We start from the raw sequence: 72,089 nt of genomic DNA on the forward strand, positions 1-72,089 counted from the left end.
TCTATACTTATTTTTAAGTGTCATAACACAGAGAACAGAAACTTTAGGAACTATCGAAAGAGTCCATTAAAAAAAATCTAAGAGCATAATAATCCCAGGAATGTTTATTTTTAATTGAAGGAATAAGGTATGTAACATCCTCTCATCCACTAGCACCTTCAGAAAGTAAATGTAAACCTTTTCAGACACAATCATCTGTCTTAGAATATTTTAATGCTATTCATGTATTACCCTCTGAAAAACATCAAAGGATCACATTATCTGGAAATAAGTAGAAATACAAAGAGTCTAACAGCTTCCCTTGGTTAAAGGAAAAAAAAAACCATGTGGGGAATATGCGAAAGATGAATACATAAAAGATTAAGTGAACATCTTATAAACAATTAGTCAAATACTATTGAGTTACCATATTCAAATGCAAAAAAGATATATGAGGAACAGAATGCATAAGTCTATTATGGGGATTAATTTCATACTCAAAGTTGTTTGGTGAGGATATGATGAGTCTAAGCTGGAAAAGTTCTTTAAAGTTTAGAAAAACCATCTGGTTGCCTTGGAGATGGAAGGACATTTAAGAAGATGACTCTGTGGGAGATGGTTTGTTACACATTCTTCAGGTTTGCAAAAATGCAGAACGAATCACTCTCTTGCTTCTCACGCACAAAGACAGAGGAGGAGAACTTTCCATGTATGTGTCCCTATCCTAAATAATTCTGGCCATAATATGGGTGATCCTTTTGAGACTATTTCAGAGTGAGCCATATTCACCCGTGTGTCCCCAGTGACTAGCAGAGTTGGTGGCACATAGTAGACTATCAGTTAATATTGGCTAAATGAATGCCTACAGAAAGGAATTACTTCAGAATAAAGTGAATAAAAGAGTTTTGTAGCCGAACAAATTAAACTGATCAGAAAGTGATAAGAGGTTAAGATGCTGAAGCAATTCTTGAGAAAAAGACAAACAAGGTTTATCAGGTACTTTGCTTTATTCATACCCTGATAGCATCATAATCTATACACCTATTGATTGATTATGTATTGTTCATTCAAGAAATACTTATAAAGCATTTTTTATGTGCTGGACACTTAGCTTGTCATTCAGCAAATACTTCTCGAATTGAATTTTAAGCAAAATGGCAATAGGTCAAGTTTTTGAAGATCTGGAATCTGAGCTTGACAGTATGAAATGATTTTGGTAAATCATGGAATTTCATCATCAATCTGTTTCACCTGCTACAGAAAAATTATCCTAAAAACAGAAAATATTAAAATATAATATTTTTCCTGTACACAATATTAGGATAACTCATAATTAATTATGAGGAAATACTCTCCCATACATACACATATATATACATGCACACACATTTATCATTTTAAAAGTGAATTAATAATGATTCATAATAATAATAAATCATATAATTTGAAATAATTATTTGTATAAGGCACCTATCATTTCAAAATGAATTGAAACACAGAACTTCAGGTGCAAAATTTTTTTGAAAAAATACTGTCTTAGAACATCTTCCCCAGAAACAAATCTCAGGTTCAGTCTGATCCTGAGGGAAGCGCTAGAGCACAGATTCTATTGCAGAGTTGGTCTCATCTTGAGGCAAGAAGGCCAGCTTCTCTGCCCCTTCATTTCCCAGGCCTTGTATTTTGGGAGGGAAAGTGGTGTAGAATTTATGACAGAAATGGAGGTGGTTGGGGAGGATGGTGAAATCTTTCCATATAAGGCATATCCTATTTTCTAAAGACACTGATAGTATCTACCAAAAATACAGAGTTAAATTTAACCTCCTTTGGGCTCAAAAGACCAAAGCAGATCTCAGCATTTTCTTCCTGTTCTGAACTATCCTCAGGGCAAGTCTCCTATCAGCATCATCAGTTTTGCTTCTCTGTCTTTTTTTTTTTTTTTTAAGATTGTATTTATTTATTTGGCAGAGACAGACACAGCGAGAGAGGGAACACGAGCAGGGGGAGCGGGAGAGGAAGAAGCAGGTTTGCCACTGAGCAGGGAGCCCGATGAGGGGCTTGATCCCAGAACCCTGGCACCATGACCTGAGCCGAAGGCAGATGCTTAACAGCTGAGCCACCCAGGCGCCCCTTGCTTCTGTGTCTTGACCCAAATGAGTGAAATGTATAGAAGGTAGATCTCTTGTCATAAACAGGATTTACTTTTCAAGAAAAAAGTCCATTCAAAGCATAGAATCTGAGAAAAGGATTCAGAGAACATGCTGTTGAATCTCATGAAATTCAAAGAAATAATCAGAATGTTTTAGATTCTTTTAAAGATTAATAAAGTCTATGTATTTCTTTTTTTTTTTAAAGATTTTATTTATTTATCTGAGAGAGAGAGAATGAGAGATAGAGAGCACGAGAGGGAAGAGGGTCAGAGGGAGAAGCAGACTCCCCGCTGAGCAGGGAGCCCGCTGCGGGACTCGATCCCGGGACTCCAGGATCATGACCTGAGCCGAAGGCAGTCGCTTAACAACTGAGCCACCCAGGCGCCCAATAAAGTCTATGTAAATTTAGTATGTTATTAACTACAATTGATAGAAAAATGATTATTAGATAAAGCTACTGTGTTAGAAAGGGTTTTAGTTCTACAAATTTCATTACCTTAGAAGGGAACCAGCCTAATTTATTGAAAACTACAAGCCTTGTCCATTCTTATGTGATAAAATTTTTGGACTTAATTTTGCACATACACACAAAAAAACAAAACAAAACTATGCTTCCAAATGAAAATCATTTATAAATTATCTGAGAAATATTCCCAGATTTTATATTATATGATATGTAATGTTGACCAATGAGGTCTAATTTCTGCATATAAAATACACAGTGTGAAAAACAGAAATAATTTCAAAATAACTTTTTATGTATATTTTATTCTCCATGAGGAGATTCTGCAACATCCTATTCTACCTACCTTTGTTTTCTTTTTACTTAGAAAGCAGATTACATCTGAGCTTCTCTCATTTCAAAATCCCCCAATCCTCTATCTTGTCTTAACCTTCATCACTCATACCCTCTCTTGTTACTTGTTCTTCTCTTATTCTCTCCTTACTCCTTATTTTATGCTCCAAACTTTAAAGTAACTACTTTGACAACATAAGAATTTCCACAGAAAGAAGGGTATTAGTAGGAAGTAGATTTGGGGAGTGTTGAGCATTCCAACATAGAATCTCCATTTGAAGATGAGAGAGAGAGACTTAGAGCTCTTATATCTTAATAAATATATGTGCCAGACAAACTTAATACTTCAAAATTAAGAATAAGTTAAACAAAACATTTGGACAAGTCATCAAATTAATTTAAACATAGTCAGAAGATGTTACTTAACTAATAATTCTGACCATAAAAGATAAAGGACCTCACACTCAATTTTTTTCTTTTATTCTGAGGGGAAAAGTTTAGGGAGATCCCACATATATACCTTGAGAAAAGCAGAAACAGCCTGATATATATCTGAGAAGCTAAGATTCCTGTTTTGAATTGTAAAATATGATATATGGTTGTATATACATATATGTCTGGTATTTTTAAACTATTTTTGAGAAGAGGGACAATAGGCATAGAGAAATGAATGTTTCCTTACACTATGTAAATATATATTTTAATTAGCCTAAAATCATTGACTTTTCTATTTTATTGTTTGTGTTCTTCATTGATCATGATAAAGGATATGAGCTAAAAATAATTATAAGAAGAAGATGGAATGAAAAATTTTCTTCATGCAGAAGACAGTGCAACATTAAGAAACTGGACTAGACTGTTAAAGTCTAAACATATGATTCTATTTATGATTGAATATTCCAAAAGTTACTGATGTTGGTTTCTTGCACTGTGATATAATTTTTTATCTAGAGGAGATATGACATCTCTGAGGGTGGACTTTTCTGAGAAGGAGCTTTGGGATGTCTATTTTAGAACATAGGAAGTAGGAAATAACTTTTTCCTCAGGACTTCTTGTAATGTGGTCTAAATAGAACTCTAGATATTTTTACACCCTCCGTTTGGTGGACATGAGTTTGGTCCTGCCATGAAGAGATGCATCAGAATCTGGATTCAACATACTGGGCCTGTAGGTTATGAAAAAGAGAAAATTCTAGTAGTTCAGTTACAATGTTCACTTCGTTATCCATAAATATCCTGTGAAGTCTTGTTAAAAGCTGAAACCCACTCTTCACTCTGTTATAGAGACATGTGGTAAAGCCTCCTCCACATTATCAGTGTAATTAAAAAGAATGTGGAAAGAAATAGTGCCAACAAGGAAGCACCATCAGTCTGAGGAATGCCATCAATCATATATAAGATATGATCATCAGAGAAGGATCCAGATATCACAGAAACTGACATGTGGCCAGAGACAGAGCAGGAAAGATTCAATTTTGTGGCACATTTACTAATAGATACAGAAAGAAATCATGGTGCTAGGGAAGATCTGAATCTGTAGACTACAGCTGAAAGATATCTTGGATAATGTCTGTTTTGTCCATCACTCTAACTAAGTTACTAGAGTGATGCCTTATGTACAGGAGAGATTAAATCCATATTTGTGAATTAATTCTCAAGGAAATAAAAAATAATTGGGCTATGAATAGAATTTTAGCCCCATGCTAGTGAGGGATAATAGTCATAACTGCTATATAAGGAAACTACAGTTTTCATATGATTCTTTGTTTCCTCTGCAGCTGAACACAATTCTAAATGAATAATATTGGATTCTGCCAAAGATTGCTTCAGCTAAATAAATAGATAACGTAGTCTGTTGGAGATATTGACATACAAATAGAGACATTTCTATTTCATTGGAAATACAATCTTTTGTGGTGGTAAAGTCTATCATTCCACCTTCAGTGAAGTTATGATTATTATTCTAGATTTAAATATTGTGATCTGTCTCAGAAGATTTACACTAACATTTCATTCTAAACTATAGTCTGATGCCCTATCAAAAGGATGCACATTATAGATTAAATGTTTGTACTTCTCTTTTGTACTGACAAAAGTACCATTTCTAATCACAGACAGGATGCAACATGGATGAGGAAATGTAGGGTTTCTCAAAGTCAGGTTAACAATTATGCAAGGAACCTAACTGACCTTGAAAATGGAATATAGCAAAAGCTTTTGTGTTATTTTGGTTCACAATATAAACCCACCTTTTATTCAAGATTTGATCCTAAGAAAGTGTTTTGTTATTAATCACTCTGGGATGCTTTGTTTGATGAAACTAGAACCAATTCTTCTTTATCGATCTTCAATTTAGCTGGCATTTCTAGGAGTTTTCACTGCATGTGATTTGAAAACCAACATCATAAATTCTAAGCTTGAGAACCCATAGGAAGGAAAATTTTGTTCAAATTTATCACTGAAGAAGGTGGCTGTGTTTGTTTGAAGAAAATATGGCAGTTTAGACAAAGTCTTGGCAGTGATGAGCATTATCTGTAGAACTATTTGGGTCTTGTCTTTGTGTCAGACTATGTGTTAATGGTCAATGACATACAGAGTATGTATGTATGTATGTATGTAGTGTATGTTATACTACAATCTTAATCAAATTATCTCCATTTGATTGAACAGCAAAAAGCTATGGGATTTGTAAATATTTGAAATTGATAGCATTTCCGAATAATATGGAATATGGGTTTCTAAGTAACTAATTAGAATATATTCTCTTTGTTCAAAGATTTCCTTACATATGTTGATGACTTTTGACTTCAGTTTTATTTGAAGAATAAAATTCTCTTCAATTTAAATATGAAAAAATTTCATTACATATATGATAAATTCCTGTTTGCAAAATTAATCTTATATAAATGTACAATAAATTTTAAAAGAATGTGAATCACATAATTTACTGAAATTTATTTTCAGAGTAAAATGTATAGCTGATAATTACATAAGTAGATGAACTCTACAGTAAATTACTGTATTCTACCTTTTGTGAAGGTAAAAGACAAAAATCACCAAAATCAAAAAGTTATGCATTTACATCACAAGTGAGATTTAGCTATCATGTAATGTGTCAGTGCAAATAATTAATGTGACATTAGCTATGAAAAATATATTTTGCTATTGTTTTTGTAATTATCCCATATGAAAAAACAATAGCATTAATAAAATAACAAGTTTCTTCAGTGTATGGATTCAAAGGGATGCTAACAATTTCAGGTGATTGTAACACTTGCTATAACCTGTGAGTGCAGCCTATCCTAATGATTCTGGTAAAGATTTGAAATTTAGTTCTCAAGGTATCTTCCTTGGAGATTAGCAACCTCATACATATTCATCATGATAGCACTTGAAACTGTTTGCTAATTAAAAGATCAATTATTTTTGTGGTTCTTCCTCAACCTCTTACTACCACTTCCGTGATTGACTAGTGGATGTCTGTTTTGTGTTATCCGTGTTTGCTTTTAAAAGTCAGAAGCATTCTCCTTCAGTCCATTATTTAATCAGCTGGACTCTGATAAGAACCTCCTCCTTCCCCTGGGTTTTCCTTTGTGTGAAAAAATTTGAGATCATGGAACATTAGAACACATCTGAACTCCTATTGTCATCCCATGCTAGGAGTAAAACATCTTAGAAGAACATAATCAATTATGGATATGATCAGCATAGGAGAAAATATTTTTTTATAGAGTTTTCAAAGAAGAATCTACCTTAGTTTCATTTCCTAACTGGGCCTCTCTGTGGCCTTCTTTGTACTCCAAAGTTTCTAATGTGCATATATAATAGTTGGTGATACAGTCTGTGCAAGGGAGGATTTTGCCATATTTGGGAAGCCTATTTTCTTTCTGTGCCATAATCATGTTGTATTTGATCATTTCTTCAAAATTCAGAAAAACACAGACTTTGTTCTTAATGTCTGCCTTGGTTTCTTAAGGCTGCCATAGCAAATTACTGCAAGCTGGAGAGTGTGAAAAACCAGGAATTTATTCTTTCAGTTCTGGAGGACTCTAAAAAATCAAGGTGTCAGCAGGGTCATATTCTCTCTCAGGGCTCTAAGGGAAGATCCTTCATTGCTTCTTCTTAGCTCTTGGCAAATGACAATGATCCTTACTTTGCTTGGTTTGCTGATGTATTCCTCTAATCTCTGCCTCTGTTGTTCTATGTGTCTTCCGTGTCTGTGTCGAAATTCCCCTCTTCATCTAAGAATACCAACACTGGACTCAGGTTTATTCTGTTGCCATCTAACCTCCTCTTAAATTCATTACGTTTGCAAAGACCTTATTTTCAAACAATGCCAGATTCACAGGTCCTGAAAGTTAAGACTTCAACATGTCCGTTTGGAGACATAATTCTAACCATTTCACGGTCTTTTAATTATAAAAAGCATAAATACCATGCAGAATTGATCAATTAGTAGAGTAAAATTGTATAAAAGCTGTGAATTTTTTTTTCCTTTGAAGTTAAAAACAATTCCTGATTTTTGTATGCCTTTGCTTAGGTTTCTTTATATCTTTGACTAATTCATCCCTAAACTCCTCAATAAAAGTAAAAAAAGTCTTGATGCATTCAACCTTTACCCTTCTTTCATGTTTAATCTCCAATTTCTGACTTCCCATTGCTGGCATTCCTCACATTTCTGACAATATTTAACTGACTAATCATACCAACAAATAAGGCACTAAAAAAGTAATCAAGTCACCATGGCAGAGACAGGGCATGTGGATTGGGTTACTACTCTATCGTGATAGTATCTGACAGACCTAATTCAGTGGGGGATCTTTCAATTAATTTCTATGTCTTTTCTTTTAAATTGGTGGCTTAAATCCAGTTCTAGTATTCTTGGAACAAAATTGGGGAAGTAGCTCCTGAGCGCTATCTCTTAATTTTTGTTTGTTTTCAATGGAGACTTGTATTAGTTTTTCATTTTGTTGGTGTGCTATTCCTACCCTTCTCCTGGAGTCCAGAGCTGTCCATTTCTACTTCTCTGGAGAAAGAGTCACAGTAATCATTTTATTGTCTAAAAGTCAGCTTGTGTATTGTCAGAATTTCTAAAAATCCTGCAGGGGTTGCAGATGTTTCTATAGAAGCTTTTCAAAAAAACTTTTAAGTGAAAACAGAATGAAGTAATAAGAGAGTTTGAGGACACTCTGGATATGAGATTAGTGTGAAATAACCATCTTGTTTTTTAGCCCTTTTTGTTGTTGTTATTGTTATAGTCTTTGCGGAATTACAAATTATCTTGTATTATAGTACACTGGAAGTGCTCAATCATTAACGCCCTTAGAGCAGTCCTCAACTAATGTTGGACAGGACTATGTGAATAAGTAACTCAGTTCTTTTGAAACAAACCTGGGATGAATGTTTTACACCAGATCCCAGATTAATATTCCCTGCTGGATTAAGCTCCAGATATATTCAATGGTAGCTACCTTGATAATAAATAATTAGCTTATTGTCCACCCCCCATTTTTCAGTCTCTATTCATGTTTTATTCATTTCCAAAATAAGTCACTTTATTTAGTATGTTTGTCAGGCACTGTCTCTGGAAAACTCCAGTGGTACATATTAGTCTGTCTTGTTCCCTTATTACCTCAACCCCACTATTTCCTTGTTCTACAATAAGTAGAACCATCTTTTGAGTTTTTCATCTTAAATTTATACTTATAACTTAAACCAAGTTGTTAAAGGATCTTGCATTTCAACAGTTATATACACACATACATATCTATGTTCTCATAAAATCTCATATGTATATTATATGAACAACTCTATTCTCTCCTTCTGTTGTCTTTTTCCCCCCAATTTTTAATTAAATTCCAGCTAGTTAACATACAGGGCAATATTAGTTTCAGGTGTAGAATTTAGTGATTGATCAGTTACATACAATACCTAGTGTTCATTGCAAGTGCCCTCTTAATATTCATCACCTGTTTAACCCATCCCCCCATCCACATCTGCTCCAGTAACCATCACTTTGTTCTCTATAGTTAGAGCCTGTTTTATGGTTTGCTTGTCTCTTTTTTGCCCTATGTTCATTTGTTTTGTTTCTTAAGTTCCACATATGAATGAAATCATATGGTATATGTCTTTCTCTGACTGACTTATTTTGCTTGGCATAATACTCTCTGGCTCCATCCACATCATTACAAATGGCAAGATTTCATTCTTTTTGATGGCTGAGGAATAGTCCTGTGTGTGTGTGTGTGTGTGTGTGTGTGTGTGCGTGTGTGTACCACATCTTCTTTATTCATCAGTTGATGGACATTTGGGCTCTTTCCATAATTTGGCTATTGTTGATAATGCTGCTATAAACATTGGGGTTCAGTTATCCCTTCAAATCTGTATCTTTGAATCCTTTGGGTAAATACCTAGTAGTGCAATTGCTGAGTCATAGGGTAGCTCTATTTTTAACTTTTTGAGGACCTTCCATACTGTTTTCCAGAGTGGCTGCACCAGCTTGCATTCCCACCAGCAGTGTAAGAGGGTTCCCCTTTGTCCACATCCTTGTCAGCATCTGTTGTTTCCTGTGTTGTTAATTTTAGCCATTCTGACAGTATGAGGTGATATCTCATTGTAGTTTTGATTTGTATTTTCCTAATGATGAGTGATGTTGAGCATCCTTTCATGTATCTGTTAGCCATCTGTATGTCTTCTTTGGAAAAATGTTCACATCTTCTGCCCATTTCTTAACTGGACTATTTGTTTTTTTGGATGTTTATAAGTTCTTTATAGATTTTGGGTACTGACCCTTTATCAGATATGTCATTTGCATATATCTTCTTTCATTTTGTAGGTTGCCTTTTAATTTTGTTGATTGTTTCCTTTGCTGTGCAGAAGCTTTTTATCTTGATAAAGTCCCAATAATTTACTTTTGCTTTTGTTTCCTTTGCCTCAGGAGACATATCTAGTAAGAAGTTGTTATGGCTGATGTCAAAGAGGTTATTCCCTATGTTCTTTTCCAGGATTTTAATGGTCTCCTATCTCACATTTAGGTCTTTAATCCATGTTGAATTTGTTTTTGTGTCTGGTGTAAGAAAGTGGTCCAGTTTCATTCTTTGCATGATGCTGTCCAGTTTTCCCAACACCATTTGTTGAAGAGACTGTTTTTTTTTTTTTTTTCCCGTTGGATACTTTTTCCTGTTTTTAGTTGACCGTATAGTTGAGGGTCTATTTCTGGGTTTTCTATTCTGTTCCATTGATCTATGTGTCTGTTTCGGTGCTGGTACTATACTGTCTTGATCACTATAGCTTTGTAATACAACTTGAAGTCTGGAATTGTAATGTCTCCAGCTTTGTTTTTCTTTTTCAGGATTGCTTTGACTATTTGGGTTATTTTGGGGTTCCATACATATTTTGGGATTGTTTGTTCTAGGTCTGTGTAAAAATGCTGCTGGTATTTCATCGGTATTGCATTAAATGTGTAGATTTCTTTGGGTAGTATAGGCATTTTAACAATATTTGTTCTTCCAATCTATGAGCATGGAATGTTTTCCATTTCTTTGTGTCACCTTCAATTTATTTCATCCTTATTTTATAGTTTTCAGAATACAAATATTTTACCTTTTTGGTTAGGTTTATTCTTAGGTATCTTATGGTTTTGGATACAATTGTAAGTGGGATTGATTCCTTGATTTCTCTTTCTGTTGCTTCATTATTGGTATATAGAATTGCAACAGGTTTCTGTACATTGATTTTATATCCTGCAACTTTGTGGAATTTGTGTGTCAGTTCTAGCAAGTTTTTGGTGGAGTCTTTTGGGTTTTCTATATAGAGTATCATGTCATCTGCAAATAGTGAAAGTTTGATTTTTCCTTGCTGATTTGGATGATTTTATTTCTTTTTGTTATCTGATTGCTGTGGCTAGGACCTCCAGTACTATGTTAAGTAACAGTGGTGAGAGTGGATATCCCTGTCTTGTTCCTGACCATAAAGGAGACCAGCTCTCAGTTTCTTGCCATTGAGGATATTAGCGCTGGATTCCTCATCTCTTGCCTTTATGATGTTGAGGTATGTTCCCTCTAACCCTAGTCTGTTGAATGTTTTTATCATGAATTGGATGCTGTACTTTGTAAATGCTTTTTCTGATTCTATTGAAAATATCATATGGTTCTTATCCTTTCTTTTCTTAATGTGGTGTACCTTGTTGATTGATATGTGAATATTGAACAACCCTTGTAGCCCAGGAATAAATCCTATTTGATTGTGGTAAATGATTATTTTACTATGCTGTTGGATTTAATTTGCTAGTATTTTATTGAGATTTTTTTTTTTTTTTTTTTTTGAGAGAGAGAGTCCATGTGGGGGGAGGGGAGAGGCAGAAGGAGGGAGAGAGATTCCTAAGCCGGTTCCATGCCCAGTGCAGAGTCCAATTCAGGGCTTGATCTCAGGACCCTGTGATTATGACCTGAACCTAAATCAAGAGTTGGAGGCTTAACTGACTCAGCCACCCAGTTGTCCCTTATTGAGAATTTTTGCATCCATGTTCATCAGGGATATTGGCCTGCAGTTCTCTTTTTTAGTGGAGTCTGTCTGGTTTTAGTATCAGGATAATGCTGGTCTCATGGGATGAATTTGGAAGTTTTCTCCTTTTGCCTTATCTTTTGTCGTATGTTCTCTGAGGAAGAACCTCTGAGTAATCTTAAAATGATAACTAATAAAATTTACAATGGGGAGCATACACGATATACTCAAAATGTTTTCTGTGTATGTGATGAAATTGTTGGGATTGAGCTATACTGAAACATTTTATTTATATTCTAGCATATTAGAAGTCTAACTTTCTTCCTGTGTGAGAACCTACTGACTTTGGGGTTTTCTCCTTTTGTAGGTAAAGCAATAAAATGTATTAAGTAAGGAAAATCGCTGTATGTTATCTTAGTATTTTGTTATTCTGCAAATAAAACTCAGGATTTCAGAAAACAAACAAAGATTTTCTTAAAAACTTAAAAGAATCTCTGGCAGGACCTCATTATATTTTGTAGATATGAAAGTTGAAACAACATCTTGAGTATGCTTTATTCCTAAATCTCAATGAATGTCCTTTTTTTTCTCAATGAATATTCTTGAAACTCTATTATGTCAGTTATAAAGGTAGAAATCAAAATGACATGTCAAATAAACATAACATATTGATGAATGTTCTTACAAAAGTAACCAATATATCACAAGATGAAAGATTTTCTTAATTATTTCATAAACATTTCCTTGATATTGATAATAGTAAATTTGAAATCCAATAAGATTAATGCCAGTAGAGTTTAATTTATATTAGTCTGTTGTTCAGCAATTCATTTTCAATAGATTAAAAATTATTAGAAGATGTAAAAATTTATGTTTTATGTCTTAGAAGCTGTGGAATTCACTCAACCTATATTTATTGAATGATTATTATGAATCAAACACTTTTCTGAGTCTAAGAATATTTTGTTCAGTTTTTGATAACTGCTGTAATAAACTAAGTAAAGTGCACCTTTGAGTTTCATTATGTTAAATTGAAAAGGCATTTGTCTATCGAATGTTCAGGAATAATTATCAGTGTTGGCATGGGTGCAAGGAAAGAAGTCTTTATAATATGTTTGAGGTATAAATTGATTCAAAATTTGAAAATGAAATATGACAACATATATTCAAATCTTTATAAATTGTTTATATCCTTTGGCACAGTACTTCCTTTATTAGAAATTTATCCTAAGCAAATAGTCATTGGTGTGTGTATATTTATATACAAAAGATATTCTGAATCATTATTTATAATATTGACAAAATAGGTAGTCCAAAATCAATAATTGACTAGCGGGCAAATAAAGATTGGTAATAATAGAATACTTTATAGCTATTAAAAATGTATTTTTGGTGTATTTATGGTGAGAACAATGAAGATATATGGAGAAGAAAATATTCCATATTGTTAAGAAAATGTATGTCTTTGCATAAAAATACTTTGTAAAAAGTAGAAGATAAACACCAAAATGTTACAGTATTTATTTCTGAGTACTATTTTAATGTTTGTTTCTTAAAATGTATTTGAAGTATTTTTGGACAAATCAAATTCTATGATGAGTTTAAATTACTTTTGATATCAGATTTAATGTCATGTGAAATAATATATAGAATTTAAACTCTGTTGTTCAAGTTTGAAGAGAATTTTGTTACTACAGTTTATGATATAATACTAGCTAACATTTATTGTAAATTTACTGTGGACAAATAACTTTATTATTAAATATTACAGATTCATAATCATAAAATTCATGCTCTTATTCCTTTTTTTTCAAATGAGAAATATAAGGCTTAGAGATATTAAATCAAATGTAATCGTATTTTAACTTTGTTTTATTTTTTTTTTTTTTTTTTTTTTTTTTTTTTAAATAATTTGGCAGTTTCTTTTTTTTTTTTTTTTTTTAAGATTTTATTTATTTATTTGAGAAGGAGAGAATGAGAGACAGAGAGCACAAGAGGGAAGAGGGTCAGAGGGAGAAGCAGACTCCCTGCCGAGCAGGGAGCCCGATGCGGGACTCGATCCCGGGACTCCAGGATCATGACCTGAGCCGAAGGCAGTCGCTTAACCAACTGAGCCACCCAGGCGCCCTTAACTTTGTTTTAAATAAATTCATTTTTAATGGAATAAAATATGCCATATTAAAAATTCCAACATAGTATTCCAATGGACAGTTGTATTTGTTTTTTCAGTAGTTATAATTTGACTTCTCAAATTGACCCAGGCCAACTTATATCAATTGGCCAGTAGCTACTTCTTATCCCCAAATTTCCTTTTTCCAACTTTTTTTTTTTTAAGTAGGCTCTACACCCAGTGTGGAACCCAACGCAGGGCTTGAACTCACCACCCTGAGATCAAGACCTGAGCTGAGAACAAGAGTCAGACATCCAACTGACCGAGCCACCAAGGCACCCTTCATTTTTCCAACTAACTTAAAATACTGATATAAAAGCTAGAATAATTGTTTCACATAGTCAGATTTACATAAATTCCAATTTTATATTCAGGCATGAAATGTCATCCTGTAATTTTTAACTAGATGTCAATAAACCAAATCAAGTCAAAATACTCAACAACAAATTCATCACTTTTCTTGTGCTATATTTATCTTGTGTATTTGAAGGATATTTTTTTCCAAACAGACATTACTTGAGAACCTGAAGTCTCTGGATATAATTTTTCATCCAATTATGCTACAATATGTTTTAAATACTCTGATTTTTTAACATCAAACTTCTCTATCAAACTCAAAACTGAGTGTACCTTTACAAGTTAAAATAGAGCTTCTTATCTTTACTTATATTTAAACTTATTTATTTATTTTTACCCACTGGTTCTCTTTGCTTCCCCCTCTCTCTCTTGTTTTATTTGAGTATAGTTAACATACAATGTTTTATTAATTTCAGGTGTACAACTTAGTGATTTGACAAGTTCGTGCATTATGCTGTGCTCAGGACAAGTATAGTTACCATCTATCCCATTACATCGTTGCTACAGTATCATTGGCTGTATTCCTTATGCTGTGTCTTTTATGTCCCTGTCTTATTCATTCTGTAACTAAAGGCCTGTCTTTTCCTCTCCCATTCACCCATTTTGCCCATCCTCTCATGATCCACTTGCGACTCCTCTCTGGCAACCATCAGTTTGTTCTCCGTATTTATAGGCCTGATTCTGTTTTTTTGTTTGTTTATTCATTCTTTTTAGATCCCAGTTTTGAATGGAATCATACGGTATTTGTCTTTCTTAGTCTAATTTATTTCACTTAGCATAATACCCTCTAGGTCCATTCATATTGAGCATCTCTTTAATGCCTCTTGTTAGATATTAATCATTTTTTTTTTTACCCAAATGGTCCTTCTTTATCTAAATTAATCTGAGGGAAAAGAGTTACCCTAATTTACCCTAAGTTACCCTAACTGTGTTTTCAACACAGTAAATAGCCATTAAAAGGTTAATATCAGTAAATGGACTTTTCCTGTAAAGGACATTTTTTCCACTTAAAAGTGAATAGCAACCAATGGCCATTATTTCTGCACTATGTTTCTCAAAAGTTCCTGAGGAAAGTAGGGATAGTTTTGAGAGTTTAATTTCACATTAAAGCAATCTTATAGATAATTTCCTTGCATTTTACAAGAAAGGAAACTTAAAGTCTTACCAGGATTTGGTACAAAGTTGCTTTTAGAAATGGAAGATAATCTCAAGCTTACTGTGGTATGCTGGTGGTGTCAGTGCTCTGGTGGACAGCTTTTCTCGCTTTCATTTATTTCTCAATGTTTTAATTTCCTTATGTGGTCTAGTGGAAGGATCGGGGCCTGCAACTTAGGGTTTGACCTTTAACATTATTGGTTCTCTTCCAAGGCATCTGAGAAGATTTTATCCCCAAGTATTCATTTTCCTCTCTGAAGATACTGCCATTTTGCATCCTTATCTGAGTAGATTTAAGGGAGATAATTAAGGATTTTGTCTCCTTTTAAGCCTCATCTTTCCACAGTTGAAGAGGGGTTTTTTGTTGTTGTTGTTCTTGTTTGTTTTGATTTTGTTTTTGTTGTTGTTTTTCCTTTCAAGTTTTCTCTTAGATGATTCACAGGACATTATGATCTTGGGAGCCACCAACAAATACTTACTTCTGAGCCATCTATAGAATACCAAATAAAATATAACATCTTATTTTACCATTCAGGGACCCTAGTGATTTAACATAAAACTAAGTATGGATTGGTTTCTGCCTTCTTAATCCTTACATGGAGAAGCTCCAATAAAAAATATCAGTCTAGCCTAAAGATGTAAAGAAAATATGAAGAAAAAAAAACTAATGCAGTTTTTTGAAAAAGTGGGAAAGCTAAGAATATCTGAACAACAAGCCCACAGGTATAGTTTGTGATCACTCCTGAGATGTTGAAATCTTTGAAGAAATGGAAACAGTTCAACCTCTAATCAGAGCATGCCTGAAGCCTCACCTTTTGCTTACCATAATGTTTTCCATTCCTCTGACAGTCTTTGAGACTCTACCAAGTGATAGTGACTGACTCTTTTGCTATAGCTGTCTCTGAATGTGTAAATAAATAGCCTATTTGTTCTCATTGGGGTGGGGGTCTTCATATATTCCCACAGAAGGAGATGAAGCTAAGACACCAAGGACCTTGACTATTTGTAAACTCCATCCTTGTCCTATAACCGCCTCCACTAGTTTTTGTTACGTGTGATGCTTCAAATATTGCTAAGTTTGCACCAAATTTTGATGGAAAAGATATCATATGTTTGGACTTTTTTACAAATATGACCTTTGCCATTTATTAAAAATTCTTCATACAGGAAGAAATGAGGGGGACATCCACCAGATAAAAGCCAGGTGGCTACTCAGTGCCTAAAATATCAGATTTGGAAGATATGTGAGCATAATCCAGGATCTACCCCATACCTTTCATCACTTCCCCAGAAATTGTTTGGGAATACACAAGGAAATGGGGTCTTATAGTCTGAAGTAAACAAAACAGTAATGCATCTTTGAAAAGAGATTCGATTTGGCATTTTTATTATAATGGGACTAATATGTTTTCATATAAAACAGAGGTTGACAAACTTTCTTCCATCAAGGGACAGCTATTACATCTTTTAGACTTTGAGGACCATATGGTCTATATGGCATCTACCAAATTCCTGAAAACTGTCTCCCTAAATGTTACCAGCACAATCTATTGACAAAGCAAAGCTGAGTTTATTACTTGCCACTAGGAGAGGGAACACCTCTGTAAAGCTTTGGCAGTGTCTCAGATGGAGGGAGGTAAATTTGTTGAGAGTTAAAAATTTTGATTGTGGTAGGTCTTTCGATGTGAGAGACTTTGATTGGATTAAGATTGGTAAGAATGACAGGTGAGTAACAGTCCAGGATTGGGAAAAAACAGTCGGGTAGAACTCTGAAGTGAAAACCTCAAAGAATCTTAGGGCCCAACCTGTTGTTTGATGCTTTCAATTGAGGAGCTGATAGGTTTTTCAGATCCTGTAATGAAAAATCAAACTATTTGCCTGGGTATAAAGGTCCTAGAAAATCAAAAGTATGCTAATAAAGATTGTGGAATAGCAACACATATTAGTTACTGTAGACAATAAGGTGTCTTTGCATTCTTAGTGTGCAGGTTAGGTGTAGGGTAGACAGTTTTTGTTCTCAGAACTCTGAGGTGGCGTGCAAGATCTACCTCAGACAATGCATTATCAAATGAGAGGAGGTATGTGCTAATAAAACTTTATAAAAAATAAAATTTGAATCTTTTATAAGCTTCAGGTCACAAAATGTTATTCTTTCTTTGATTATCTACAAACATTTAAAAACATTAAAAAAAAATTCCTAGCTTGCAGGCCATACGACAGGCAACTGGATGGAGGTCCATAGTTTGCTCAAACCTGACTTAGAGAGTCAAAGTGAGTAGTGTATATAGAGTAGAACATTAAAACAATATTTTTTGAGTTTAATTTCACTTTTAGAATTGATGACAAAGTTTTTTCTGATTTGGGAGAAGAAGGAGATGCTCATCTTTTGATTGGGAGGGCTGAATTTTTTCAGAGGTTACTTTTGCTTTGTATAGTCATTTCCAAATGCTGTAAACATAGGACCACTTAAAGATTATTTCTCAGTTTGGTGCTTTTCAGACAACTCATATAGTGCAGATTTGCACCAGTGTCTATAGGCTTCTGTTTATAAATTACTCAGGGAGATACTTATTTTACAAAGTGAAATAAATCCTGAGACCAGGTGCATCTCTTCCATTACTTGTGTGGCTGGGATAAGAGCACAAGTGCAGGTCTCTGCTTTGCAGTCCACTCTTCTTTTCCAATTTTGCAGTTGTGTTCCATGCAAACAGGGACCCCAGTACCAACACTGGTACAACAAAACAGTGCAGCACGTGTGTCTTAAGCTTCATAAGCCGCACCCTACCTGCCGTCCTGCTGCCCTTGGCCACGTCTCAAGCCTAAGAGTACATGTGCCAATGGTTACTCTGCCTTATGAGAATGGGATCAGAAAAGAGGCTTATGAAAAGCACTGAATACAGCCTTATGACTGTTGCGCAGAGAATTCTGGGAGGCTGATATCCAGCATGTAATCTGTAAGTGACATGGGTTCTGGATTGCAAGTCCATCAAACAGCTGCAAGCGGAATTCCCAATTTCCTGTTCAAATAACTTTTGACATTCATGTTATAAAAGCTATGGAACCATTCTTTTGTCAGGTTCTTAGTTTGCCTTTTCTCTTTCCCATCTGATTTTCAGCTCCAGAGATATTTTATTGGAAGTAAAGTAATAACGGCTCTAACTCAACATTTTCATCTTTGGCAGCAGATTATCTTTAATATTGATTATATTTCTAAATAATTAAATACAATAACTTATTTTCAAAACTTCCATGTCTGGTTTCAGTTTAATAACATTCGTCTTCAGTGTCTTCATACTAGTCATGTCTTCCTAGTCGAGGAAATTAGATTGTAGTATATTTTTTATAAGGGTAAAATTGGCTTTATTATCATTTCCAGTTTACATGGATTAATGTTTTATTTTATTTTTCTCATAAAGATGGAGATTCCAAGTTTGTCTGGCTGATGTAGCGAAGGTAATTATACCAAGAATATATTGCTCAGAAAAAAATAGCTTTACAATAACTCCCAGTTAACATATTTTTATGTCTCTACTTCACAGCAAGGAACTCCTTTCATTTTAGAGTTTGTAGTGGCTCTATGAAAGCATGTGGATTTCCCTGGAATAAAGAATTCATTCGCATGCATATTGAAAAGTAAAGATAAGCTTTATAAAACAGCTAGAAATATACAACTATATCTAGATATAGCAACTGTTTGCCGGCACCCTATACTCTGAAAGCATACATATATTTTAAAAACTGAACAAAAGGCAAACACACTTGAAGCTCAAGTGCAAATATATAGAATGTTTATTTTAGGAATCAGTTTTAAGTTATGAATATAAAATTTGAAACAAAATGAACCATAGAGGTTTAGGAGGACATATCTTAAACATGGCAAATTAGTAAAGCATTGTTTACCTTGATATCTTAATAGGAACCCTAACAAGAGCAAGAAAAAGTCAGGCTGCAATAAAAATGCTATAATTGAGATGCAAAACCAACTGGAAAAAGAAAAGGAAGACTTTTTAGTTTTAGAAATATTAGTACTCTCTCATTATTCTATGTTCTTATAGTACCTGAAAAATTAATAAGTACTTAAAAAAAATTAGAAGACTGTGAGAATATTCTAAGCAGGATGTTTTATTTATCTATTATAGAATTGATTTTGTATGGCCTGCAATTGGAGAAATTTTCATAAATAATTGTGGTTCATCATTTAAGGATATTTGAATCTCTGAAATCCATTTGATGTGGATCTAATAATACAGTAATATATGAGTCATATGTGTTCAATCAATAACTACATAGCTATAGACTCTTCCTGTTTTTATAACCATTAAAAATGCCATTTTGGTCTGCTCTTGCTTCACCACTTCTGGCTCTCTGCCTTGCTCTTTAGGTTCCAATAATATAATAAAATGTACATTGTGCTTGGTTTCTTGTCAATGTAGCATTGCTCCTACCATCCCCTTTGCCTGTATTGCTTACCTCTCCATCCTTGTTTATATGTCACTTTTCTCTGCTACTAAGTTACTTTGGTGTGTATTTTAATTCTGTCACTAGTTGATCTTTAGTTTTGTACCATTATGGCTGGAAAGTATACTTGGTATGATTTCAGTCTTCTTAAATTTGTTATATTTGTTATGTCTCTCTATTTTAAGATTTTATTTATTTATTTGTCAGAGAGAGAGAGAGAGAGAGAAAGCACAGGGAGAGGGAGAAGCAGGCTTCCCACTGAACAAGGAACCCGATGTGGGACTTGATCCCAAGATCCTGGGATCATGACCTGAGCAGAAGGCAGATGCTTACCAACTAAGCCACCCAGGCGTCCCTGTTATGTCTCTTTTTATGTGATTTAACCAGGGGATTCTTCCTACAGTGTGTATCTGAAGAAAATGTGTATCCTATTTTTCTTAGATGGAATGTTTTGCATATCTCTTTTAGAACCATGTATTCTGAAGTACACTTCAAGTAAAAAATGTTCTTGTTGGAAAAAAAAAAACTAACTGAGGGTACTCATTTAAAATAAAGCATATCAAAGGGAAGGTAGGTAGGAGAATGGGTGAAACAGGTGAAGGGGAATAAGAGTACATTTATCATGATGAGCACTGAATAATGATGTATAGAAGTGTTGAATCACTATACTGTACACCGGAAAATAATATAACACTGTATATGAGCTATACTAAAAATAAAATAAAAAATTAATAAAAATGATAAAATAAAATGGTAATTTAAAAAAACTAAACTAAACTAAGCTACTATTTGATGGAGAGCTGTCATTTCTTGCAATGATATTTGGCTGTGGAGGGAGGGACAATGGCCAAATCAATTTTGGTGTCACCCGCAGTTGTCATTTTGATAACAGAAATGTCAATTTCTCTCCCAATCTCCCTAGCTTCTGAGTAAGGCAGCTAAAGTGCCATCTCCCAGACAACAAGAACAAGGGAGGAGGAGAAAAAAATAGAAGAATAGCAAGAATTCAAAGATAAGTTTCCTGGATAGCATTAAAAGGTTGTGTTTTATTTGGCTTATAAATCTGTAGCAATCTTTTTTTTTTACCATTATTTGCTGGTATAATGCAATATGAATAATAACAATAAAACAATATTTAATAGAATAAATTACATGTAATATATATATACTTACCTGATAAAAGGAAATGTATAATACCTAATATAAATATTTATAAGTACAAATATAATATATATATATTTTAAGATTTTACTTATTTATTTGACAGAGAGAGACACAGCAAGAGAGGAAACACAAGCAGGGGGAGCGGGAGAGTGAGAAGCAGGCTTCCTGATGAGCAGGGAGCCCTATGCGGGGCTCGATCCCAGGACTCTGGGATCATGACCTGAGCCGAAGGCAGATGCTTAACGACTGAGCCACCCAGGCGCCCCAAATATATTTGACATATAATATATAAACAAAAGTTTTCAGTTATAAATAAAATTTCATGAAGTCCAACTGTCATATAATTTCTGTTACTCCTGGAAAAAATAGAAGAAATGTTTTGGTAAGACTTCCTTGTCAATTAAAGTGATTAAAAGTAAAATACTTTCCTTCAAATAAGTTCAACTTATAAGATACTGCTTCATGAAGTATTCCTCAACTTCTTCAGCTATTAGGAATTCTCTGTGACTCCTATAGCCCTGAAATATTTTACAACTCTATAACCTTAATTGGTTTTCTTTATTTTTTAAATCTATGTCCTCCCCCACCATTTTGAAGATTTTTTTTTTTGTAACAGCAATACTGGAAAATCAAAAAATACCAAATATAAGATATCCTACATATAAAGAATAAAACATGATCTACACAGCCATCTAGGTTGAGCTACATAATTAAGACCCTTAGAAAGATTTTGTAACTATAGCTCTTTTAAAATCTTGTAGAGGCCCCTGGGTGGCTCAGTCAGTTAAGCATCCAGCTCTTGATTGTGGCTCCGGTCATGGTCTCAGGTGTGAGATCAAGGCCTGTGATGAGCCCTGCAAGTGAGCCCCAAGTAGGGACTCTGAACTGGTGTATTTTCTACATGTTTGACTATAAAGGGCAGCGTAGGGATGCAAGTAATACAAAAAAACATTTTTAAATAAATTTGTTTTCTATATTTTCTTTATAATAGTGGATAAAAATGGAGTTGGAAGGAATATAGAGTATAAAATACTCCCCCATTTTTTTTAAATTTTAGATTTAAGTACATCAAATATCCACTCTCTATGAAAGGAATAAGTATAACATTTTTAGCCAAAAGTCATTGTTAAGTAATAATTTGTTTTTAAAGATCCAATAAATGCCGTAACTGAAGTTGGGATAAATTTAAGAGTTTGGAAGTAGCAAGTAAGTATAAAGGCTCAGTTTACTTGTTACGCTTACAATTTATTCAGCTAATGTGTACCATTGGTCACTGAAAACATCACTGAAATATGCTAAACCAAGAAAAATTTCCCAAATATTATATGTAAATTGTGTTTCTCCTCCCCATTCCTCTCCCTGCAAATCATAAGTTGAAGTCTAACCTCCAAGGCATCTGTATTTGTACTTGGTGACTTTAGGACAAAATTAAGCTTACATGGGGTCGTAAAGGTGGGGCTCTAATTCAATAGGACTAGTGTCCTTATAAGAAGAGGAGAAAATATCATGAGTGAGAGCACATAGAGGAAAAGCCGTGTGAGGACACAGGCAGAAGGTTGTCATCTGTAAGTCAAGGAAAGAGAGGTCTTCCCAATAACCAACCATGCCAGTTCCTTGATCTTGAACTTCCAGCCTCCAGAATTGTGAACAAATATATTTCTGTTGTTTCAATCCCCCCAGTCTGTAATGTTCTGTCATGGCAACCTGAGCAGACTAATACACAAAGTATTATTGGTTCTTTGATTTGTACATTTTGCTCCTTGAGGACATAGGTAGTAGCTTCCAGTGGTTCCTTGATTCTAGATTGTTCATTTTCTTCTGCCTTCATATCTAGCTCCCAGTATATGCAGCTCTACATTTAAAATACTCTTTATTTTACCTGTACAAAATATGTTATAACTAAGTTTTATATCTATTAGTTAAAAGTAATAATTTTGCCTTAGTTCTTGCAAACAATAACAGATTTCTAAAAGTAATTTCTTTTTCTTTAGCATCACTTTACTCAATAAATCTGTATGTAAACTCAATAGATGAATTTGTTTAAAAAGACTCGAAGGAATTTTAAAAGGCCACAGTATGTAATGTCTTTATTTTTTAAATATTTAAATATTAGATAGTATGTTTAAATTATCAGGGTAAGAGTGCTTACCTTTATAAAATGGAGGAAATCAATTTGACTCCACTTAAATGCAAATGTTTTCTCTACAGTGGTTGCAACTCAGATTTTTTTTTTAATTTTGATCTTTTGTAGCTATTAAACTTTGCTTTTTATAGGATACAAAAGCAATTAATTAAGCTCATTTTGCCAGTGATTTTCCATGTGCTTCTCACTTTCATTGACAATAACTAATTTAATAAGGTATATTTCAGTATTATATTGAGGACCAGACACACTAAATTCTAAGTCACATAACTGCCCGCAGGATTCCTTCTTAGTATTACTTCCTCAACATAAGGTCATAAACTTGTACTCTTGTGTCCAACTGCCTTATTCTCCAGAGCATTGAAATGAAAATGAGTCTTTCTCTTTTTAGTTCATTGGGTTCTGAATCAAAGTCAATGAAGTAATCCTCCTCTTTCAGGAATTTATAGCCAAAAGAAGTTCCTAGAAAACATTTTGTGTTACTGAAGACATAGTGATAACTGTAAAATTTTCTCCAGAATACCCAATAAAAACCTCTCCCAAGAGTGTAGTTTTTTTCTTAGAGACCACATGTCAGCTATGTTCTCTCAAGGTTTATCACATCACTCACTCTTTAGCGTACCTGGACATCTTATTATCAATGATCCTTTAAGAAAAGTAATAGAAGCAACTTACACATAGAGTAATAATATTCTTCTCAAATAAAGGACCTTAAAAAGTAATAGAGGAAATTAGTGTGAGATTTGAGTTCTAGTATTTGAAATGGTTTCATATTTTACCTTTATATAGTTACATTGCACATTGAAGTAAGCAAACATAAATCAAACTGTAATTTGCAAAAAAAGGGTATTTTGACTTTAACACAGGCAATATAAGTAAATTTTTAAAATTACTAAGGCAATAAAAAATTGAAGGTCAGATACAGTTTATCTGTATCTGTATCTGTTTGTAACAGGGATACTTACCAAAATTTAATTTGCAAATTACCCTTGTGGTCTAGTACTCCTGTAGAGATCCAATCCCCTCTAATTCTGTATGTATTATAAGAAGAATATACGAAGAAGAATGTAGATCTGAATTTGCTGAACTTATTAATTTGGATACTGTTCTGAAGAGGTGGTAAGTTCTATATTTCACCACCCGGATGGGCGGAGATTATGTGAGAAATCTGACGAGGAAAAGGACTGGTTAACTTCCAAGAACTAAAAGTGGTTGGGATAGACTCAGGGAAGGAGAGGAAAGGCAGGTAAGGAGTGCGTTCAGAGAGGAAACCAAACACAAGAGCAAGGTCACAAAAGCCATCTTCAAATTGGGTTTTATTGGGTTTGCAGTGAAACCTATAGAAGGTTATGATAATAATTCAACTACTGGGTATTTACCCAAAGCAAATGAAAACACTAATTTGTAAAGATATATGCACCCTGATTTTTATTGCAGCTAGATAGAGACGATAGATAGATAGATAGATACACAGCCATAAAAAAGGATGAATTCTTGCTCTTTGAGACAACACGGATAGACCTAGAAGGTATTATGCTAAGTAAAATAAGTTAGACCGAGAAAGACAAATACCATATGGTTCCACTCCTATGTGGAATCTAAAGAAAAATAAACGAAAAAAACAAGCAAAAAGCAGAATTCTGTAGACCTATAAATCCGAAGAACAAACTGATGGTTGCCAGAGGTGAGTAGGATGGGGGTTGGATAAAAGGAGTGAGGGGAAAAGGGAGACACAGGCTTCTCGTTATGGGATGAAAAAGTTACAGGGATAAAAGGCCCTGTATAGGAAGGTAGCCAATGACTTGTAATTACAATGTAACAGGACAGATGGTAGGACACTTGTGGTGAACACAGGGAAATGTATAAGCTCCTCAAATTACAATCTGAAACTAATGTAACATTGTGTGTCAACTATACTCAAATAAAAAAATAATTTAGACACAAATTTCACTTAAAAATAAATAAATACACAAATAATCTCTGACTCTCTGATTTCCTCCACCTGATTTTCATATCCTTGTGGCAATTCTCCTGAACCACCTAGCATTTGGCTCTTCATAGGTAAATTTTACAACAAACTTACAACAAAAACTATACATATGTTTTCACTGATACTGCAACTCATTCCTAGTGTCCTTATCTAATGTCTCCACCCCAAATCTGTACGGGCATTTTCCTTCTAAGATTGGCAATAACTTACCTTTTACCAATTTCAAATAACACACTTTGGTTATAAACGTTCTAGAACTCTTGGGAGCATATGACATAGTTAATGCTTCTCAACATCTCGAAATACTTTTATCTGACAGTTTCTGGGACACTGAATATTCCAGACTTTCCCTCTGACAGGCTGAGTTTTTGTTGTTGTTGATGAATTCACTCAGGGACGGTTTTCACTTCTTTCCCTCATTCTCTAATGATCTCATCTATGTCCTTTGCCTTAAATAGCATTTAAATATTGACTCACAAATTTATATCTCACGTGCAATCTCTGCGAGGGCGTGCACACGTTTATCCAACCGCTGTCTTCTCAGTTCCACTCTTAATCTTTTCCGCTCAATTCTCTAAAGAGTAGAAAGTCTAATTGGTTTTAAAATATTCATCGCATCTTGTAACTCCAGTCCTTTTAAACCTTCTATAGCTTTCACTGCAACCCCAATAAAACCCAGTTTGAAGATGGCTCTGGTGACCTTGCTCATGTGTTTGGTTTCCTCTCTGAACTCACTCCTTACCTGCCTCTCCTCTCCTTCATCGAGTCTGTCGCTACAACTTTCCTTTCAGTTCTTGGAAGATAACCAGTCTTTTTCTATGTTAGACTTTTCTTATATGCTGTCCTGTCTGCCTTAAATCTTTCCCTCCTCTGTTCTTATAGTGTAAAAGTCCATTTTTAGGCTACTGTTCTTCATCTCTTTGAAGCAGAGCTTTCTCCTCACAAGCTGTTCACTGCCTTTATATTATACATCACATCGTTAACTGCATAAACTGTAGTTACATATTCAGATGTTAATTCCTGGTTTCCCCATTAGGCTGTAATCTAAGTTTTCAGAAAACAAGCACTGTATCTTTGTTTCCAGGTGTTCTCTTCAGTGCCTGATATATAATGGGCACACAATTAAAGTTAGTCCGTTGAGTGAATGAAATGGGATAAATAATCAAAAAGTGTTGAAATTGAAGAATGTAAAACAAATGTCTTTTACTGGGCAATAATATGGAACTACATCACTTGACTTCTTTAAGAAGAGTTCAACCAATGTCATCACCATAAGATACCTTAGAGAGGGCTTGGATATTTAAGGGAAGGCTAAGCACTACCATAGTTCAATTACTGATTTGTTCTTAAATATTTAAAGCATCTACTCTGATGGGTTGGAGATAATAATAAACAGAACAAAGATCCTGCCCTTAATGTAATATAAAACACACTGAAGTATGTACTTATTTAAATAACGCATTATAAATTTGCTATATGGAAATGTTCTTACAAGCCCACTGAGAATCACATAAATTTGTTTGACTAATATAGATGAAAGGATCCAAGTTAAAGATGTTAAAAAAAAAAAAAAAAAAGTAGGTGCATCTCATGGGCAAATAGAAGAAGAGTTTTTGTGTAGAAGAAAGATGCAGAAAGGCCCAGAAACATGAAAAATCATGATGGGCAGTGAGAAAATTGAATAATTTTGTTTTGGTTTGGTAAAATATAGGATTTATATGTATGTACCTGAATGGTGTGTGTGTGTGTGTGTGTATGTGTGTGTGTGTAGAAGCAGTGGTTGATGGTGACTAAAACTGTTTCCTGGGGATCTTGAATGGCTTGTGAGCCATGTTAAAGTCCTCGGACTTTGTTCCTCACACAATGACAAGGCATGCACGTGTTTTAAACTTGCTAAGCTTAATGTAGTTTAATAATTAAAAACAAGTAAACAAAAACTCTGACCCATAGATTTTCAGATATAGACGAACTTCGAGAGTTACTTTAAAAATAAAATCAGGGTTGCCTGGGTGGCTCAGTCGTTAAATGTCTGCTTTTAGCTCAAGTCATGATCCCGGGGTCCTGGGATCCAGCCCTGCATCGGGCTCCCTGATCAGCAGGAAGTCTACATCTTCTTCCTCTACTCCTACTTGTATTCCCTCTCTTGCTGTCTCTCTCTCTGTCAAATAAATAAATAAATAAAATATTTTAAAAAATGGAAATAAAATAAAATAAAAATAAAATCATTACCTAGAAATAAATGCTCCCACTTTCTCTAGTAAGATACATCCCCTAATATACCTGGGATTCACCCAAAAGCAGAGACTGAATCAAAGGCTAGTTTATTAGGAAAGTTATTTTATATAGTAGGAATGAGAGACAAGAGAACCAACAGCACTCAATCTCACAGAAAAGTCAGAGAAAAATTATGTGTTTCAAAATGATTTTTAAAAAATATTTTATTTATTTATTTGTCAGAGAACGAGTGAGAGAGAGAGCACCCAGCAGGAGGAGCAGCAAGCAGAGGGAGAAGCAGACTCTTCACTGAGCAAGGAGTCCGATGCAGACGCTGAACAAACTGAGACACCCAGGTGTCCCTCAAAAGTAATTTTGCCAGGGGACAAAGAAGCTTTTATCCATTGGCTTCTGTCCCCACCCATAGTTAATGCTTCTCAACATCTCTGGTCAAAGGTGTTTCCTCAGGCATTAACACTGCAGCACTTGTGGGTTGCACATGCCAGGACACTAAAAAATTTCTGCAGATGATCCACAGGGCCGCATCAAGGAAACTCTCAGGACAGGAGGTAAAATGTTGGGCACGGTCCTCAGAAAAGGAAAAGTCAAGTCAAGTCTTGTCTCTACAACGGCTCGAGGATGCTGAGCATTGTTTGCTAGAGCGGTGGCCTTAAGGAGATCTCCTGTGCTCCCACATACTGAGAATCATCTTAAAGGGTAATATTTTTTAAAGATTTTATTTATTTATTTGACAGAGAGAAAGAACACAAGCAGGGGGAGTGGGAGAGGGAGAGGCAGGCTTCCCGCCGAGCAGAGAGCCTGATGTGGGGCTCGATCCCAGGACCCTGGGATCATCACCTGAGCTGAAGGCAGATTCTTAACGACTGAGCCACCCAGGTGCCCCTTAAAAGGTAATTTTTAAAGGCCTCTTTGCTTCCACACTAGCTGAATGTCTGGTAGAAATTACACAGATAAGACACTTAGTGACGACATTTTTTACTCTTCTGCCCATTGCTAACAGGGCCTCACATACACACACACATTCTGCTCTGTCACAACAATTTGGATACAGATTGCAACTTGCTGGCAAGGTGAAATTCATGCTGTCTTTTCCCAGCTCAGGACTAACCTTGGATTCACTGAGGGGTTTGGCTGCAAAATTCTGGTGTCTCTGAAGCATGTTTCCGGTTGACCTCAACAGAGGATCTTCCTGGCGGGACATGAGCAAATTCTGTTTCTCCCCTCTTTCCTCTAATGCATTTTCATTTTAATCTATTTGCAGGAATCATTCGACATGTCTGCCAGTGTTTAAGAAAATGTTTGTCAAGATCTTTAAAGTTATTACATTTTTTTTCCTCTCATTTGGAAGGAAAAGGACAATTTTTTTTGGAATATGAAAAAGAGAAAGGATTCATGTGGAAGGGTAATTCTTGTGAGAGCTGATGAGACTAATCTTCCTTGAATGCTCATGACTCCATATAACAAGGACTGAAACTGTTCTCTTTTCAAATGGATTTTTTTTAAATAGCCTATTCAGTTGGATGGCAATTTAGATGCTTGTAACTTTCATGATTTTGAAGCTTATAGTGAACCTCATTTATCCTTTGAAACATTACTTCCTCATTGCATGTTAGAGAGAGAGAAGAAGGGAGAGAGAAACACTACAACATCAAAGATTTGGTAAAAAGTAAAATAAATTTACCTCCATTGTTTACAGATTGAAAACAAAATTGAACAGTAGGTGGTCTGATTATGTATTTTCACTTCCAGGATCAACAACAGAATATGCAGATGTGGGGTATTGTTACAACTACAGAAAATACAATAGTAACAGTGAAAAAAAAATAGTAACCACCGTCATTTGACTGCTATCTAGAAAGCATGCCAAGTCAGAGGACAGCTGCTGGGGTAGATCTTACTTTAAGACTATTTCACTTGTTAAAGAAAGTCCATAAAATTGGTGACATCTAATGCAGTGAGTGCTGCACAGCTCATGTCATTTGAGAAATTGTGCAAAAAAAAACCCAGCAAGTGCGTTTTACACTCGACTACATTCAACTACTGCCAAACCATCCGTTGTGCGTTATTTATATCTTCTAACACGATAGATTTAATGCAGTGCTATTCCAGGTATTTCTGCAGCTCATGCCATATTCAGTGTAACACACTATTTTTTTCCCCTCCTTTTTTCTATTTCCCAGGAAGGATCAAAAGCACAACAAGTGGATTCAAAGAAGAGCTTTTTGAATGTCTCACCTTAAAACCTTGTTACTCCCACAGTGGATAACCTCCGATTTCACTTCACTGCCATGGTAGCAAAAATTGAGTCTTTTTATATTCTTCAAAGGAACTCTAACAGCCCTCTTTTTAACTTTGATTCTTTGTATTTGTACTTAGTTTTAGAGTTAAGAAAGAACAGAAATCCTCTAATATTTGGCAGAAAGCCCATACTAAACTTATAAGTAAATTTGGTAAGTTTAATGCTATATTTTGATAAATAAAAGGAATAACATTTTTTAGTAGAAATACTTAATCATTTTGTATGGAAATTTGAAAAAAACGAACCTTATATCTTCATGAGAATCCATCCATAAGATTTTTAAAAATTGAATATTGAGTAGATCACGTGAAAGAAAATTCCTCTAAATCGTGGGTTTATACAACCACCTCCATGACTTCCACAAGTGAGTTACATTGGGGCCAGTGACTGATTTTGTCTGCTCAATGCTGTCATGTCTGTTCTGTGATGTCTCCATCCTCCCTCCTCTGGCAGTTTTCTTTAGAGCTAAGTGGACATCACACTAACCTATATTAGTTCACTGTCACTGTAAAGAGATAGCTGTGTATAAAAATCCCTGAATGCAGTCACTACATCGCCATTATTTGCTTTGTTTTGGTCATCAACTCAGTTGAATAATTTAGGAACCAAAATAAATCTTGTTTTAGATATGCGTGGTCCATTCTTTTATAAGCCTATGGGCTGATTAAATGTTTCTTTTAATCTTGCATTTTCAGGTGTTCAGCATTGCGTCCACGATAAACTTTTCTTTGAGCACATGATTTAAACTCTCTGAATCTGTCCCTTCATTTGTAAAATTTGTGGGGGAATGTGTCTGACACTACCTTCACAGACTAGTTCGAGTTTGGTGAATGAGTATATTTAATGTCTTTGGTATCTATCTTGTTATTTGGTAAGCAGTCAATATTTTTTAGAAGGTTTTAATGTATTTTTATTTATTTAGAATTGTGTAGAGTTTGTCATCTTTCTATGATACATATAATGTACAGTAATATCCAAATATCTGATACTAACATAACCTACTGACCAATTCTAATACTGAACACTCATGCTTATTTCCACTCCTTGTTTCTCTGGTTTATTCATCATTTTAAGGTGCTGTAGTTTTCAATGTGAAGGATATTGCCTTGCGGCTAATCTCACATTTTTAATATTTATGTATAATTTTTTGAAATATTTGTAATTTGAGACGAAAATCATGCACATTTTCACAGTGGTCATTTGATAGCAGTGTTTAAATAAGGTGTTTGTTGCCTGCTAGTGGAAATAATATCTCCTGCAATTCTCTTCTGCTTTCTATGTCACTCCCTTTGTAGAACGTATTCTTTAATGTTTTCTGGTACTTTTTTTCTCTGCTCACTGTTTGAGCTTATTCCACTTGAGTTAACCATACAGTTGCTCATGCAACAGGCCACCTTATTTCTTCTGCTTATTTTTAACTGACAACAACTATTTTGAAGTGTCATTTTTATGCCAGTAGAGATCTGCATTCTAGAATTCAATTTTTGAAGACTCTATCTGCAATTAGAACATTAAGAATAGTTTTGATATAAGTGTTTATAAATACTTTTGCAGGAAGTCACTCATATTTGTGCTTATCACCTAAGAGTCTCACAGGTTTGACAACCAATCTAGAATTCCACATCTCCAAATAGTCAAAGTTTTTAAGTACTGCCACATATTTTATTTACCTTAAAAATTAAAAGGTAACACTTTTAATATAGCCCAAATGTTTTGAGTTTAGAGTAGGATTGCTATTTCAATTTATTTGGGGACTGGAAACCAAAGTAATTGTGTTTGTGTGTTTGTTTGTTTGTTTGTTTTTCACAAACAGAAGAGAATCGGAGGCACCATGAAAACACAGCTTTATTCCATGACAGGGTTGAAAAGTTCTGTGGGAAATTGCTGAAATTAGATTGTAGATCAGAGACTAGATTGTATGCAGAGGCAGCGATGGTATATAAACTGAGCATTAATACTGTTATTGAAGCTGCTTCACAAGGGTGACATGATCAATAAGCACCATCTACCTCTTGGTTTATCACAAAACCTCATGAGATAATACATAGAAAACATGCATCAGAGCAATAAACTGAATATTTTTTGTTGTTCAATATTTGAAAAACTTCAGCAACAAATATATGAATAGTACAACATTTAAATCACTTCATTAATTAGTTTTATGTGATAAACTATTTGATTTTTTTTTAATTTCCTTTTAACAGCATTGCTATGCTTGCCAGGGAGTGTTAAGTTACTTTTTATTACTTTACGTTTCACAGAGATCTTCATCTTTCACAATTTGAATGTTTTCAATTATATGCTAAAAGTCAAGCAGATACTTAATGTCCAAGCTAAACTTCATTGTCTTTATGGATACATTTGATAGACTTTTAGCCCTTAATCAATTTGAACACAATCCAAATCGATAAATGTGCTTATAAAATCTTTAGAGAAATTCTTCAAATCCTGAAATGTCATGTTGGAAAATCTTATTAAATTTTACATGTGGAAAAATATTTTACACATGGAATAATTAAAACATGCCAACCAGATGCCTTATAATTTGTTTTATTTTTTTATTTTTTAAAGATTTTTATTTATTTATTTGTCAGAGAGAGAGAGAGAGAGCACAAGCAGGGGGAGCAGCAGAGGGAGAGGGAGAAGCAGGCTCCTCACTGAGCAGGGAGCCCGATGTGGGACTCGATCCCAGGACCTTGGGATCATGACCTGAGCCGAGGGCAGACACTTAATGACTGAGCCACCCAGGCGTCCTTAGATGCTTTAAAATTTCAGAATTATAAAGTTGAACTAAATAATTTCTCTGTCGCAATATAATTATGTTTTGACTACAGAGAAAAAAAGATACTAAAAAAGACATCATACAAAGCAGAATGAAATAAAAATTATTGTTGGGATCCTAACAAAAATGCAGCGAATATAAAGACAAAAAGGATGAGTCATTTTGGTCAAGAAAAATGGCATATGAGTTATACTGAAAAGATACACAAGATATTGTGTGGAAGAAGGATCTTGTTGGGATTATGCTTCATGAAGTCAAATGGAGGGAAAGTGAATAAACAATATAGGTATGAGGAGAAGAGGAAGAGAGAACATTGAAGGTACTGTTTAATTAGTAATTGTGAATTCTTTAACAAAATAATTACTTAGAAGTGTGGATGAAGGGGCACCTGGGTGGCTCAGTCGTTAAGGGTCTGCCTTCGGCTCAGGTCGTGATCCCAGGGTCCTGGGATCGAGCCCCACATCAGGCTCCCTGCTCAGCGGGAAGCCTGCTTCTCCCTCTCCTACTCCCCCTGCTTGTGTTCCCTCTCCCGCTTTGTCCGTCTATGTCAAATAAATAAACAAAATATTAAAAAACAAGTGTGGATGAAGAAGAATGGGACACCTGAGTGGCTCAGTTAAGCGCCCCACTCTTGATTTTCGGCTCAGGGCACGATCTCAGGGTTCTGAGATCTAGCTGGCATGTGAGGCTCCGTGCTTAGCAGGGAGTCAGCTTGTCCCTCTTCCCTGCCACTCTACCCCTCTCCCTCCTCTCACTAGTTCTCTGTCTCTCTTTCTCAAATAAAGAAATAGAATCTTTTAAAAAAAGAAGCACAGAAAAAGGATGGATGCTATTAGTAGCAATGAGATTGCATAATGCAGAAAGTGGTTTTATAATACTTTTTTTTTTTTTTTTTTTGGTTTCCTTTGCAGGTAACTTGCATTTGACACTGTCGAAGATACTTAATTCATATGGCACCAGTCATGTCAATGTGCCCACCTAAGATGACAATCCCTAGAAACATGGATTTCATCTTTAGGTTTAATATCTTGGTGTCTTGTACTTGTGCCCATCTGTTTCCATGGCATACTGCCTGCTCAAGGACTGGTAGGACCCTTGGCAGCAGTGGCAACAGCCCGAGGTGCCAGGTAATACTGAGTTTAAGAAAGGCATCTTGCAGAATTTTCCTTATGACATCTGTGAAATTGGAAGGGTGCAGGGAAGTCTCTTTTCTGACAGACTTGCCTCCCTGGCTCCACATGTCTCTGTACATTTAGTGACACCTGTTCATGATGGTGTGCCAAAAGATTAAAAAATACTAAAAAAAAAAAAAAATAGAAAGAAAGAAAAATAAAAGTTAACTTTATATTTCTCAGTTTATGGTCCTGTCAACATATCCAGTTTTTCAGGTCAGTGCTATAGTCATTTGGTGAATAAAATAATTCACATAGATTATACTTTTTCTACATCTGATGTATATGTATATATATAGTGTGTGTATCTCAAAACTTTCTCTTATATATCTTACATCTTATATGTATTTTGTTCATCAACCCATAGCAAAAGACCTACACTAAAAGGAAAAAAAACCCTGAGATACAGATATATTCTCAATTTCTAGTAGATGGTCTTATAGTGAATTAATGAGAATGAATTAGATGTTAATTATGAAAAGGAGATGTAATGGGTAAGCCCAGATATAGAATTTGAGTTTTTTGTTTATTTTGTTTGGTTGAGCTAATAATATTTATTAATGTAGTTTTCACTCATTATGTAAGTTCATTTTTGGTAAATATTCTTTTTCTTTGGCATTGCTTTCTAATTTATCTTTTTTACATTTTGGGTTAATATTCTTAATAAAAGAGGACTAATAGCTGTTCCCATGTTGAGAAAAATCACACACACACACACACACACACACACACACACACACTCAAACACAATATCCTTGAAGAAATTTCATATTTTCAGAATTAGAAGAATAACACTAATAAAATCAAACAAGGTTTACTATATACATTATGCAAAAACATAAGAATAATTTGAGACTTTTAATAGTTTAATAATAGCATCTTTAAGTCTATTTAGTTTTAAATCTCATCGTATGAGTGAGAAAATGAAGGTGCAGAGAGGTAAAAAAGATGTTAGAAAAGAAACAAAATTCTTTCTCTTTTCCTACAAATATCCATCTTCTCAATTGTTTTTTCTCTTTTTCCTTTCAGTTTGATATCCTGTCAATGGTAGGTGATGGGAGATTCATATAAAAATAAGTTTTCTTGGGGTGCCTGCGTGGCTCAGTTGGTCTGATTCTTGGTTTCGGCTCAGGTGATTATCTTGGGGTCCTGAGATGGAGCCCCAAGTTGGGCTCTGCACTGAGAATGGAGCCTACATGAGATTTTCTCTCCCCTTCCCCTCTCTCTCTCTCTCGCTCTCTAATAAATAAATAAATAATAAATAAAATTTCTTGTATAAGAACTCAATCTTGATCAATTGCTTATACATAATTTCTGCTTAACTGTGTTACCTAGGAGATCAGAAACTCACAATTTAAAAATTATTTTAAATATCATAGAAAAATAACATTTAGTCATTATTTTAGATAATTAAAAGTTGAGCATATCAAACATTTCAGATAAATCAATATTACACAATTATTATGAAATTCTTTAGGAGATCAACTACGTTTAAGTATATAGCTAATCATTGGTCAGCTTCGCTTTTTTGTACTTATATACATGTTAAATATGGACTTAATTTAGTATCCATTTTTTTATTTGCTTCAAAATATTAAATATATTATTTGTTTTTATATTTTCTATACTTTGAGTTTACATCTGATTTATTTTATATTACTTTATGAATTTTCTCAAAAACATTTTTTCTCTGAAAAAACATTTTCTCCCTGAAAATTATGTAAATAAGTTAGGAAGTTTTAAACTAAAAATACCTTTTATTCTTTTTCTTTATTTTTAAGATTTTTATTTCATTTGTCAGAGAGAGGAAGAGAGGAGAGCGCAAGCAGGGGGAGCTGCAGGCAGAGGGAGAAGCAGACTCCTGCTGAGCAAGGAGCCAGATGCAGGACTCAATCCCAGTACTCTGGGATCATGTCCTGAGCCGAAGGTAGGCTCTTAATCGACTGAGCCACCCAGGCGTCCCAAAAATACCTTTTATTTTTAAGATATTATTTAGCTGCATGTTCTATTATAACAATATTATTAATAATTAGGCAAATAATTCATTGAATAATATGTTTCTAATATAAGTACTATTTCGTCTTGCTGAAATCCATTAAGTAAAACAAATAAAATATACTTTTGGGAGAATGTTCACAATGACATTTCAAAATGCTAAGGGTGAGCTTTGTATCAGTTACACATTTCAAGGAATTGTTAATGTCATGGAGTGAACTGACAAGTCCAAGGGCAAAATTTAGCACCCTTTGAAGATCAAAATGTCAATGGGGTGTTGTTTTCAGCCTGTTTTAATTCTGAGAAATTCTTTGCAAGGTCCGTATGTAAGTGGTAAACTTGTGTTTAGACAGACCATTAATTAGGGGAAATCTAATTCAATGTCACTAATTGCACAGCATTTTCAAATCTTGTTAAAACTCAGAAATGAATTTATTCTTCATTCCATCATTCCTTAAATAATTTCTGAGTGCTTACTTAATTTCTCAACTTATGCTAATACCCAGGAATACAAAGGCGAATACAATGAGATCTCAACCTTTAAGGAACTTCTGGCTTGGTAGGCAAGGTAGATGTATTAACTAATATTTACTATAATGGTATACTGTAGATACAGATTATGAATATTGATTTATCTTGCATCAAGTAAGGATCTCACAAAGGTGTTAAGTGAAATATTAGACAACATTTGTGCTGTACATGGGTGAGACTAGTGAGAGCTGGATGATGGTTGAAGTGATGTATTGGCAGTGTAGTCTATTTAATAAATAGTGATGCTTTGAAAATTTCTGGATAGTCTGTCTTATTTAGGTTGCCTTTTAAGCAAGTAAAGCTTTAGGTAAAATTTAACTGAAAACTGAAAGTGCAAAGAGAGGAGAAAATGGATATTTTACTGGAATATACGATTTAGAGTTATAAAAAAATGAGTTATATATCATATAAGCCAATATCCTTATTTTGTAGGTGATAAAAAGAGACCCAGAAAGGTGAAGAGAAATGTGTATTACAAAAAACCTTAGTAGTGGCTAAGCCATTATTTGAATCAAGGTAGTAATTTGAATCCAGGTAGAATTCCCATTTCTCTCAAATTACCCTAGTGGCTCATTCTAGTCATATGTACATAATTTGTAATCATGGAAGAAATGCAATCATAAACCTCCTTAAGACAGAATATAGAGTAAAAAAAAATCAGAATGGGGTAGATCTTTAATTGCATGTAATTTGGGGTTCCAATTAAAAATGAAGTTATATTAATTATTTAAGGATTTTAGTGCTGAGTTCAAAATGAAGTTACGTGGACAATAATACCATTGTGGAAATTGTACTATGTATAGTTAGTTCATTAAGAATGAATAAACTTTCTTGAACATTTTAGACATAGGAATAAACAAAGTCCACTCAAATAAGAACAAGCAGAGAGTATTTATTCAGAACTTACTTTATCAAGAACGCCAACCACCACCACTTGGATGTGGCCGACTCAAAGAGGCAGAGGAGTGGAAAGGTTGGGAGGAGAAGACCAAAAATGAGGGAAGCTGGCAGTTACTGACAAAGTCCTGTCCATTCTGGCCAAATACCTACAGAAATGGAGCAGTCCCTGGCTGGTTGATGAATCAGAATTTTGTTTCCATATAAGATCTGACCATTTTATGTTCAATCTCTCATAGGAAAATACTACAAATGACATAAATAGATAATGGTATTACTCTTTTTTTTTTTTTTGAATCTATGGTATACCACTTCTGAGATTAGAATATTGTTCTATCATCAGAAATTAAAACAGGCTAATGGCTGAAATACCTTTCAAATATCTTAAACATTTCCTTTTAAGAAACTGTTATATCTTATTTCAGGAGCTTTGGTCACCCCCTTTGAAAATGCATTCACCATTGGCTTGCTCTTGCTATTGTCCATATGTTTACATTGCTTTACCAAAACTGTTACTATTAAAAAATCATTGAATATTTAAGGAAAAATAAATAAAGTGGTAGATGTTACTTATTTTTCCTTTTCCTATTAAATCAAGTATTCTTAGGAATCTTTGTTTCATTTTCTCACTAAATCTTCCATATTTTCTTCAAGGTCACTCATATCGCTAACACCACAGTTTTAACAAATAGTTTTAGCTAAAAATGATTCCCTCCATTATTCCATATGAGGTAAACCAGATACAAAATGATGGATTTCATAACTTGAAGGCTCTATCTGTGAAATTTATAGATACATCTTTCATTTCAAATAAAGTGAGAGATGATAACCTTAATTCAACATTTAAAATTCCCTTTTTTCCTCTTAATCTCAATGTACTTTCTTAAAGACAGGAGAGAGAATGGTTTCTTTGTATTCAATGATGCATACAAGGAACACACAGGCAATAACTTTTGAATAATTATTATATTTAAAATCCCTTATCACCTCACCACACTTTAACTTTTTAATTTAAATTATTTTCTGTGTTCAAAATATGTCTTGATTAATCCTAAGTACAAACTTTAACTTATAATCTATTTTGAATTGCTTTCAGGTAATGTCTGAGAGCATGGCTTTAGGATGTCAAATAACTGATCCTACATGCACCAAGTTTAAACTACTGTGTAGATTATTCATGTCGAAAAATGCTTTTGTCTTATTTATATATTTCATTCAGAAGCACTTTTGCAATTCTATCTAGATAATCTTCTCTTTGGTTATACTCCATTACCTTAGTTAGTAGTGATAGCAAAACCATTGAGGTTAGTGTACTTTGAGTGGAATGTTTTGGCATAAATCAGTTTTGCTTCAAGGGAAACAAAATTCTTCTCATGAAATATAAATGATTTTGATTTATAACCAAGTGCCTGCTCAACGATACCTTCAGCTTAACACTTTCTAAGCTTAATTTATTTCTTCTGATGCATCTCCTCACTGAGAAGCATCTCGAGCAAAGTCCTTAAACCCCCTAATAGTCTTGTCATAAGACATTTAAGGTAAATTTCTTAACCTCTAGTTCAAACTCACTTTACATATCACTCTTCTTAAGAGAATGAGAACCACAAGTCCTGGTAATATATGGATGGATGCTAATTCATAACACATCTGAATTATCTGTCCTCACACATTACAAGTTATTTTCAGTAAGGGATCCACCAGTATGAAGCACATTTGTTCTCAAGGTTAAAAACAGAAAGCTTGTTTTATCCTTGCTGAATGTCACTCTCAAGACCTATCTTAGGAAACTGCTGGTGTCCTAATGTGGACTGAAATTTTCACTTTCTCCCCTGTTAGTACTGAGGAGTCAGCATCTTGGCTGTCCCATCAAGATCTATTTAGATGATGCAAAATGCGTCCTCAGTGTCCGGTGTTTGAGACTGGGTTTAGAATTCCCTGTTTTAAAGTGATGTTTCATGGGCAAGGGTCTTCAGAACCTATGTGTTTCTCAGAGGCCAGAGTTAGCTTGATAGTGTTATTATTCCTTTTTAATGATGTCTCTATATTTACCATTTTCACACAATAATCAATGAACTTTTAATTTTTTCTTAAAAATTAATATTGTCTAATATATTTATGTGTTCATTCTATCATTCACACATCTAATCCTTCAACTAGCATTCAGTATTTTTGTGCCAGAGACCAACACAGGTACTGGGAAGAACAGAGAGATAGTAAGATATTCATTTCTAAAACAAACCTTGTATTTTTTTTTTCTTTACGATTTTATTTATTTATTTGACAGAGACAGAGATAGTGAGAGAGGGAACACAAGCAGGGGCAGAGGCAGAGGGAGAAGCAGGCTTCCCGCTGAGCAGGGAGCCCAACGCGGGGCTCAATCCCAGGACTCGGATCATTACCTCAGCTGAAGGCAGACGCTTAACCGACTGAGCCACCCAGGCATCCACAAACACCTTATTTTAAATAAGAGAAATTAAGATGTACTAAACAGACATTTTACGCAACTTAGTACATTTTTCTAGTCATCAAAATCTGGAAATATAAAACAGAGGTAATTACATGCTCAACTGTGTTTTTGTCTAACAAACACAAATATGGACTATTCTTTAAGAAAACAAATACATTTTTTCCCTTGAGATTCAGTTGAGTAAAAAAGGTAAAGAAACTTTAAAAATAAGTTATCCTCAGGGTAGAGGTTTGGGGAGTTTCTTCCAAACTGTCTGGGCTGAGCTCCTTTGGATTTGGCTGACACTACTGCACCTGCTCAGAACCAAGTGCCAATTCTCTGGAGCCTTTATGAACTGCATTTTGTAAATAGATGATAGATAGATAGATAGATAGATAGATAGATAGATAGATAGATAGATAGATAGATTTAAGTACAGAGTATCAAATATTGAGAATCAGATTGGAGTACCTGGGGAAAGGTTTTGCTAATTTCAAACTATTATTTAAGGATTTGAGTGCTATCCCTGTAATTTAAATCCTAAACTGTTACTTGATGCAAATACAGCATAGCAAATTAAGTAGAATTCATAATGTATTTTAAACATATAGTTTAATCTATTGCTGCATATTTTTCATTGGTTTTCACATATTCTTTTTTTTATTTTATTACATTATGTTAATCACTATACATCATTAGTTTTTGATGTAGTGTTCCATGATTCATTGTTTGTGTAAAACACCCAGTGCTCCATGCAGAATGTGCCCTCTTTAATACCCATCACCAGGCTAACCCATCCCCCCACCCCCTCCCCTCTAGAACCCTCAGTTTGTTTCTCAGATTCCATAGTCTCTCATGGTTCGTCTCCCCCTCTGATTTCCCCCCCTTCATTTTCCCTTCCTGCTATCTTCTTCTTCTTTTTTTTTTAACATATAATGTATTATTTGTTTCAGAGGTACAATTTTAAGTGAGCTCCAATCCAAAGTGTGAAATAGCCTTTAGATGTCATTTTCCATGGAATTAAGTATTTGTAATTATTGATATATAATGAGTATTTGAAAGAGCATCCTGAGGATCAGAATGCTAAGGAGATATTAATTACTAAACAGAATATACTAAACCTTCTAAAATGTATTTTTACAACCTTTACATAAAAAAAGTGTTACTATTCTGAAAACCCTAATAGTGTCAATTAAAAGAATAAATGTTCACCTCATTATGTTTTCAAAAGTAGTGAGGAAATTCTAGATTGAGGCCTTGGGGGACAAAATATCTTAACAGCCATGAAAAATATTTCATTTCTGATGTTGTTTTCAAATGACAGCATAATATGTTATGGATCATTTGATTTTTTTGTATGAAAATGCTATTCAGCACCCAAAAAGGCATATGCAGTTAACGGCATTTGTTGCCATCCCTTTCGTGACAGCTGGTAACAAGAAAATGCCAGTCAAAACACAAAATGTCAAGCAGAAATTTTCCCAATAAAGTAGTAGTTTGTAAAAATCATTCACAAATAAGCTTCATTAAATAGCTTTCATCAATTCCAAACACCGTTAATCAAAAGCAGTTTCTCAAGCAACTGAAAATTGTAACCTAAATGGGCAGAACAAACTCCGAAAACCTGGCCGTGATCTCTTATTATTTCTTACAAGATTAAGTTTGCTTCTTTTCATCAACTCGGAGAAGTTCACATATTCAAGCCCTATTTTAATTACACTAACTCTTGAGAATCCAGCCTTCTGAGAGCTTTTCAGTAAACATAAATGAACAAATTAAATATTGTACATGTTATTCTTATTTTCCTACATTAAAAAAAAAAAACTGTGGCTTAAGTTTATTCTCTCAGGCTGCTTTCATGTAGATTTTTTTAGAGAAATATTTATTTATTTACATATTTTCACTGAATTGTTTATAGCTTTCGTGAGCTAATTTTTTTTTCTTTTTTTTCTTTTTTTGCTTCACAAAGAGGGCTGCGTTAATTTATGAAGATTCATGGCTGCTTTGGAAATTTCTCATGTTTGAGGACCATGGCAATAGAGAATTCCACCTGGTAAGGGAGATTATTGCTACATTTTACTTCTTCCTCTGCATCTTTTCTTTCAACTCATTTAATTAAAAAGAACAGGGAAGTTGAAGAGGAAAACACTAAAAATGAGCCAAGAAATAATATTACAATATTAGCTAACCAGGAAAGCGTAATTCCTAGTTATCAGTAGCTTCTCTAGGGAGGGGGAAAATACTCCTTTGGAGGTTTTGAGCCCTTTTGCAAAGACTTCTAAATGCAGCTTATGAGATATAATGACCCCATCCTGGTGGCCCTGAACTTCTGACGGAGATTATTTATTCAAATTGATTAAATATGGATTCACTCTCGAACTCTGTCTATATATACGTGAATGTGTTTATGTTTATGTAATATTTTTACATATATAAATAATCCTTATTTATATATTATTTCTATACTTATATAATGTTATTGATATGTGTTATATTATTTATTATATAAAATTATGATATATGCATATATTTGATATATATCTATATATGTTATTTTATATATGTACATTTTACATATATGTGTAAATATTTTGGAGAAAATATCAGAGGTTGGAAAGGTCAAGATTATTAGCATCAACTAGGTTTTCTTAAAATGCATTTATGATTTATGAGGCAGTATATAAAATGAAAATCATAATATTTAGACATAAAAGTACCCTAGTAAAAAATGAAAATGAAACGAAAAATGGCATTGAATAAAAATGTGGTGATAGCTTTTGGAGGTTAATATTTGCCCATGCTGGTGTTACTTTGTGGACACATTGCAGCTTTTTCACAGATCTGGTTTTCTCCCATGATGGGGCTCTCGGAGAGCCCTGCTCGAGGCCTGGTTTCTGGACTGGCGTGCAATTTCTTCTGCCATATTTCATCAGCCAAAGCAACTTACAAGGCCAGCCCAGATTCCACTAAACAGGGAAATAGGCTTTGCCTTTTAAGTAAGGAAAATATGCTGTCCAAATGCAAAGGATGAAGATACAGGAAGGAGGGAAGAATTGTAGTCATATTTGCAATCTAGCACCGAAGATTAATTCTCCCTGCTATGCCCTTTTATGAAATAGTGAAGGAATGTTCTCTAAAGCCCAAACTGCATAGAAAAGGGTCGGAGAACTGTATGAAATGTTTATTTTTATAGAAAAAGAGACTTCTGAAATTAATCCTATCAATTTTTCCTAACAGGAAATTTTTAAGAATATGACCTACTTCTAAAATATAGTTTTTTTCCCTCACTACATAGCAGTTGTGAATATTTCACAATTAATTGAAGTGATTTTTCAGATTATAAAAGCAAATGTCATGAAATATAGAATAAAATGTATTATTTTATTATGAATGTATGACAAAGATAATAAATAAATACGAGCCCAATATTTATGCAAGATGTCAATTCTAATTGCTTATTTTATTTTAGTGGAGTGCAATAAAATGTTTAACAAATTGAGTATTACTTATTTATCTAAATAGCATCATAAATGTACATGGCACTACAATGATCAGTGTTAGACAAATAGCAATTCCTGTTCCCAGAAATTATGAGTATATATAAATATCCCTGATAGGGAAGAAGTAAATCTTTATTTTAATGGAAGTATGAGTCTGAATTTTCAGAAGATTTTTTAAGTGGATGAAGTGGAATTATCACGAATAGCAATGAATATATCATGCATTGGTATAAATAGGTGAACCACGTTTATATATTTTCCAACATTTTATTACGAAAAATATCAATCCTACAGAAAATGAGAAGATCTAGAGTAAGTAATTCCTATATACCATTCACCTATGAGTCACCAGTTGTTAACACTTGCCACATTGATTTACCTCTTCCTCTCTGTGCCTCTCTCTTGCATATTCCTCTCTTTCTTTTTCCTTCCCCTCTACCTCTTCTTTTTTTACTGAAACATTTAAAATCCTTTAGCACTGAACTCCTAAGAATAAGGGCAATCTGCTACATGACTATAGTAGCATTACACACATAATGAAGTTAATTAGCACTGACATCATAATATTGTCTAATCACACAGTTCATTTTTTAAATTTCTCAATTGTCCCCAAGGCTTCCATTATAGCTATTTCCCATCCAACCCAGATGCTATAAAAAGTCACACATCGCATTTTCTTGTCATTATCTTCAGTTTTCAGCTTACCCCCCCTTTTTTATCTTGTATGATATTGATACTAAAAGGTTCAGGCCAGTTGACTTATGGAATTTCCATCAATTTAGCTGTGCTTGACTGTTGTGGTTGAACAGACTCAGGATAAAAATTGTTAGTAGAATAAAGGTGATTTTGTATTTGATCTAGTGTGCTCCTCATGTCACACCATAATCATGAAAGGTCATTTTATTCCCAGTATTAGCGATGCTAATTTTCACTATTTGCTCAAGGAAGAACCTTCTATGATCTCTCCACTCTAAGAAAATCATTTATTTCCTTTTTGAAATAATAAGTACACGATGAGGTGGTATTATCAGGCAGTGTGAATATTATTCTCCCAAACCTTTGCATATATTGATTTTAGAATCAATTCTTGAAGGAATGTAATAGAATGATTTCCTAAGTCTAATTCATATTTTTCTCTAAATAAAAGTGTTCCCTTCTTCTTCCTAATTTTGTGAATTATTATGGACCTCTTGATTTTTTTTTGTTTCAATAAAATATGTTGTTATTATTATTCCTTTAAATGCTCAAATTGTATTTGGCCATGGAGCTCTTTGCACTGGGAACTGTATCCTTCTGACATATCTTCAGTAGTGTTGGAGCATTTCCTTTCTTTTTGGCTTAACGAAATGTTAATGGCCACATTTTTTTTAATTTTTTTATTGTTATGTTAATCACCATATATTACATCATTAGTTTTTGATGTAGTGTTCCATGATTCATTGTTTGGCCACATTTTTTATTTATTCCACTCTTGATACAGAATCAGCCATTTCTTCATAAGTCCATTCTAGATGGGAATAGGGCTATTCGGCTACCACTGGTCCCCAGCTTTTCAAAGCTATATATGCATGGATACACACACACACACTCACACACACACACACACACACACATGCCCCTATATGATATTCAAAGAAGCCCTATGGTGTCTACACATTCAACAGCCTGCTTGGAAAATGCTTTCATGTGTATATTGTTTCGATATTTTAATATGCTTTTTACAATACTATTTTCTTTGGAGGTAGCAAGAAAGAAGAAATGTATTGTCATATCATAAAACAAGTTCACTGCAGTGTTGCATCTGATTAGAAAATGTAACAATTACTTTTTTATAAAGTAATAGTACATGGAGAAATTTCAGTTCACCCCAAGGTAAGAGTGTGCTTCTGACTTTCACACTTGATCTAATGCAAATTTTTAATATCTCTCAAAGCACATATTTTTCCATTGGATATGGCATACAGACTTTTTTTTATTACCTTTTTACTTTTTTAAATGTTTTAATTTGAAACAATCTCACACTTAAAGAAATGTTAAATGAGAAATATAGAGGGGTTCTTTTTTCCTAACCTTTTTGAGAGTTAGTTCCTGATATGATGTCCTAATACCTCAGGTAAGAAAGGGCATTTCCTACAAGAAAGAATATTCTCTTACATAACCACAATATACTCATCAATGTCAGGAAGTTAAGACTGATGTATTATTACCATCTAAATTTCAGAGTCATTTCAAGTTTAATCCATTGCCCTAATAATGTCCTTCATAGGAAACAAACGCTATCTAGAATCTGTTGCATTTAGTCAAAATCTTTTATATTTTTTTTAAATTTCCCTGTATCTAGAGTAGTTGTGTAGTCTCTCCTTGACTTTTATGATGCTGGCAATTTTGACTATTGCAAGTCAATTATTTTGAAGACTGTCACTAAACTTGAAGCTGTCTGTTGTTACCTCATATTAACAAAAGTGTCGGAGAAAAGATGCTGTGTTCTTCTCCTTGCATTTTACCAACTGGCTTATGATTTCAACCTGTCCTACTATTGGTGATGTTAACTTTGATCCTTCTATGCAGGTGGGGTCTTTCAGAAGACTTCCCCATTTCAAAGTTACTCTTTCATCTCTTTGCAATTAAAAAGCTATCTATAAAATGGTGCTTTCAGATTCCATGCATGAGCTCCTCACTAGTGTCTTCTACTCCACACCCTGCTTGGCCTCTGGCATGCTGTGCTAGCTCAAAGTCACTAACCTTCCAACAGAACCTTCTTAGTGTTCTGGGCCCTGCCTTTAGATTTTTTTGTTTGTTTGTCTAAGACTACCTCCACATGAACTATGAGATGTCCTTTCCACTTTTATCTATTCTAATAATTAGTTTTTCTAAATGATTGTTGATTGTCTTTTCTCAGGTAGTACAAACTGGTTGTGGCAAAAATCCTTATTTTGTGGGAAAAAACTCACAAAAGACTAAATTTTGTCAACTATACTCATGAAGATACAGACATGTCCTACAACATGTAATACTTTGATGGAGTAAGTTTTGAGTTTGCTGAGTGAGAATTTTGACAATCAGAAACCTAGATGTTCATCAGTAATAGAAAATAGATTAACAGGAAAAAAAACAAACATAAGTTTCATAACAGGTATACCTCCTATATACAGGAAAGCTGAGTAACTCCCTAAAATGGTCCAAGCCACCAAGATGTCAAATAACATTTCCAACTAAGAGGGTGGGTTGGAGGTAGAGGCAAGATAGGAGGGGTTACGGGAGGTTACCAGGAAAAGTATAGTAAGCCAAAGCAAGATTTTTGTGCAGACTGAAGTATTGTCTTCTCCACTGATCAGAATTTCTAAAGATTTAGAGTCACCCTTCTCTTACTGGTATAGAGAGGGAGACACCCTTACAAATAGAGATTTCCCTTCTAACTGTAAATGTCTCTTTCAAAAGGGTAACTGACTCTCAGTTTCAGAGTTTCTCCTATGTCTGCTGTTTCTTAAAAATAATTGGCTCAAAAAAATCAATATGCCAAAAAGACATATTTTGGGTGGCATATTCCATGTCCTTTCACCAATTTCCACAAGCACATGCCATCAGCTCTTGCCTAAAGCAACATCACCTTACCAAAGGTTAGGCTTATAATACTATTCATTTGTTGACCACATGAAATTTACATATTTGTCACCTACCTTCTGTATACTACATTTTTTCCAGAAGAAATCTAAAAAATTAATATTGTAACTTTATCATTACAGAGTGTGGATGCTACTGTTCCTTAAATATAACAGAATATGCAGAAAGGTCATGTAGTCTTTGTCATTTGGAACACATTCCTTGATGTTATCAAGCATGTTTACCCACACTTCAACTTTTACAGTGTTGTCTTAGTTTAAGGTAAACTATATATTTATGAAAAAGAATATTGAAACATTTTAGGATACGAGGGTCAGAAAACTGGCAAGCCATTTGAGAGGAAGGAAAGCAACATACATACAATCACCAATTTTCTAGATGAATAGCTGCATCTGTTGAAGTTGAGAGAAGACCTAGATCAGAATTCCTAGTTTCTAGATATGTAATAGTCTCCTTATATCAGCTCTGATTGCATAAGTATAAAAGGCATACAGAAGAATTGCTTTTTCTTCACTTTTTGAACATTTTTCAAGTCTGATGATAGACTGGTCAGTTCTGAGAATGAATTAAGATTTATTTTTCATGATAAGTTAATCAATTCATTGGCCCAGACCATATTTGAACCAAATGCCATATTTAACTAAAATAAAACCATTGTGGTCATTCTACTCCACAAATTTTAACACTATTCATTACTATACAGATGAAAATAAACCTGCAAACAATGCCATTTATATTTAGTTATTTATAATCACCAAAAAGTCCACTTAAATATTAAGTATAAAAGGCAATTATCATACAGATGAAGTTGAATGTGATGCTTAAAAATGCAACATATTCAATTGAATCCTAAAACAGACAAATCAAGTATTCTCAGTAACATAATATTTGGTCCTCCAAAGAAACATTTTCAGAATATTTAGGCTGAATTAACTTTCACTTTGAGTTTGTCTTAAACTCAGGGAGTACCTGCTTTTCTTTCTTAAGCTGTATTAGTGAGTGCCAATCTTCTGTCAACAAATCAACAACAGAGCTGATCACCGACTAGCTTGAGCAGTGACCAAAATCAAATGTAGACTATTCCCAGTTACAACATCCATTTATAATCTCAGCTTATTGACACTGTTGAGGGAATTTGTTTCACTCTTATCATTCCTGAAATTTCTAAAAGGACATATTCATCATGTAAGAAGGCCTTGAGCAGAATTTTATATACATGAAGGTAGAGATCATAAGCATAAGATTTACTCAGCTATAGAAAATATACCTACATGGTATATTTGCTCACACAACTATTAATTACTTGAAATGAGGTTTAAGAAACCCACTTTGGGGTCATATTTTAGTAGGAAACATCTTTTGACCTATGACTGTATCAAAAAAAAAAATTGTACTACATAGAGTTAAACCAGCAAAAAGACGTTATTCAAGACAATTGCAACAGAGGTCAAAACTATTATAATAGGATAGAGAGATTAAACAGCTCTGCTAAAACAAAAAGCAGCCCAGTTTTTAAGCACTTGAGTGGGTTACTAGAAAAGTACTGGAGCACATTAGTGGGGAGATTGTTGAACGTGATTCCATGATGCATAGCCTCATAGAAGTTAGGCTCCTTACCCTCCTATGGAGACTGGGAGAATAGAGGCGAGATGATTACATTTCAAAGGGATGGTTCCCACATCCTTGAGAAAGACATTTCTGTATTATAAAACTGGACAGGCCCTTTTAAAAAGATGTACAATTCAAAGGTGCAGTGAAAGAATTCACAATTTTAAGTTTTCTAAAGCTCTGAGAAAAGGGAAGTCAGGGGTCCATAATCAGGAACAAACCTGCCTGAAGGTCAATCAAGTTGAGGGCAACAGTAAGATCATCTTGGTCAATGGATGATTATCACACACTGGTTACCAGAAAATGATAGCACTTCACAAGGATTTATTTTATGTCATATCAGTCCATATTTAAATGAAACAACTGTTAAACTGTTATTTTTTTTCTCTCTCCAGGTCATAGCTTTTATTTCAAGTAGCATTATTTTACCAAGCAAACAAGCAAAAAAAACACAAAAGGGTAGTCAATGCACAAAACTTTACCTCCACAAGTTTATTTTCTTTGCCCAATTTATATTTCTTCAAATCCATCTCGGGAATTTTAACAACAGTTTAAATATTCTGTAGTTGATCTCAAATATGTAATAAATATAATAGAGATTGTAGAAGGAATGTAAAAAAGAGGCCTCAGAAATAAGAGCTATCAAATCATAGATCAGGTCTGTTTCTTTTCATTATATTAACCATGGCAGTCCATTGCATTATTTTCAGGAAAGCATTTTGCTACATTTGAAATTCAGGTGTTCATTAATGTAGTAGGTTATTTATTTTGATTCTGAGTACTTTTCAGGAAAAATCCAGATGAACCTTGATTTACTAAGCAGTTTACTACTGCAGGGCTTTATCAGATGTGCTCTCTCCAATGAAGCATATTTTAGCAAAAAGTGCTTGCATTGGTCTTTTTTTTTTTTAATTACATCTAATAAGAACAGTTAGTCAAAAAGACTTACAGATTAAGAGTTTTTTCCAAAATAATTTTCCATGTTTGTTCTCAAATTTAAAGTCTCTAATATATTCATTAAAATATATTGTGTTCCTGTTCTGTGCAAAAATATTGACAATAAAAATCCTGTGAAGTTAGATATTTTTATGATGCTTATTTTCAAATAAAAAATAAGCTTTACATAAGTTAAGTAACTTACTCGTGCTCACCTACCTGTGAAATTATGGAGCCATAGCACTTTCTTTTTTTTTTTTTTTTTTTTTTAAGATTTTATTTATTTACTTGATGGGGGGGAGAGCACAAGCAGGGGGAGCTGCAGGCAGAGGGAAAGGGAGAAGTGGACTCCCCCGCCTGAGCAGGGAGCAGGATGGGGGACAGTGCTTGATCCCAGGACCCAGAGATCATGACCTGGGAAGAAGGTTGAGCCACCCAGGCACCCCCAGCCATAGCACTTTCATGAAGAGATATAAGATTCCATAATCCCAGTGCTTCACCCCCAGGCCATGTTGTCCCTCCAGTTAATGCTGGTGGGATGTGGGCATTTGACATTTTAATGGAAAGTGGCAGAAGAAAAAGTCAAGGGAGTGTAAATAATTAGAACAGTTGACAATGTACTCGAGATCAGAGGAAAATTCAATAAAGTTAAAATATGTTGGCTGTAAAGATAATCAAATTCATCTTTTAAAATGAAATCCTTCTTCATTCTCATTGTCAACCTAAAAATCAAAATAGCCAGTTGTTGGTTTGTTTTTTGTTGTTGTTTGGCAAAATAAGTTTATTTGGGAATAACAAAGAAAGTGCAATTCAGGACAAGCAAACTATGGAAAAAACTATAGGCAAGTCCGAAGAAACAAAGAGAAGGTCAGCTTTTATCAGGTTTGAGGAAACTATAAAGAGTTGTCTTGAACAAAAGCTCACAGGAGAAGAACAAGAGTATGAGGTTGTGGTGGTTAGTGCAAGTGGTGGTTGGTGCATTGGTGCTGTACAGGGAGTGGTATTTCTTCTTCCTACTGGTTCTGTAGGCTCCGATGAGTGGTAACATGCATGGAAGCTTCCCCTTCAGGGCTTCCCGACTCCATTATAAATGAAAATTTCTCTACTCATTTTCATAAGATGATGACTGAGATTAAACAATGGGTTTGTATCTCTGCTTTTTTCTCTTTGCTAATAAGATATAAAATAAAATAAGGTATTTGATTAAGCCTAGCAGGGAATCTTTGATCATTAAATGAATCAAATGAAGAATAAAACTTGAAACTGGATAAATCTGAAAATCATCAAAATATATATACATTATTATGTTATACTATACTCTGATATCCATATGCTGGCAACAATGATGGCAGTTATTTCTTTAACACTCTGAAATAATGTGAATATTTTAGTAAAACAATGAAAAGATCAAATTGAAATAAAAATATGCTGCCGGATTACTTCAGTTCATATAATAAATGTTTTAATGAAAATAGAAATTAATTCTGAAAATCAAATCCTGTTTTATATGCATGAGAGAAAAGTGCAATTCAAATCAAACCTCTCATGAATATGTTTTTAATAAAAAAATGTCTTTAATAGTTCCATTTTGTTTGTGAATCTGAACTTCTGAATATCAAGTTTTCTTCCAAAGATCTAGTTGTATTTAAGAAAAAAAGAGAAGTGTAGAACCAATGTTTAAATGACCTTGAAACACTAGAGTTGGCAAAATCCCCACCCAAGTGTAAAATAAGCTTAGCTTCCAATTAAAATGTTACAAGTTGGTACTAAATCTAACCAACAATTTGAAGCCTTCAGTAACACAAAAGTTGTCACCGTTTTTTAAAAAGGTGGTAGACAATGCCTCACTAAAAAATAAATTTTAAAAAGTAACTACCCTAAAAGCAAAAGAATTCAAAGATAGAAACAAAGAAGAAATAAAGTGTATAGAATTAAAATGTGTTGTTAGCATGTTCCATTATTTAATGATACATTAAAAGGTAGAGGGAGAAAGACCTTAGCTGTATTGAAATCTATGATTCCCTTAAGTGAATGATAATTATCCCTTAATTATGATGACATATTTTAAGGTAAAATAATGTTAGTTTAGAAAATTTCTTCTTTTGTGAGAAATATTTCATTATATTATTCAACTTGAAATTCTTCAAATGCTTCTGGCATTTATTGAATTTCAGAAGGTTTTTTTGGTAACATTTCTTAAGAAAATAATCTGAAGTTTTTCTACATACATGGGTGATGTTATCTATGCCAAAATTGTACTAGTCTGTAAGTCAGAGGGTAGACATGAATGTGAGATGAAAATATGTTTCCATATCATTGATTAAAAGTAAAGCTTAATACACTGTAGAGTACCTTATAAGTTAATGTAGGAATTGTGCCTTTTTCCCTGAGTGATGAGAGAGGCCCTTATCAAGTTTCAAGAATGAATGTAATATGATTGGAATTGTCTCTTGACTCCTATGTTTACAACTGAAGGGCAGCAAATATGGAAGCAAGGAGACTAGTCAGGAGAAAAAGATGTGGGTGTTGGTGGCTGACAGATCTAATATGGGCTGTGAGAGACAGAGAGGTGAAGAAGACTCTAGTTGTGAGTCTGAGCCACCCACAGGGATAGAATTTTACCATTTTCTGAGAGGGAGAATATTGCAACTAGAGCTCAGTTTTGGATATGGTAAGTTTATGAAGCCTACTGGATATCCAGATGAAATATCAAAGATACAAATAGTATATGAATCTGAAATGCAGAAATGAAGGGCAGACTAAAGATTTATTTGAGAATCATCAGCCTACAGATTTTTTTAAAAGCATGAGACAGGAGGAAATTCCCAAGGGAGTGAGCACAGATTGAGAGGAGGAAAGAACCAAGACCTGAGCCCATCAGCAATCCAATATTTGCAGATTGGAATAATAATGAAAACCGGGAAAGAAACTAAGAAAAAGTAACCAAAATTCTGTGGGAAACAAAGAGTGTTGATCAGCTTTAACAGAACAGGCATCTGCCAGAGTGAGAACCTAACCTGGTAATAACCACAGTTATCTTTCGGAAGTTGCACAGGGAACTCAAATGTCTAAAACTATCTTATCATTGTGTCCTGAAAAGTTGCATGTCTTCTATTTTAGCGAATGCCACCATGTCTCCCCAGATAGTCCAGTCAAAATTCTTAGAATCATTCTATTCTTATCTTCTGAACTTCCCAGGTATATTTAGTCTGCTCTGTACTTCCTATTTCTGAACAATCTTTCCCATTCCAGAATGGATCAAGTTATCAGTTCTCATCTGTACTGCATTAATCTTAAAATTGTTTTTTCTCTGCATTTTCTATACATAGGCGTGTCATAGCTAAATTTAATCAAATGTTTGTTTATATCTAACTTTTGAGAGTGGAATAGCAGGATATTATTGCATAGCCTTCACAACTGTGTTCTCTTCTATCTCTGCTCAATGCATTCTTTCTTTTGTCTATGTAAATTTGATCACAGTTCTCCTTTCAATGGGCCCTCATTATTTTAAGCATAAATGTTAACTTTAATTGGGCTTTCGGTGTCTTCTGCCATCTGCCCCTGGCTTACCTTTCTGATCTCTTGACATTTTCTTACATTATACGACCAACATTGTGAACTATTTTGTGGTGTCCTAAATGCACGATACTCTTTCCAAACTACATGCTTTTGAATGCACAACCCCTGCTATATAGACTGACTTTCATGCTAACTCATTTTTCAAGGTTTATTTCAAATGTCAACTAGTTTATGAAGAGTATCTTGAAATTCACAGGCAAAATCAGGTTCTCCCCTAATCCCCAGATTGCTAATGATACATATTGGATGGTTAACAAAACACTTCATTAACTTCCTCAATTTGAGTTTTTGAGAAAAAAGATAATGCTATTTTTTACCTTTAAATCCCTAAAATATGTTCAGGAACATAGTACTAAGTACATCTTGAGAAAGGAAGGGAATGAGAGAAGAGGGAGTTATCCAGGGAAGGAAAGAAGGAAATTCTCTATGAGTTCTTCAAATTCATTTAAATTAAATTGGATGTGCAAATGAAATTTATGATTTTGTGTTTACCAGACCTCCATCTGTAATGTGGATTTTCATATTCTTTGCTTCTTTTGTGACTTTTTATTGACTAACTGTATACCACATTGTTTGAAATTTATTTAAAAACTATGCCAGCAGTATATTATGGGAGAGGAAATTTTTTTTCTCTACCTTTTTATGTTCTTTTACTTATTCTGTTAAATTGGCATTAGGAAGATTAACAGGGAAAAAACAAATTTATTTATTTATTTATTTAGGGGGGAAACAAACTTAATTTCATATATACAGAGTCCCAGTTGTATATAAGAGTTGAGAGTTTCAAAGATAATCAGGCAATGGAGGCATATATGCCACCTTGAGCTAAGCAATAGAGGGTAAGGGTCTGGAGCTTAAAATAAAAAAATGGAAAACAATTACAGGGAGATGAAAAGACTAAATTTTTGGCGAACAAATGTTTTTCATGCCATGCAGAGACAATATGGGGGCACAGAGTGAACTTTGAGCAAACAGTCCCTGTGAGTTCCATCAGCTTAGCACAAGTAACCTAAAGTCTTTGTAGTTACCTCTGGTGATAGCTCGATTCCTGAACCAGGCCCTCTATCTAAATTCTTTGAGGCAGTCAAGGTAAGGTGGGTGAGGGCTTTTACTGAGTCTTTTCAGTCTTAAATGTCTTCAGCTCACAATTATCCACATGCCAAAGTAGCACATTTTGGGGAGGTGTTTGAACCCCCTATACATTTGCATTTGCATGTATTTATGTGTATACTAGTCTGAACTGCAAAGCCTGCTATTTGTTCTAATCAAGGAATTACACAGTCTCAGGGGACTCATCTAGGATTCAGTCAGAAAGTTCATACTCCAAAGGGTAGTGGTATAAATATTTCAATTAACTTTACCACCAAAGCTTTGATAATTTTATAGTAAATACTAGAAATAAGTTTTGATTTATATCAGAAGGCTATTAATTATCATAACAAATTTTAGAAATAGGCTTTCATTGATAAAAATTATTGACGTGCAGGGCATATGGATTGGCCACTTTTTTTAGAGATACTTTTCGCTCTTGCATATAGGGAAACTAAGGGTCTGGATACTTAGGGATGGTGCATAGGATTTATTTCAAAATGTTTTCTGTGTCCAGCTCTCAATTCACTGGATTCTGGTTGCCTCATTCTGTTAACTAAATCCTGTTCCCAAAATATTATAATATCTGACATAAGTAACCTTTCCATGAAAAATGTGTTACGAGAAGCTAAAACAATGGATAGATGGAATTTCATCATTTTATTGGACAAATGAGAGCATCCTTCTTCTTAGTAAATATTAGTTTAATAAATGTTCTTAAATGCAGCAGAATTTAGTTGTTGATGAGATTTTGGGAAAGTGATTAACTCTCATCCAATGTTCACTTTGGCAGCCACCATTATTAAGAGTTGTCAAGACCAAATTGGCTTGAGTCAGCCTGAAACACTGAGCTTGTGTGAAAGTTCCTGAGCAAAAGCTCTGTGTAATATGGTGCTGGAAGAGCAGAAAGGGAGATGACAGACCTTGGAGAAGAAGTGTTTGACTGCCGCTGACTCTGTTGATGAAGACAAGTGTGCTTGCCAAGGAGTTCTTTTACAAATGTTCGGAGGTGTTCTGAAGCAGACAGATAAAACTTTTAAAGCTTAGGCAAGATAGAAAACCCTTCAATATAATGAGAATGAATCCCTTCTATCCGATGTAGCTCTGTATCCACTCCTCTGTCTCAACAGACCAGAGAGAAAAATTGTTTAAAGAAACAGAGACTTGGGCGCCTGGGTCGCTAGGTTGGTTAAGCGAATGCCTTCGGCTCAGGTCATGATCCTGGAGTCCCGGGATCGAGTCCCATATCGGGCTCCCTGCTTGGCAGGGAGTCTGCTTCTCCCTCTGACCCTCTTCCCTCTCATGCTCTCTATCTCTCATTCTCTCTCTCTCAAATAAATAAATAAAATCTTTAAAAAAAAAATAAAGAAACAGAGACTTGAACATCCAAAGATTAATTATTCCTGGTCTAGATCTTTTCCATCTCTTAACTTCTTTCAAACTTAGTCATTATAGCCTGCAATAAAAAAAAAAATGTATATTTATTCCAGTTGCTTATGTGATATAACCTGTCTCCAAAGAAATTGCAAACTCAAATTCAGGGGCTAGGATATATGAAGGACTCCTGACAAGGGAGTGGAATTAGAGAATATAATAAACTGAGCTTCTTTTTTTTTTTTTTTTTAGAGATTTTTTTATTTGACAGAGAGAGAGAGAGAGAGAGAGATATCATAAGTAGGCAGACAGGTAGGCAGGCCGAGGGAGAGGGAGAAGCAGGCTCCCTGCTGAGCAGGGAACCTGATGCAGGGCTCAAGCCCAGGACACTGGGATCATGACCTGAGCTGAAGGCAGACGCTTGACCCACTGAGCCACCCACCGGCCCCATCAACTGACATTCTTAGCCCCTGTGAAGAGGGTGTCTTTTCAGAATAAAATGCAATAATCTCCTAAGGAAGCATGATATGTCCTAGGAATTCAACATTTGCATGAGCCAGGTGCCTTGATGAAACTTAGCTTGTTTCCTGATGTACTGTGACTCTTCCTTTTTTTTTTAATTCACCAATCTCCAGTCACAGCTCCCTCAGCATTACACTCAGCGTAACTGGTATTGTTTTAGAGTGCCCTAAGAATTCTTCACTTCTCTCCACTTAGGGACTCCCAGTTGTCTCCCCAAAACAAAACAAACAAAAAACCCCCGGCAAAACCTTCATTAATTATGACATAAGAAAGTGACTGGTGAAATTGAACATTACGACTCTGTTGCCTTACCCAGTTGTTGGTGTTCTGGTGTTCCACAGTGTTCCCCAAACAGATATTGATGAGTTATTACATCTGTTCATTAACATAGCAACACAGTTGGTTTTTGTCACAGTTTTGAATTCTAACACAGTATGATTAACATACAGATGCTACAGAGCATGACAAGACCATGTGTAAATTAATGGTAATGCACGATGTGGAAAAGTTCTTGTCCACTCAAATGTAACCTCCACTGAGGCAGAATAATATGTCCATTGCTACAGCAGACAGAGAAATGACTGCCCCCCAGGTGTTCACATTCTAATCACAGGAATATGGAAATACCTTAACTTCCATGGATAAAGGAACTTTGCAGATGTGAGTAAGATTAATGGCATTGAGATGGGAGATTACCCAGGTGTGCCCATTCTAATCACCTATGTCCTTAAAAGTAGAAAACCATTTCAGGCAGTGCTCAGTGAGAGAGATGTGACTCCTGAAAAAAGGCCAGAAATAGATGATGTTCCTGGCTTTAAAGATGTAGTAAAAGGATCAAGATATGCAGGTGACTTTTAGAAGCTAAAAAAGACAAGAAAACGTATTTTTCCTTAAAGCCCCCAGGAAAAAAAAAAAAAAATCAGGCCTGCTGACACCTTGATAGCTGGTGAGACTATCTTGGGCTCCTGACCTACAGGACTGTAAGATAATAAACTTGTGCTATTTTAAGTGACTAGGTTTGTGGTAGTTTATTTGTTACACAAGTAACAGAAAAGTAAGACATTTGCTTAGCCAAAAATGGAAAATCAGTAACTGTGGAATGAATAAGTGAATGAAACCATCATGCAACTATGTAGAATTCCTCAGTATTATAAAGCACAATCTAATGTCTAGTGTACTAGAATGTTTTCATTGCAATTCTCTAATGAATTTTATGTAATTGTATTTAACTCATTCGTGGTAGTTATCCAACATTTTAACTATAATTTTATTTAATTAAATTTTCCCTTATTCTTCACTCAAAAATCTATTACATTTTAGTTTACCGATGGATGAATAAGTATTTCTTGCATCTGAGTTATGTTCATCACAATTTCAGGGGGTCCTATAGAGCTAAATACTCCTATACTAATGTCTTGTAATTTCTACATGCACATATATACATATAACCGACTATTAGAAATTAGTTTTCTAAGCACAGAACAAGTTTGCATGAATACTTGACAAGAATATATATTCTTATGTCTCCACCAGGACACAGTACTGGATACATCAAAAGGAATCACTAAATGTTTTTTGCAAAATTGATAAAATTATATTTAAATTCTATAGCTATGTATTTCAATCACTCCTTTGTATGTGAAATCAACCCCATGGCCTCTCTCAAATTTTACTGTAGTTATATGGCCAAACTCCAACTCTGTTTAAATCCAACTCTGTCCCTAAACTTCCTCCCACAACCAGTCTCACTGTATATTCATATTTGCTTATCTCAAACAGGCTGTTACATTGCTTGGCAAGCATTCCCTGTTGCTTAGTGCATTCATTTCCTCAATTTCTTAAGCATCTATTCATAATTTCTCTCCTCTCCCCAACTATCCAACACCTCATTCTTTTTCTTTACTTTCACAGTGTGACTGTACTTCCTACTTTAATGAAGAATTGAAAATAATTGGAAAAGAACGTCCACCCAATTACACCTGTGCCCATATACCTACAAAAACAATCTTCTCTTCCTATGGATGAAAATCAGCCAAGGATAAACCTTCATTTTAAACTTAAAAAAAAAGATTTATTTATTTACTTGAGAAAGACAGAACACAAATGGGGGGGCAGTAGGAGAGGGAGAGAGAGAGAAGCTCAAGCAGACTCTGTGCCAAGTGTGGAGCTCAGTGCGGGGTTTGATATCTTGACCCTGAAATCATGACCTGAGCTACAACCAAGAGTTGGAGGCTTAACCTAATGAGCTATCCAGGCACCCCTCTCTACTTAACTTTCTAAATATTTTATTTGACTTATCTGTTATCTGCACTCTCTATGCCCAATTACAGTGAAATTTCCTGGGGTGCAGGGATTTTTTTCTTTTGTTCTTTTCTGTTGACCCCTGATATTGAAAGCTTTGATTCTCAATAAATATTGAATGAGTGGTGCCTGGGTGATTCAGTCAGTGAAGCATCTGACTCTTGATTTTGGCTCAGGTCATGATCTAGGGCAGTGAGATTGAGCTTCATTTTGGGCTCTGAGCTCAGTGGGGAGAATGTTTGAGATTCTCTCTCTCCCTCTGCCCCTCCCCCCTGCTCTGTTTCTCTCTCTGTCTAAAATAAATAAATAAATCTTAAAAAAAATAAATCTTGGATGAAAGGATCAATAAACCACCATAGGGAAAGATGACATGCAAACTTTATTAATCGCCTTCCAACATGTTGTTGACAAAAGGCACCAGAGTAAAAAATATGGTTTCAACTCTTTTATGATGTCAGAGACATAAGTAGATAATAGTACTTCAAAAAGGAAGCTTGGTGATTAACATAACAATAAAAAAGAAAAGTTTAAAAAAAAAAGAAGCTGAACTTCTTTTAGTCTTAGTATCTTCATATTTAAAGTGGAGAAAATTATCTTTCCAATATTCCCTTTATTTGAATACAATACATGGGAAAATATTTTATTACCATAAAGCCTATAAAAATTAATCTAATTTAATCTTCCTGACAGTCCCATTACATTGGTAGGTCAGCTATTTTAATTCGAAGCAAAAAAAAAAAAAATCAAGACATAGAGAATAATTATTACCATCACCACATATGGAGTATTTATGGGAAAGATCCTGGGAAAGGCCCTTTATACTTAACACAAGGATGCATATATTTCCAGTCAAGATATCTCTCTACTTAGCCTGGTCCCACCACTGGCAGAGGGGAGCTCAGAGACAAAGATGAAATACCGACATTCTGTGAAGGGTCTTCCTAGTCTCCAATTTTCCTTAAATAAAATTATTCTCTCCACCGTTCTTTGGACAGACTTTTATAGATAAGGACATAAGGGAGAGAGACAGGAGGCTGCTATTAGAATAATATGGGATTATTATTCCAACAAAAACATTAGAATTATTGTTTAGTTTCTGAAAAAATTATTATCCTCTCCATCCAATCGTTGTGCTCAGAAACAATCTAACTGCCAAATAACTAACAACACAAAATCACTGTGATTGTCAAATCAGACCTCTGTCCTGCTTGCTTAAGCAAAGTTGATAAAGTAAATTCAAAAGCGCCTTTCCCATGGCATTTGCCCCTTATTCCTGCTCTCATCACACCTGCTTCTATATTGATTTCCTTCACAAATCTGTAAGGAAGTTCACAACAGGCACTGCATCTTACTCATTCTTGTTTTTTGATACAGGTATCCCCTGCTTTTCAAAAATTCCCGCCCCCCTTCACTTACACAAAAGACCCACATTAGTACCTGTTTTCACTAACTGAAGGAAATGCAAAGAGGATTTTCACTTTATATATCTATATCTATATCTATATTATATCTATATCTATATCACAAAGCAAAAATACCATTTAGCGTTTGTTTTGCTGCAATCTGTTTTAGAAGCAGCACACACCCTGAGAAGCAGGAGTAGCCCTGCCAGGCTCTTTCCCCGGGAACTACACTCAGCATTTCCGCATCAAACCACCATAGCTTTGAAGTGTGTCTATGAGCATCTATGCTTTGTCTTGATTTATTGTGTGCATCCGTTAGCAAGATGTGTCCTAAGGTAATTAGAAAAGCCTAAGAGGATTTTTTTGTTTTTTTGAGTCTAGGAATCCTCAAAAATGTTTCCATATAAATTAATGATAATTGCTTCTTCACTTTACACCATTTCCAGCTTACAAAAGATTTCATAAGAATGCTCTACTTTCAGAGAGTGAGGGGAACCTGTGTTTGGAAAACAGCTTAGAACATAATAGGCATTGATTCATGTTTGCTGAATGGATAAGTGTTTCCCGCCTCTAGTTATACTCATCACAATTTCAGGAGGCCAAATAGAGCTGAGTATACTCTGTCCTATACTAAAGTCCTGTAATTTCATGTAGTTTTAAAATTTCACAAGATTTTCAAAGTTCCCATTTATTTTTCTTTCTAGAAACTGCATTCACTTCTATAGTTAATGTGAAAAATCAACACTCTTTGTTTTAATAATGTAAACATCATAATGTTCTCTATAAATAAACTATAATTATAATGAGTGGTGTTTAGAAAAGATATGGTGCTTCACCCAGGATATTCATTTTCTTATATAAGATGAATGTGAATTTAAATACTATTTTGGGAATATGGGTACAAATTCTACACTTACTTGTATATCCAACTTATAAGTAGTAACATTCTAGATGCAAAATGAACAAATCCTTTTTAAAATTTTAAAGAGAAAGGAAAGAGCTTTATTTGAGTCCAAGTTAGGACAGCTGGCTGGAATACACAATCTTCACAAAGAGGAGAGTGCTCCGGGGAAGGACCATTTGGTGCATATATGTTTTTTTACATAAAGAGTTACAAATCATCATGACAAAGGACATCCTAGAAAGTTACAGAATTTATCTTATGTTTTTAGTATGTGTGAGCAAGGCCACTATGTCTTTAATCTTATGGAAATCAGGAGGGTTTTTTGTTTGTTTGTTTATCTTTATGTTTGGAATGCTCCTTTTTGGTTGAATTTTTTTTTTTTTTTTTTAACAAAGCAGACATGCAATGTGTGCTCAGGGTGGAAATAGAGCCCATGCTTTGAGGTTTTGCTGAGTAATTTTGACCTTGGTCAATGCTGAATAAAGTATAGATAGCTTCCTTGGGACTCCAGAAACAAGACCCACAAACATTAAGTTTTGAAAACGTCCTTTATCAACACAGGGATAGAACTATACCTTTTGTTAAGATAAATGCTTAATTTGGGTGCCTGGGTGGCTCAGTTGGTTGAGCGGCTGCCTTCGGCTCAGGTCATGACCCTGGAGTCCCGCGATCGAGTCCCACATCGGGCTCCCTGCTCAGCGGGGAGTCTGCTTCTCCCTCTGACCCTCTTCCCTCTCGTGCTCTCTGTCTCTCATTCTCTCTCTCTCAAATAAATAAAATCTAAAAAAAAAAAAAAAAGAATTAGAAATGTTTCACAGGCATTTATTTTTTTCCTCTTGGCTGATTTGTTTCCAAAAAAATCTCTAGGGGCGCCTGGGTGGCTCAGTTGGTTAAGCGACTGCCTTCAGCTCAGGTCATGATCCTGGAGTCACTGGGTGGAGTCCCACATCAGGCTCCCTGCTCAGCAGGGAGTCTGCTTCTCCCTCTGACCCTCTTCCCTCTCGTGCTCTCTGTCTCTCATTCTCTCTCTCTCAAATAAATAAATAAAATCTTTAAAAAATAAAAAAATAAAAAAGATAAATGCTTAATTTGTTATGGAAGAAACTGTATTTTTGAGAAAGAATAATAATTAAACAAAAGCTCAAATGTCTATAAAGCATGTTGAGAGTCTTGTTCTGAGATGCCTCCCATTTACTGAATTATATTGTAACAACTTTTTTGATTCCATCTTAAAATAAGAAGTCTGTTTAAAAAAAAAACAAAAGAGGTATATACAACAATTATCCCTATTAGGCCCACAAGTAGACAGACTCAATGAATTATTTTTTTCTCCATAAGGTTGTATCCCACTCCAGTGGGCTGAAGACAAGATTCAAATCCTAGTTTACCAAGTCGAAATCAAACTCTAAACATTGTAACATGCTGTCTGCTTAAAACTTAGTGCTTGTCACTGAACAATCAATCTCAGTCTCTGTCTCTTTATTTATCTCTGTCTGTCTCTTTTATGTATCCTTCCCCCCCACCCCCAACACACAGACGTAACACTAACCATATATCTCACCAGGCAGATGATGAGATAAAGGATTAACTAACTAGGCTAAGTATTTGTTTAGTATCATTTTGTTACTCTCCTTACTTATAAGGGGTTATAAACCAAATTTGTCTTATTAATAATCCTGTGTGTTTAATCACAATGTATTAAAATATATAAACCATTTTCATAAAAAATTTCTGAAAAACATGCTTCTGATTACATTTCATGGCTCTGGGCATTCTGAGATAATTGTTTGCTTTTCAATCTTGTTTTAGTTGGATGTCACATTAAAGTATCTGAATGCTGAATTCCAATTTCTTTTTTCAGGATCAGAAGATAAATTGTTCTGAAGTAATGCAATTCTATTATTGCAAATTGTTGGGGTAAAATATATTTATATACATTTACCATATTTAGTAACATATTTAGTATGTGTAGAAACCTTAGTTCCCATGAAAATTCAAGCTATTAGATTATCAGCTGGGTCCTCTGAATGGATTAAAGGTGGCTTATAATGTTGGAATGTATGTTGTAAGGGTCTTAATCAATTAGTTTCAGAATAGGCATTAGCGATGAATTAGTAAAGAGAATTCTAAACTTGGAAGTTATATACTCGGATTCATGGTTCAGCTCTGTCATTTACTAGGTCTTTGAATTTTCAGAAGACAGTTTTCTTTTTCTGTGCCTAGAGAATTTGTTTGCTTGCTTGTTTTTATTTATCTGTTTGTTTTTCATCTGTCAAAGGAGCTGTCTCCAGCCGGTGATCTAGAAGTTCCTTTTTGCCGATAGTCCCTGACATCACAATGTTGTATTGAAAACATTCTGCTAGGTCAATATTAGTAAAGCTGAATGAATATAAATGTTCTGTTCATTCTCCATGCACACTCTGGAAATTATGAGTAATGAATACTAAACTCACATTTCTTATTTATGTATTTCTTGATCTCATTTTGTGGATATTCCCTTTGCAGTAGCCTCTGGGCACATTTACAGGATTTAATAAGAAGAGAGACGATATCTGCAATCTTAATTGTATAGCAGAATGATAAACTCACAGACGGAAAGCTTGTCTTGTAAATTTAATTTCCTCTAAGCTTGTTAGAGAGACTATACCGGAGAATATAACAGCTCTCATCTCAAGTCATTGTATTACATGAACTTTTCAAATCCCATGTCAACTAGTATTAATACATTTAAAGGCATGTTGCCTACTTTAGTAGAAGAAGATATGATATATATTTTAGTTTGATTTAAGATACTTCTGTGTGGTTTATATCTACCTATTTGTCCATTAAATAGTTTTTAATAAGTTGAGCTTAGATAATGTCTAATTGCCATTAGTATTTGCATTCCTGAGGCCATGATAGATAATTCAATTTTCCATTACTTAAAAGCAATCGCTTTGTCCCATAACTAGGTTTACTGCAGGTGGAGAAAAACGTTAAGCGTTGGAACTGCTTCTTAATCTCCGTGTAGATAATTATATTTTCATTTTATTTTAAATGATAGTTGGTCATATATTTCATAGATTTCCATATTGCAGTCATCACTGGGCCAATGTCTACTTATAGTATAATAGTTGATTAACACAAGAACAAAAATGAAAATATTTCTATTAATAACATCAATTTCTGTTAATAACTTCAATTTGATACTTGTAGAAGTCCAGAAAAGGCAAATAAAACCATTGAAGTAAGATAATGTCTGTGTAAGGATAGAGTAAAGATAAAGGAAAGAAAACTCAGATGTGATAAACATTTACCGTGGGAAAGGTAGTAGCCTGTTTTATAGAAACATTTTCATTTAACTTCTGCCAAAACTCAATGTGATGAGTAAATTATATACTTTTATGGTTAAGAAACTAAAATCTGGGAAATTAAGTTATATGTTCAATGTCAAAAACTGGTTAGTTGTTGAAAATGCTAACTGATACTCAGTTGTGACACTGGTACTTCCAATATACCACACATATTTTGCTATGTTTCCTGTTGTGAAGTGAAGCTCACTATCTTTCCCACAGAATCTGGGCTCTTTGACTTCTTGACCAGTGAATGTGATGCTCTGCCAGTTTCTGGTTCCAGATCTCAAGAGACTGACAACTGTTACTTCCCACTCATAGAACACTTGTTCTTGGATATCTAAGCCATCATTTAAAATTCCAGTTACCCTGCTAGAGAGACCATTTAGAAAATTTCTGAGACCTAAGAGGAAGATGTACCTAATACCAGCCTTCCTCCAATCTTTGCAAAGTAGCAGGTATGTGTGTGAATGTCTTAGAGCCTTACAGAGTAGCCCAGTTTTCAGCTGTGTGTGACACAGTGACTCAGTCAATGCCATGTGGACAGAAAAATCATACAGCTGAGCTCTCCCTGAATTTCTAGCTCCCCCAAATCTGAACTATAATAAAATGGTATTTTAAACCACTAAGATTTTGATATTTTGTGAAGCAAGTATTGATAAATAGAGCAGACACCAGAGCCCATGTTCATTCCAAGATCAAACTCTGCTACCCGTGGAAGAAAAAAATGTGATAAGATTTTTTTCTAATTAAAACAAAGTTTGAAAGGAACTATTGTCATTTATAAAATCAAAAGTATATAGCTAAAATGAATATAAATTCCACAAAATTTCAAATTATAAAATTGCAGAGAGCTATTTAATCCTAAAAAAATGAAGAACTTTTAAAAAAAGGTATTATTAAACATATGGTGAGACAAACAAAAAATGAGAATGCTATATATTCTATATATTTTGTGAAGCTATGGAAGTTCAAGTACAAGATAAGCAATTTGAAAGCAACATAAAGGAAAACTACCATATTATCCTAAGAGATTTTAGTACAGCTTTTAGGGGCACATGGCTGTATAAAATTATCTCACAAAATGTAGTATCATCAAGTAATCATTAACTATTTATTGAGCAAAGCTTGAAATTAAGACACATAACTGACAAGCCTTGAAGATCAGTTAGCTCATAGAATCTCCAGGCTCTTACTACTCATATCTAGTGTGCACCGCTTCTAAATAAATCTTCCAAAAGGTCAGGTCTGATCCTGTCATAGTCCTGCTCAAAAACCTTCTATGATTCTCCTTTGGCTTTAGAAGAAAAAGAAAATATTTGGTTGCCCATGGATTATTTTATATAACTTTTTCTCCTTTAACTGTTCAAAAACAAATACATCAATACTTTACAGCGAATTCTTGTTTTTTCTTGCTCCTTACACACACACACACACACACACACACACACACACACTACACAATATTAGAGAAGACACATGATATCCACAATAATAACTTCCATTAATATCAAAGAAAAGGAAAAAAATAATATGAGAATCACCCAGCAGTTTATGGTCCTTAAGAATAACTGATTTATGCCAGACATGTTAGCAATGGAAGAAATTTCTTTACTAAATCCTGGATCTGCCTAAGGGAAAGAACTAGATTTTCTACTTTTTGGCTATCACGTATAGAACTGCTATGGATTTTGTGCACAGGTTATTTTTTTTTCTTTAAAGACTTATTTATTAATTTGAGAGAGAGAGAGAACAAGTGAGCAGGGGGAGAGGCACAGGGAAAGAATCCTCAAGCAGACTCCCTGCTGAGCACGGAGACCAACACAAGACTCCATCCCAGAACTTTGAGATTATGACCTAAAACAAAATCAAGAGTTGGCTGCTTAACCGACTGAGCCACCCAGGCACCTCCAGGCTTTTGTGTGAACATAAAATTTCATATACCTGTGTTAAATGGCCAGAGTTGCAGTTTTGGGGTTGCATGGTACTTACGTGTTGTGTGTGTGTGTGTGTCTGTGTGTGTGTGTATGTATCATTGTTGTTCCTTAAAAAACTGCCCAAGTATTTTCCAAAATATCTCTCCATTTTATATTCCACCAGTAATATATTTATCTTATCTTTTCTAATATTTGATGTCACTATTTTTTTATTTTAGCTATTTTAATAGATATGAAGTGATACCTCATTATAGTTTTAATTTTCATTTGTGTATTATCTTCAGTGAAATGTTTCTTCATATCTTTTGGTCACTCTCTAATACTATTGTTTGTTTTTGGTTTTGTTGTTGAGGGTTTGTTTTTAGTTCTTTATATACTTTAGATACTTGCCTTTTGTCAGATATGTGGTTTGCAAGTATTTTCTGCCAGTATGTCATTTTTTTCAATCCTTTTAACAGAGCCTTTCACAGGGCAAGTCCAATTTACCAATGTTTCCTTTTATGTATTGTACTTTTGGAGTCAAGTCAGTCAAAGAATTCCCTGCCTGGTCCTAGCTCCCAAAGATTTTCTCCTATTTTTTTTTCCTAAGTATCTTATAGTTTTGAAAATTACATTTAAGACTGTGATTCATTTTAAGCTAAATTTCGTATGATGTATGAAACTTAATTTAAGTGACTTCCCCCCACACCCTTCAATGAATATCAAATTGCTCCAGTACCATTTCTTGAAAAGTGTATTGTTCTTCCATTGATGATGGGGATGGATGTCCAAGTCCCTATTTGGTCTTGACTAACATTGGTGGGGGAAGGCAATTAAGAGGGAAGGACAGTTTCCAGTCTGGCAAGAATGACAGTCCTGGCTCCTTATTTCGTCATCCCTAACACCACCCCAGTGGAAAAATTGGGTTGTTTCTTTATAGTCTGTAAAATTTCTCTATTTGGCCTTTGTGATTATTGGTAGAAATGGGGTCAGATATTTTTCTGTGCTATTTGGCTGTAGCAAACCAGTTATTTTATAAAACTTCTCCTACTTGCAAGGCTCTGCCATTTCCTGATCCTTTGCCTAGATTTCAGGCTGTTGGGATTTTTTCTTGTCTGTACCCATTAATGCAGAAAAATCTAGAAAATCTAAAAATATACGTAACAATCCTGGAGAAACAGACACCAATACGTCACAGTAAATAAAATAAAGCACAGGAATTTGCACTATATAAAAATAAAAACCATTGCATGACACAATATATAAAGCCCAAATCAATAAGCATAACATATAAAGATCATCAGTTATGCAGATTACAAAGGAATACTGACATTATGATACCAAGAGTTCTTATAAATTAAGAAAAAAAGGTCAAAGAGGAAAACATGTTCAAAAAATATGAATAAATATATAGTAAATATCAAATCCAAAAGCCAAACAAACACGTGGAAAGATTTGCAAGTTCCAACTCTGGTAGAAATATATTATTCAAATAATCAATCGTAAATAAATTTAAAGCAGATACACCACCTATTGCTTTCCAGGATGGTAAAATCTATTAAAGTAAAATATAATATAAATATAAATATATACCTCTTCAATCTGCAATCTCCCTAATGAATATGGTTCATGACATCAAGTTTTATATTATAAAAAGAAAATAAACTCTATATAAATTCTATACTTACAAGTGTAACAGAGAATATGTGTACATATGTGATTCATATACAGTTGATTTTCTTTTTTTTTTTAAAGATTTTATTTATTTATTTGAGAGAGAGAAAGAGAGATAGAAAGCACGAGAAGGAAGAGGGTCAGAGGGAGAAGCAGACTCCCTGCTGAGCGGGGAGCCCGATGCGGGACTCGATCCAGGGACTCCAGGATCATGACCTGAGCCGAAGGCAGTCGCTTAACCAACTGAGCCACCCAGGCGCCCCAGTTGATTTTCATTATCTGTGGTTTCAACCACTCACTAAAATTTATTTTAACCCAAAATCAATACTCGGCTTCCACAGTCATTTACAAACATATGCAAAGCTGTGGAAAATTTGAATTCCCCAACATACAAGTTCCCTATTGGTGTCAAAGTGATGCTCTGCCTCCTTGCTCAGCTCAGCTGTCAGTTCTGTTCATGGTTTATTTAGTGTTGTATTCATTGCATTTTTGGTACTTTTTTAAAGATTTATTTATTTTGAGAGAGAGATACTGTGCACACGAGTTGTGGGGGGAGGGACAGAGGGAGAGCATTTCAAGCCGACTTCCCATTGAGCACGGAACCCCTTGCATTGCAGGCCTTGTTCCCAGGACCCATGAGATTATGACCTGAGCTGAAACCAAGAGTCAGATGCTTAATTGACTGAGCCTCCCAGGTGCCCCTGTGCTTTTTTTTCCTTTTTGGTGATTTCACTGTTTAAAATGGCACCCAAGTGTAGTACCAAAAGTGTAAGGTTTCCAAAGTGTAAGATGGGTGTGATGTGCCTTACAGAGTGTGTTAGATAGGCTTTTTTCAGATACAAAGTATGGTGCTGAGTATGGTCATGGATTCAATGTTAATGAATTTAATAAAGTTTATTAAATAAAATGTCTCCAAACATACAAAAAACAAGGTTATATATTGATCTGTTGACAAAAATGTTGTGACCAGAGACTCCTGGGAACCTAATTCTGTATTTTACCAGGAAGCAATGTTCATTTTTCACTAACTCAGGATTCAGGGAAAATTCATAGAACGTAACTATCATAAATAACAAGAATGGATTGTGTATGTGTGTGTGTATGTAGATAAATGCATGTATACATGTATATCCCACATGTACACATGAATATCCTACATGCTTATCTGCATAGGATAATTTCAATACTGAACAAAAAGTAAGAATACAAAGAGAATTATTAGGATACATTAAATTTTAACATAGGTTACCTTAGGGAATGGTTGAGGCTGATTTGGGTATGATAGTCATGCAATAGCCAAAGGAAATAAAAGAAAGAGAAAAATCCTACAACTTATTTTTAAAGGCATGTATACGATACTCAAATACTAATAAAATATATTCGTATGTGGTGCACATAAATAAATTTTAAAACAAGTTATTCCAATATTTCAAAAAGAAATTAAATAAGATAAGCAAATAATTCTCTCAATTTTTATATTTATGAATATCCTATTTTTTATCTATATGATTGCATTCCATCTTTTATTGTTTGTCTAATAAAATGGTAGAATGCATGGATAGCTATGTAGATGGACAGATAGATGATAGAAAGACAGATGATAGATAAAGACCAACAGAGAAAAATGACACAAAATTGGAAGGGGTAGAAAATGGTAAATATATTGAAATGTTCTTCAAATTAAACATTCTAAAGGAAATGTTTGCCATATAAATGACTATATTGAATATTGAAATATTGAAATGTAAAGAAAACTGCTAGAGATGAAGATATGAATATGTATACATATGTATATGTGTATGTATATATGTACATATACTTATGTTTTTGTTTGGTCTGGAAAATATTGTATATATTAAATATAATATATTTATATTATATAATATAATATAATTATATGAATCATGTAATCATTTATGTATATATTATATTTTTTACAAAAATCAAGCAAATACATCCCATGTTGATTTCCCTCTTATTAACTAGCTGGATGACCAGGCTCAAACCATTTCATTTCTAAGAGGTTCAGTTTCTTCAAATACATAATTAGGGGATTTATCCAGTTCATGTCACTTTTCCATGGTCCTTAAAATTATAACGATTGTATAGAATGTCTTCTAAAAGATTATTAGCTAAACCAAAAGAAATTTTAATCATCTTGGTCATAAATTTTCCTCATTAATAAATTTTAGTCCTTACTGAATTTTTTCAAAACATTTTAGTTAAACTGCCTATGAACACTCTTAACTCCTATATTTTTTCTCAAAAGAAAAATGGAACTGTTTATTATGCCCATGTATCTCTACAGGAAAAAATAAATTCTGGGATGTATTTATAATCTAAATGGCAAAACAGTGTACACATACAAAGAAAAAAACACATAAACAAAAATTTTATACACCCAGTAGAACAATCCTCTTGGCTGTTTATTAAGTTACCATTCCTTTTTCTGCTGCAGACTTTTTCAGTAGATCACTTAACAAGACATGAAATTCATGCAATGGCTAGAATTGAGACACAGGCATAGTATATTGGTGTTCCAATTTTCTGTGGGTTTTCTAGCCCAAACTTCTTTATCCTGAGGTTCCTGGAGTTGTTCTGGTGCTTCCATTAGACTGAAATCCCATTTTCTTTCCATGAAAGTGCATTTTTTACTAAAAATGGTTTTAGTGGGTCTTGATGACTTGCAAAAAGTGTTGTGATTAACACAAGAATTAATAAACATTCTGTACTTTTTTTTACAAATTCTATTTTTCTAGTTTCTGTGTCTGCTCTATGAGAAATTATTTATGTAATATAAACTCTTTGGTTTAAAATCTTCTGTTTCCAAAGCCAAAATTAATGTGTTTTATTACTTGAAATCCTGTTTCAGATATCTTACATGGATTTATGTCATATAAAAGTGATAATCATCTGTGATAATTATTCAGCACTAACAAGGAGAAATACATATATAATTCATATTTGTATAGTTATTTATAATTCATAATGCAGCATACAATCTAATGTTTAATTTATCATACACATATATTTTTTCATAATTTATGATATAGCATATAATGCATGCATACAATGTTTAGATGTTCACTCAATTTTTAAAACCTCAAACTATAATGTCTAATATATTTAGACTTGAATGAGACATCATTCAGAAATTCCCAATTAAAATAAATCTTTTATTGTTTTGTATCATGGCTATAATGAAGAATCTAGATTTTGTATCCCTATGAGAGAGCATAACAATGAAATCTCTATGCTGACATGTACAATTTCTTGCTGTTTCTTTGAGGGCAAACACTACACCTCAAGTAAATAGTTAAAGTACAACTCTGTTTTGATTGCAAATGTAAAGAAAGTAAAATATTAAATTTATAATCAAGTTCTGAAAAATTATATTTCATGTTCATATTATTTTCAAACTTTAAAAAATTAATTCAATCATGTCACTAACAGATAAACTTGATTTCTCAGATATATTTTTGTTGACTCTTAACATGTTTTAGTCCTGACACCAATCAGACTTCATCATCCTATTAATTATTTTACTTTCTGCCGTGTGATAGCATGCTTGCTTTAAATGAATCAAAACAATATTTTATTATTTAACAAGATATCAGACTTCCGATTTGGACTTATTCTTTGTGAAATTAGTTATGCTTAATAAAACATGATAGGTAAATCACTCAATGTATTAAATATTTATAATCAAGATTTGGAAAACAAAGAAAACCTATGGAAGTCAATGCATGTGTATAAAGGACAATTAGTCTTCATTTAGCCTCTAGGCATAATACTTCTATTGGCAGTTGGCTATAAAGTCCTCATCTATATATTTATTAAAAAAAACCCAGAGCAGTTATATGCTTGCCAAGATGCAAGGGTGTAGAATTAAGTGCAGCACATACAAACATGAATAACATGTGCACAAATTATCCTAAAGAATTTCAAAGAAATTTATGGTTTACCTGATAAGACATAGGCATGTAAATTTAAAAGTTCATTAAAACTGTAATTCAAGCATAGCTGGGCTCCCGTGCAACTGTTTTTTTGTTTTTTTCCAATCTATACTTGGGAAAGTAACCCTTATTAGGTAATCTATTCTTGTTAAGATTAGATGACTAGAAAATAATCTTTAAAAATCAGACTCAGAATTATAGATCCTATTGAAATGTCAAAAAATTCAAGGAAAATGATTTTCTTTACACATCGTGTGATAGTACAGTATTTATAATAGGTGTTTAAATAGATACATAGACAGACAGATAAATAATTTCTGTTCTTTCTCAAGTGATGGTCTCTGGCCACCAGCTACATCACTACATTACCTTCTACCTTACCCTTTCCCTGTCTATAAATAGCATCTAAAGTTACTCTTCCTTACTAAATAATTCAGTATGATCTTTCTGCTCGCATATGCGTTGGAGCAAAACAAAAATTGTATAGTTACTGGCAAAACTCAGGATTCTAAGAAAGCTTTCAATTGATTATGCACTGTGTCCTAAGTATCTCAAGGGTGATATCACTTCCAACATATTCCTTTATTATGGGGATGGGGTGGAAGATTAGTGAAAATTTCAATGCTAAGAAAAATAAGATTTTTCTCTTCATGTGTACTCACTACATCATATTTGCTGAAAAAAAGTTTGAATTGGACACATTATAGAATTGTATATGGGGGGGCACATTTAGCTGTGGGTAGAGCTGAGATTGTTTCCCAGCAAAGAATGTGACAATTGAATTGCGAGTCAGTATTTACCCCTGCTACTTGACTGAAAACTCTTTAAGGCATTATCCGTGTTTCATTCACTTTTATATTATGTAGTATCATAACATTTACAAAATAAAAATGGGTGTTACAACATTTGTGTGTATAAAAAGAAAGAGAAATAACTGTACTCTCAGGTTTCTTTTCAATTGTCTTGTTGGATTTGATCGTTTATTATTTAATTGGGGAAGTTGCTTATTTTGACATGATGTATTTTGGGATGTATTTAGGGAATGACTCAGTAAAAGTTTGGGAGAGAAGTCTTCATGGGCCTCTGGTGTTTCTGCATTTATTGTGACAAAAACATGGTATTAGTAATCTCTTGCTATAGTAACCGCGAGATTTGC

Source organism: Zalophus californianus, chromosome 2, assembly GCF_009762305.2.
Source record: "Zalophus californianus isolate mZalCal1 chromosome 2, mZalCal1.pri.v2, whole genome shotgun sequence".
NCBI classification, from domain to species: domain Eukaryota; kingdom Metazoa; phylum Chordata; class Mammalia; order Carnivora; family Otariidae; genus Zalophus; species Zalophus californianus.